Source organism: Panicum virgatum, chromosome 1N (genome assembly GCF_016808335.1).
Source record: "Panicum virgatum strain AP13 chromosome 1N, P.virgatum_v5, whole genome shotgun sequence".
Classification (NCBI taxonomy): Eukaryota; Viridiplantae; Streptophyta; class Magnoliopsida; order Poales; family Poaceae; genus Panicum; species Panicum virgatum.
Window position 1 is genome coordinate 21,575,348 of NC_053145.1, and position 70,969 is coordinate 21,646,316.

Below are 70,969 nucleotides of genomic sequence, written 5' to 3' on the forward strand. Positions count from 1 at the left end.
CTCTGGTTTGAATGTGTGTTATGAAACACATTTATAGGCCTCTTAAATTAAGCATGGTGCTTAGGTTAAAATGTCTTCTTCAATTAAAGAAAAGGCATGGAGTTAAGTTTGATTGATGAACCTAGAATTAATACTCGTATAGATATTGGTTGTTTATGTGTGGACTAACCCCTGCGGGAAAGACATCAATTCCAAATGGGTGAGTCGCTAAGCTGAATTCAATGGGAAGGTAGGACAAGGCATTGGATTCGTGTTGCACAATATCATCATGTTGGTGCATGTTGACGCTCACTAACGACCATTTCCAGGCGTCAACTTGATCAGAAAATCATGAGAGTTTGCATTTCTTACACACATCCTTATCCAATAAAGTTCTTAAATCACACTTTACCTTTTAGAATATGCAAGTTGTGTTTTCAAGCTAATATCCAGGTTACAAGCACACTTTGGCCCGACACAAAATCACAGAAAATATCAGAGTACCGATTCAGGCTCAAATGGACCAAGTGAAGCCCAAGAACTGAAGCAAACCCAGCTGGGGCAGGCCGTGCCTCAACTTTAGGACAAGGGGAGACCAAGACAAGCCAACTCCAGGAAGTTGGGGGTGGTTGGCGGCCCGGGCAGGCTGACTGACCTACCTGGTCGGTCAGCCAGGCCCGTGGGCCCCACCACCTCAACCAAGGCACGTGGCGCTTCCCTGTTGGCTCACAACGTCAGTTTGGGGGTGCTGCAGACCGTGGCTCCCTGCTATAAATACAAGTGGGGTAGAGAATAACACACACACACACACCACACACACCTCTTCCTCTCTTGCATTCCTTGCATAGTCTTTAGGCTTAGTGGAGTTTAGGAGAAGTTTAGGAATCATCGAGTCTCCGGAGTTGCTCGAGAGTCTGGTATGGGTTCATTTCTAGCTCTCTCTTGTAATATTCGGTTGTTTGTAATATAATTAGACTATGGTTACCGATATCTGCTTGAAGTATATTCTGAGTTATCGAGTATATGCTTCTTGTCATGGTTGCGTTATTATTCAATGCTTGCATTGCATGATCGCCCTGTGCTAGAGATGGTTAGTCTTTTGTTCTTAGAACTCTATCAACTGCTCCAGTATTTGTATGATTGCTCTAGTGTGATGTCTGTCCATCCGAAGGGTGGGGGCTCCGCGCGGGACACTAGAGTATCCCTTACTAGTATAGACATGGTGTCTAGATTAGCAAAGAGTTGCTGGATGTCAACTATACCCACGGTTTGTAGAGGTAGCCGGCAGGTGGTGACATCCCTGTCCGTGCCTTTTAGTAATCCTCCACATTCGGTATGGGGGGTAGGAGGTACATAAAGTCGCCGGGGTGTACGGGCTCCTCCCGTTACTTCGATAGCGATCTCCCTGTTGTGTAGTTTAATCTCTGACGAGCTAACTAATGAGAAAGTGTAGATATAGCTAGCCTAGCACAGCTGACTCGAGATCTGACTTTTACCTTGCTCCTGGCCTAAAGTAACCTTTATTCTTTTATCCAAGAGAGTAGTTTGTGTGTGTGTCACACTACCTCCTACCATGTTATTATCTTAACCCTGTTAATGCATGAGAATATCCAATCTAGATAGAGCTCACCAACTGATCTATATATTCTCTCACTCATCGCCTTCCCTGCGGAAATATAAATGACACCCCGGTATACTCCCGGGTAAAATGCTACAGCGGTATTCCGTGCACTTGCGTATCTATTCGTGGTTCATGAAATACTGCCGTCCCAAATTGGCGTCTGCGGGCGTCATCGCTAGGTGACGTTGGTAGGCTCCAACAAGCATTTTTGGTGCCGTTGCCGGGGAAGGCACAGAGTGAAATATATAGAGAAAGTTGTGAACAAAATCAAAATTGGTATTCGCTTGCTAAACAGGCTAACTTGGCTTTGTTTTCTTGTCTTCGTTGATATGAAAACAGGGTAGTGTATGACCGGTTTCGACTTGCCGCAAAACTTTCATTCCGATCCAGAGTCACTTTTGAGGAGGACGCGAGCTCGTCTCGTATCACCTCGGAGATCACTCTCGGCAATTGATCCAGTCATCGCATCGTCGTTAGCTCCTAGAGCTATGGCCCAGAAGACACTCCATGATTACTTTGCTCCATCTGCTAGCAAGGTCTCGACCGGACCCGAGGTTAGCACCGGAGGAGAAAATTTCGAGATCAAGACGGGTCTCATTACGATGGTGTAGGCCAGCCCATTTTGTGGCAGGGCCCATGAGGATGCCAGCGCTCATCTCCAGCAGTTTCTAGAGCTCTGCAGTACTTTTGTTATCAATGGTGTATCGCAAGATGCAATCCGGCTCCGTCTGTTTTTATTTTCTCTCTTGGGGAGAGCGAAGCAATGGTTTTATGCTAACAAGGCTACTGTGGATACTTGGGACAAATGTACGAAGGCGTTCCTCTCGAAGTTCTTCCCGACGGGCAAAACCAATGCTCTTCGTGGTCGGTTTTCGAATTTCCAGCAGGCATCAAATGAGTCAATTCCGGAAGCTTGGGAGAGGCTTCAGGAGTATATTCTGGCGTGTTCGCACCATGGAATGGATAATTGGCTCATTCTACAGAACTTCTACAACGGGTTGACATAGTCATCCCGTGATCATGTGGATGCCACTGCGGGTGGAGCTTTCTTCTCGCTGACCATTGAAAGAGCTACATCATTGATCGAGAAGATGGTTTCCAACCAAGGTTGGAGCGATGATCGCCTCCAACCGCGCCAGCGAGGTATGCACTCTGTCAAGGAGGCCGACATGCTCGCTATGAAGATTGATCTCCTCCTCAAGAAATTTGAGGATTATTCCCAAGATAAGGCTCGGATGCAAACACTTCAAGCCTTGGAAACTCGCATGACGTGCGAGGTCTGCGGGAATGGTGGACATTCGGGCGACAATTGCCCAGAAACCCAAGAAGAATCTCTATTCCTCAATGGCAGCAATGGGTTTCGTCCACAAGGAGGTCAGGGGTGGAATCAACCACGCCCATATTACCAAGGAGGTAATGGGAATTCGAATTCTTTTGGTCCTAACCAGCATACCTTGAGAGATCTTGTCTACGGCCAAGTGAAGATCAGTGAGTCCCTTCAGAAGAAGTTGGCCGCTATGAACAAATCTATGGAGACCATCCATGCCAAGATGGACGGATTCTCCACTGCCATCAAGAATCAGTTTAGTTTCAACAAGATGATTGAGACTCAACTAGCTCAAGTGGCTACTACCATGCCCCCTGCTTTGGAGAATGTTAAGGCGATAACCACACGAGGAGGTAAAACAGACCCGCCTTATCCTAACCATGTTAACAGGAAGAAAGCAAGCCCGGTGGCAAAAGAACCACCTCGGGAGGAGGAACCCGAGAAGGTTCATGAAGGGAAGACGGCTCCGCATGAATTTTATGATACCCAAGTATTGCCGTTCCCTATGAGGGCAAGGAAGCCAAGTACAGATGAGCTGTTCAGCTGCTTTGTTGAGATAATACAACAAGTGAACATCAATGTGCCCTTGATGGATGCGATGAAGGTTCCGACCTATGCTCGCTATATCAAGCACATAATCAACAACAAGCGACCACTGCCAACTACCGAAGTAATCAAGCTCACTGAGGCATGCAGTGCAGCTATACTTCAACAATTGCCCGAGAAGAAGAAGGATCCAGGATTCCCAACTATCAGATATTCGATAGGGGCACAGAACTTCGATAAAGCCTTATGTGATTTGGGAGCCAGTGTTAGTGTGATGCCGAAGGCGGTCTTCGACCAAGTCAACTACACAGAGTTGACACCGACACCCATGCAGTTGCAATTGGCTGACTCCTCAGTATGGCACCCAGATGGAATCACTGAGGATGTCCCCATGAGAGTACGGGACTGTTTTGTCCCAGTCGATTTTGTGGTACTTGATATGGATAATCAGAAGGAGACTACTCTCATTCTAGGATGGTTGTTTCTCAATACAGCAGATGCACATATTGGTGTTGGGGCTGGAGAAATCCGACTCCATATTAATGGTAAAGAGGAGAAATTTGACTTCCGACCCAAGAAAGAGCAATGCTTGATGATCCGGGTCAAATTTGAGCCAAATTCTCAGAAAATCAAAGAAGTCGAAGTCACACCCTCTCAGAAAGATAGTCTTATACCTTTTATGAAGACACTTATGAAAGAAGATCCAGCGAACTCAAAAAGGTCTAAGAAGAAGGGTAAATCAAAGGATCCTATTCCTGTGCCGCCTACGCCACCAAAGAAGACCAAGAAGGTGTGGCGCAAGAAGAACAAGACGTCATCGACCGCTACTACTTCTCCAGGTACAGACGAAACGACCTCAACCTGATCAGGTATGGAGAAAGATCCTGCTTTTTGACCCTAAACTAAGAGCTAGCTTGGGGGAGGTTCCCTCCCCTAAGTCAACTGTATCCCTTTATTTGCTTTCAATAAAAATTGATAAGAACTTCCAAAAACAAAATAAAAATTTACTGCTTTATTTCTCTTTTCCATGATGCGCGGTAAGAATGTTTTAGCTCCCTTTTGATAAGTTGAAAGGATGAGTTTTGCTTTGCTCTATCATGTCTGTTGTGCCTAGTTTGAAAATAAGAGTTCTCTTGAGTTTATATTCGCTGGTTATACAAATATGTTGCCAATAAACCTGATAGTTCCGTAGGTTGCATATGCTTGATCCGAGTCTAAATTGTTATGAGTTTAGATATGGTAAATAAGGTTATGCAAGCTTGTTCTAGTGATGCTTGAAGTCTGGAGTTGTTTTCGAAAAAAGAAAATTTAAAAAAAATAAAAGGCAAGTTTCCCAGCGATATGCATTGTCCTACCAGAGCCATATGTCATATTCCATGAAAAACCCTTATACATATGCTGCTTGATGTTCTGTTGAGTTTTATCAAATTGGGTGACCCTAGTAAGATGCTCTTCATGCTTTCTCGATCATAAGCACGTACACGTCCCATCCATTTGTTATATTCCTACACTGGGAATTAGCACCACCATCCACTTTACATCTATAAATGCTCCATGTCTTGGTGATCTCTCTCGTAGAATATTCCTAAAATAAAATAAAGTCAGATTATGGTTGCCCTAAAAATAAGAGAAAAGATGGCATGCCAAAGAAGCATGACCCAAAAAAAAGAGAGAAAAAGGGGGTAACCATGTCTCAAAAAAAAAAGAGAGACAGGTATGATTCGAGAGAGAAAAGCCATTACCTCAAGGAGTAAGCCATATTCATCCATCTATCCATCCATTCATACACTTGCACCTTTTGATCGAGATTGCATGACTTGTTTCTCTATGGATCCTCTCTTTGATTTTACAATAAATAGAATACAAGTGTGCTCTGTTCTTATCCTACCTTGAGCTCCACAAAGTCTTGTAGTAGTAGGGAAGATCAAAAGCAAACACTACCCTGGTAAGGAAATACAAGATGAGTGCCTCGAGAGAGTTATCCTGGAGCTTTGCCATGTTTTCAAAAATCTTTCAAAAAAGTGTCTCCAGATGGATTGAGGATCTATGAACAAGTAAGTACTGCTTTATGCACCATTCTAACTCTCAACAGCCCAAGACAAGGAGATAGCTAAAAAACCCCATGAGGGAGTAAGGTAATTGAGCAAAGGTATGCTAACCAACTTATTTAAGCTTATAGATGAATCTCTTTGCTTCAGACTATGACATGACAAGTAAGGTACGAGTCAAAGTGATTTTCTGATCAACAACCTGATTTGTCCTACTTTGCTCTGGACGTGCAAAGGACAGCTTGGGGGATCTTGTTGACGCTCACTAACGACCATTTCCAGGCGTCAACTTGATCAGAAAATCATGAGAGTTTGCATTTCTTACCCGCATCCTCATCCAATAAAGTTCCTAAATCACACTTTACCTTTTAGAATATGCAAGTTGTGTTTTCAAGCTAATATTCAGGTTACCAGCACACTTTGGCCCGACACAAAATCACAGAAAATATCAGAGTACCGATTCAGGCTCAAATGGACCAAGTGAAGCCCAAGAACTGAAGCAAACCTAGCTGGGGCAGGCCGTGCCTCAACTTTAGGACAAGGGGAGACCAAGGCAAGCCCACTCCAGGAAGTTGGGGGCGGTTGGCGGCCCGGGCAGGCCGACCGACCTACCTGGTCGGCCGGCCAGGCCCGTGGGCCCCACCACCTCAACCAAGGCACGTGGCGCTTCCCTGTTGGCTCACAACGTCGGTTTGGGGTGCTGCAGTCCGTGGCTCCCTGCTATAAATACAAGGGGGTTAGAGAATAACACACACACACCACACACCTCTTCCTCTCTTGCATTCCTTGCATAGTCTTTAGGCTTAGTGGAGTTTAGAAGTCTAGGAGTCATCGAGTCGCCGGAGTTGCTCGAGAGTCTAGTATGGGTTCATCTCTAGCTCTCTCTTGTAATATTCGGTCGTTTGTAATAGAATTAGACTATGGTTACCGATATCTGCTTGAAGTATATTCTGAGTTATCGAATATATGCTTCTTGTCATGATGGCGTGCCAAAGAAGCACGACCCAAAAAAATGGACACGTCCAAGAAAAAAAAGAGAGAGAAAAAATATAGCCATGTCCTCATGTCATTCAAATAAAGGAGAGGGGGATTCATGCAAGGAGTCTTTTATTTTGATCATCCATCATTCATGCTCACACACATGCACAATCTTGATCAGCTTGTATGATTTGTCATCTTCATGGATCCATTATTTGATTTTGCAATATATGTTACACATGTGCATGCTTCCTTTTTACCTACCATGAGCTCCACATAAGCTATTATTAGAAGTAGGATGAAAAGAAGCAATACTTTGGCGAGGATATATACACAATGAGCGACATGAGAGATCCTATAGAGAAGTAAAGCTATGGTTGGTATTTGCAAAAATATTTTCAAAACCCCCAGTCATATGACAGGAAAGTGGAGGAGACTGAAGTCATCACTATTTCGCTCTTCAACTTCCCAAACAATTTATGATAGAAACATCAAAATTCACAGGTAAAGGTAAAGCTTAGAATAATATGTATGCCGGTGTCATAACATTTGGGAGCCGAGTCCGCCTTAGTCCTAGCCTTTACTCGGGACAAGCAAAGGACTAAGTGCTGGGGATCTTGTTGATGGTTTATTCACTACAACACATATGGACTTCTGTGACGTTCCACTTATGTCACTGAAAGTGGTATTTTCGTTATGTTTCACAATCTGTGACATTTACATGACGAAAATCGGTTCGTCGTCTATACCATGTAATAAAAAATGTTCTACGACGAAAACATATTCTTTCGTCATAAATCTTATGACTATTACTCTATTGTCACTAATTTGTGACACTCAATTTTCGTCATAATCAATACAAAAAACATCACAAAATGTATGCTTGAATGACTGTACATGTGCCACGTAGGATAAAAAACGTCATAAAATTTTTACCTTGTATGATGTAGCGATGACTAGGATATGACGTGGCACCTCCATTATGACGATTTGATTCGTCATAAAATAATCAAATTATTAAATTCAGCCCATTTTTTAATCTTATTATTTGATTTAGGCTGAGATCACTTCAAAACAACACATTCCTTCAAAACAACGGGTCACTTCACATAATATTTAGTACAGCCCGTCATCACTTGTCCAAAAACCACCAGATTCATATGCATATCACAACCCAACATCACTTGTCAAGTCAAAACAAAAAAGACAAGTAACTCCATAACATGTTCACTGAACAGCCAAAACAACTCTCTAGACTCCGTAGCATTGCTTTCCTCTCCTTGCTTCTTCAAACTTTCGATCTCTCCCCTTTGATTCTCCCTTGCTGCTTCAGATTCCTGGAACTTTAGCTTTAAGTCTTCGAGCTCACTTTGCTGGTCATCCGTTTTCTCTCGAAGTGCTGCTGAACCCTACCTCTCTGATTCCACTTCAGAAAAATAATGCAGAAAACAAATAGCTAATTAAGAAAAATTATGCAGATTGAGCCAGCAGACAACTAGGACATATCATATAAAGAAAATATAGTTTGAATTCATGCAGTACTGAGAAAAGAACTAGTAGGCCAACAACAACAACAACAACAACATAGCCTTTTAGAAAAGAACTAGTAGGCCAAATTAAGCCAATATTTTTTCCTCTATCCTATAAACAGAACGTAGTTCTTGAGAGAATGTATACCTCATCAAGCTTGTGAAAAGAAACAGCAAGTGTTCCAAACAGTGTGCATCTGTTCGTGGTCGACCATTGCTATTCTCTGTAATTAACTGGTAAGAAAGGCAACAACTATAAGTACCATAACACTACCATTAACCAAATATCAGATATACATATGTTTGTAACTTCTAGTCATGCAAGCGCACATGCTAAGTTACAGTATTTGCTTTGGTTATAAGTACCATTCCTGCAAAGCAATCATGCATAACAAACTCAAAGACTGTAGATCCGTATGGTACTTCATAAAAAAATAGCAGTAAGTTGACCAAGTGGTCTACATCTCCAACTTAGGTCCAAAATGAACTATTCTATCATGCCTTTTTCAAGTCTAAACGAGTCTTAGCTGGATTTGGCTGTACAAGTTTCGAATCAATCATTACAAGTGACACAATTCATTTACATAACAGATCATGTACTATTTATCAATTATGGAATATGGAATCAAGCTACACAAGAGACCTATTGATTACAAAAGAATAGCTAAGATTAACTAAGAATAGTTGTGGACAGTTGCTAGTGGCTAAGCATCGAGAACAGTTCTAGGAACACCCGTTATCAGTTTAATAATACAAATATGGCTTTTCCAACAAAGCATAAATAATAGTATATAATTGTACCCATGGTACCTGCCATGACTCCCTGAAGCTATGTAGATTTTCAAATGTTTAATTACTTCTGCAAACTTAACAAATGAAACAATATCGAAATTGAAAGCTTCAGCAATTAAAAAGTCTGTGCCAAACCAATCCTGCAGAAGTTATCACAAGAAAGGAGCAGCATTGTTAAAACAGGAAGCATGTATTTATCCATTCTATAAAGGTATTGCAGTTGCAAAAATCAGCAAGTTATATGCAGGATGACATAAGTTTAATAATTCTGATCACTTAAGATTCTTCTAACCATTAATCATTCAGAATGAAGCACCATGCAGTAACAGAATTACTTTGCATAGGGACAGAATCACTCAAAGTAATAAAAAAACTACAATCCCTGAATTTCTATCAAAATTTTACTAAGCTGGTAGTAGCTGAAGTAAAAGTAACAAAACACAATCCCTTAATGTCTCTATTTCAGTGCTTCCTTCAACTAATTAATATCCCAGGGAATGCTGGTGATTGAATGGTGGTAATTAATATCCCTTGGGCCAATTGGCTGGACTTTGTGAACAACAAACTTAGAGGCAGAGAAGAACATGCTATGGACATTCATGGGACAGAGCAATCGCTTAAGTACATATAACAAAACCTGCAGTTGCATTCTATTCATTAGCACACCCTAGGCTATACCCTTTTCTTATATGACTTCTCTCTTCCTCGTATTGCCAAGCTGATCTCAAATGCATACTACATTACTACCTCAGTTGACAAAACAAACAAGATAGCACTAGCGCCCATGGAGAACTTCCGTTCATTCGCCTACTAGCTGAATCTAAGATAGAAAAAGTGCTTGGCGTCAACACCATGTTTATTAACCTCCGGCAGCACTGTAACAGCATCTGCTGTAATTTAATTGGCAAACAATTCAAGTCAGATTCGTATACACAAAGTCTTACAACTGGTACCATTGGCAAGAGCACAAAAGGGCGTGGCCTTACCGCACCACAAATTTAGTACTATCTGAACCCCAATTCGTAGGGCTTTAGTAGTAGAGGGGTTGGGGATTTAGTTTGGAGCACTTATCTGTGATTTTGAGACCAACATTTTGGCTAACCCCCTAGCCTCGTAGCCCAGCAACAGCTTCCATGGCCCAAACCCTGGATCAGGACCTACATCAATTTCTTCAAGAAATCGGAGAGGGAGGGTGATCGAGTGGATGACTAACCTGAGCAGCGAGGACGTCCAGCGGCTGAGCAGGTGCTGCATCGTCAAGCACGCGAGGTAGGACCTCATCTGCTCGCGTGGGCACAACACGGCGGAGAAGGCTGCCTGGAGGTAGGGGGTCCGTGTACGGTCCATCACCGGCGGCGTTGGTCCCGCTCCCTCTGCGCCTAGTCCACAGCCTGTAAGCATTGGAATAGTCTCCTCCAAGGACGCTGAATCCTAGCGCCGCCGCCGCCGGAGGGGGAACAGCATGAGCTTGTGGATCTGTAGATGGAGGGTGGCTGGATCTAGAACCCGACGATGCTCAGATGCAGGAGAGAGAGAGATAGAGCTGAGAGAGAAGGGGGGTAGAGACGAGAGACGAGACGTGGGGGAGGGAGGGGAAGGGGGTAGGAGGCTTCTTCTGCCATGGACTCGCGCTTCCCCGCTCGGTCGAGAAGATGGGAAGAGAGGGGGGGCTTAGAGCCGATGTGCTTCTTCATCTGAATTCGCGTGACTTAATCGTAGAAATATGTTTAATGGCGCAACTAATTACAAGTGTATGGGCACTCTGGTGGTAGGACTTTTATTCTCAAAGAGGAGGTCTTGGTTTCGAATCTTCCCAATCAGCTCTAATTTTATTCTATTTCCAATGCTTTTTCTCCCATTTTATCTCTGCATGCTTTCAACTTATTATTTGTTTTAATCCTATGTAAATTCAAACAAAGACAGCTTTTCCTCCTCATTTTAGCTTGGCAGTTTTAAAACTTATTTGATTTACTCCTATGTGAATTCAAACAAAGACTCAGCTCAGTTTATTTATGTATAAACCTATTATGAATTTGTGACACTTGCTAGTTGTCATGGAAAAATAATAGTATTCGTCATTAATACATCATTGCAATAGTTATGACGATTTGTGAGTGGTTTTAGTGACGGATATCTTACTTTCGTCGCTAAACCATACTAGCACATAGAAAACGTCATAAATTAGATGACCTTATGACATTTTGATTAGTTGTCATGAGCAAATCGTCACAGAAGGTCATGTTTCTTGTAGTGATTTTGACCCATTTGATCGTCAACTTTCGTGCAAATTATGAGCATCCAAGGGAATAAATGTTAGCATAGGGTGATTTACTGACAAATTCCACATATGCTAGTCTGAAAATGTGTGCAGGTGAATTTGGGCCAAAAATGCAAGAAACTAGCAAGTGTGATCAGAGGCATGAATTCCCGGACAATCACAAGCAAGAAGGGCCCACTTGGCAGCCACACATGAGAAGAAACACAACCATAAGCAAGGTGACATGTCATCAATCCATGGAAACATCTTCTCGATGAATCAGGCATGTTCACGAGGATCCATGGGCCCACTAGAGCTAGCAAACCGACTTAAGAAGGGCCCAGGCACACATAACAGACCTTAGGACCTTCCTAGAAGCTTTCAGGACAAAAATCGGGGCCAATGGCCGGGCCCACCGGTCAGCCGACCATATAGGTAGGCCAGACATGGGAAGCTTTGTCTCGGCTTCATCTTCCACGTGGCGGCTCTCCATTTGATGTAGAAGTCAGTTCCAGGTGATAGGCAGTGCATCTCCCCGCTGAGGACCCCTGATTCATCTCTATAAATATGAGGGGAGGGGGTAAGAATAGGGACACACTTCACACACACAACACTTGCACCTCTCTCTCACTTTTAGAGTTAGGGGAAGGCTAGGGGGTAGAAGGTACGCAGGAGGGGCGCCAGAATGTCGGCGCTCTTCTCCATCTAGTACCTCTACGAGAGTGAGGAGGAGTTGGGGGAAAGGCCGGATCTATCGGCACTATTCTCCGCTTATACCTCGACGGGTGCTTATCGGTCTGTAAGTGTTCGTGACTTACTCAGTTTCATAATTTACATTACAAGTTCGCGTTAGTAGTTTCATGCTGTTTACTGGATTGAGTGTCTACTAGCTTAGTATATAGTAGTTAGCTCTAGTCTAAGGCTTTCTGTAGCGAAAATGGCCTCACATGCCATATTTCAATATAATATTTTGGCGATTGATGACACACACAACACTTGGACTAATGTGATTGTTAAGATGACCATTCTCAGGCTTTTAGGTTCAAGTGATGACAAAGAGAAGAAAGGCGTAGCAAGGCCCGAAGGGCCACCCCTACGGGGGTTCCGCCCCTCGCGGGTCTCAGGGCAGCGCCCTGAAACCTCTTCGGTCCAAAGGACAAGAATCGAAGAGACTGTGAAGAAATTCAATACACCGGTTGAACCGATGTTAAGGAAAAGACACACGCCGGTGTAATTGTCCAGAAGCTGGAAACTGAAGATACACTCACCGGATTAACCGACGTTGAAGAAAATACATACGTCGGTGCATTGCCAAACGAAGACCGAAGAAAATACATACACCGGTTGAACCGACGATGCATCGGTCAATTGCATCGGTTCAGTTGTCCAGAGAGGTGGTTTTTTGAGGAACGTGAAGAAGTTACAATCACCGGTTAAACCGACGCTAATTTTACATACACCGGTTGATTGCATCGGTTAAACCGGTGATACACCGGTTATTAGCTAACGGCTAGTTTTTCAAGTAGCAGTTTACATACACCGGTTGAACCGATGATGGCTGTTGGGGTACGTCGGATTAACCGGCGTTACGCAGTTTTCTGGCAGCTTTTCTCCAACGGCTACATTTGCTTGGGCTGCCTATATATACCCCCAAGGCCGGGTCATTTGAAAGTGCTGGAGTCCAAGGAAGTATACAAGAGCTAAAGATCATCTCCAACCACCATAGAGCTTCATTGTACATCATATAGGCTTAAGCACACTTGTGAGAGTGCTTAGTGCTTGTTTAGGCTTAGTTCTTGAGAGAACTAGCTTGAGAGAAAGCCTTGCTGCGGCAAGCACCTTGTGTACTCGTCGTGTGACCCTCCGACTTGGTGTTAAAGCTCCAAGATAGTGAAGACGGTGCCGTGGTGACGCTTCGAGATAGACGGTGGCGGTGACCTCGTCTTTGTGACTTGGCGTCACTTAGCCTTTGCTTGTCGGGAGCCTTGGAGGCGTGGCAAGACGGTGATCAAGCGAAGAGACTCGGCATCATACTTGTTCTTTGTGAGCAAGTGGCCGTGGACGTAGGGAGGGACTTTGGTGTCCTAACCGAACCACGTTAAATCGTGTGTCTTGGTGTCTTCACGGGAGTTTGCATATCCTCTCCCTTACCGCTTTACTTACCGCATTACGTTTCCGCATTTACTCTCTCTTGCTTACATTTACTTTCCTAGTAAGTTTGATTAGGATTAGCTATAGGTTGCAAGTCTTTTGGGGTAAGTAGAGGGTAGCATAGATAAACCTTAGTCATAACTAGCATGTGTAGGACGTGTTAGGTTTATCTTATGCAATTAGATTGAGCCCTAGGTTAAAAAGCGATTAGCGACCCTATTCACCCACTCCCCCTCTAGGGTCGGACACCCCGGTGATCCTTACACTTTCTAATAGAGACGGATGTCCTTGCGCGAGACTAGAGTTAGTAAATGATAGTGTAGACATGGTGCCTAGGCTAGACTTTACCATTCGATTGTTGTGCCTCCCACGGTTTGTAGAGATAGACTGCAGGTGGTGACAGCCCTGTTTAGTACCATCGTAATTCTCCACGTTCGGTTGCATGGTAGAAGCCTTATGACAAAACTTCTTGTCTGACCTGTCGAAGCCGTCGCCCGATGTTTACAGCTGATTCTTAGTCTGATCTTACCTTGAATCTAAATAGTCCTCTCAGCCCCTTACCTCTTCCATAGTGTGGTGTCCTTGGACGAAGCCTGAGCCTTAGATATCGTACTCACATTCCCTTGGATTCGATAACCCTTGGAATACTATGAGGTGAAAGCTACAGCGGTATCCGTGCACTTGCAGATTCTTTCGTGAGGTTCTGTTACCCAGGCTGCTTTTTGGCGCCGTTGCTGGTTAATCTAGTAGCGACGTTAGGCAACGCCAACAGTGGTACTGCCCCGAGTACTCGCCATAGGGGAGTAGTCGGAGATGCTTCCCGCCGAGTTCAAGGGCTCGAGAGATGATCGTGGTGGATCGCCGAGATCAAGAACACGATGGTACAAGCAACACAAGGATTAGACATGTTCAGGCCACGAGTATCGCGTAATACCCTACGTCCTGTGTGGTTTGTATTGCCTGGGGCGCGTAGAGAGGAAGTCTCTATGCGCTAGGGTCTTTGGTTAATGTCTAGATGAATGGAAGGTGTCCCTACACGCCCTTATATAGGCAGGGGGACAATGGTTACATGGAAACCCTAAGTCGGTTTATCTCCTAGAGCTTATCCCGAGTAGTTTCCATCTAATCCGACTGGTACAAGATACAGGTGGTTACATGCTATACACAATACCTCCTACCATATATCTCGCACAGGACCGTACCACATGAGATATCCTGTGGTCCCAGTTTGACAGTTTAGCTTTCCTAATATGAATAAACACTTGACGTGTCCTCCTTCCATCAGGTAATATACGACATCCTAGCATTTTTCATAATAGATTAATGAGATGAAGAAATGGTACATGTACCCCTATGTGGAAGGACCTTTAGCTGACTTAGTTAGATGGCTCCGGTAGCACTTCGTAGGTCCTGGATTCAACTTTCTGTGGGAGCGAATTTCAGGCTGAGAATTAAAAAATCCTCCTTGCTAACCAAAAGGGTTGGGGGGGTGTTCTCGGTTGGGAAGCTGAAATCACTTTCTCTTAATGGAAAACGGCATGGGCCATCATACCCCCTCTAGTCGAGTTTTTTAGATACATGTACTCCTATTTAATACCTTGTTAGGTTATCATTTTGCTAATTTCATGGCCGCCCGGAGATAATTAGTTTTTAAAACACTCTAGGATGTCTTATATTTGGACAAATTTTAAACCCTTCAATACCTTGTATTAGAGCATCTCCAAGAGACTAGTAATAAGTTTAGCTAAATTTGGAGAGATTAAGAGGCTAGCTAAAAAACAAAAGTTTTCGAAATTGAGTGGTAAACCAATAGACTCTTTAAAACTGGACTCTCCATTACAGTGCCAGTGACCCCACATGTCATACTCATTCCTTATCTTCTTCTTTCCCCACCTCTCTCCTATCGCTCCCGATAGGCAAGCCACTGTGCCGCCGCCTCCTGCTACCCGTCACCCTCCTCCTTGCCTGCACGGCTGCACCACAGCCGCCACTCTCCTCACGCTCACGTTCCTTCTCGGCCAGTCGGCTTCCAGCTTCCCACACTGCTCCCCTACGGCAGTGGCCTCCTCACCTCTAGCTGCGGCCTCCGCTGCAAGCCGCTCGGCGTTCACCCGGGCCTCTAGCCGCGGCCTCCGCTGCAAGCCGCTCGGCGTTCACCCGGGCCTCCCACAACCGCGTGGCCTAGTTGCAGGCGCCCGCACGCTTGAGGCCATTGACGAGGTTGGACTTGGTGCGGGGATGGCACTCGATGCGACGGCGAGGGTGGCGATGGTGCTCGACGGCAGGCAGCCTGAGGCGGCTGGGGCGGTGCGAGGAGTCTCCCCCGGGCCACGGGAGACGGCGAGCGGGACAGGCTCGATCGGATTTTTTTTTTGCCTAGCGAGGGGGAGGAAATACAGAGCATGATAGCTAGGTGAGTAAAATATAGAGTTTGTCGGATCCGATTTTTTGTGAAGTTTTTTTTTCTAACTCACGAGGGATACAGAGTCTCTTGGAGATGGCCTTAGAACTGAGCGAGTATATAGAACATGTATATCTAAGGACATGGTAATACACAAAGCCTAGTTTTTTTTGAACTTGAGGACATCGTGCGGCAGTACAGTGGCGCTGGCCTTCCTATTAGGTCTAAGTGATTTCTTAACCCCGGGTTTATTATTAGTCTCGAGATTATCCCAACAAAATCTGGTTCTTATATATATATATATATATATATATATATATATATATATATATATATATATATATATATATATATATATATATATGAGCCTGCGGGTTCCAGGTTGACACGTGTCTTCACCCACCCAGCTCAACCGGTTTTCCGTAGCAGTCACTCTAGGTGGTCTACCGTCTCCACCTGCAGCCTTCCGCGCCAAATATCTGGCTGCAGCAAGCGGCCAGGAAACGAAGGATAGCCCGAGAAAGGGGCGCCAACCAAAAGAGGCCGCCACAGCAGCCCGGCCACACAACACAAGCACGTACGCACGCACGTGGCACCTACCACCACGCACGACGCAGTGATGAGGGCTCTCCCGGCGACGGCCGGCCGCGGGGCGGTGGCCTGCGCCGCCGCGCCCGTCCCCCGGAGGTCCCTGCTCCTCTCCACCGCCGCCGCAGGTGGTTCAATTTACCACTCGCTCCGACTGTACCACCACCACTGCAGTGTCGCCTGAGCTCAGGTGTGTGTGGCGTGTTTCTTTGCAAGCAGGTGCGGCGCTGAACGCGGAGCAGCTGCCGCTGCGGCTGACCGGGGGCGCGGCGGCGAAGATCCGGGCCCCGGCGGACGCGGCGCAGGCGGTCACCTTCACCAGCACGGACGACGCCCTGGCGTGGACCAACAAGGACAACCGGCGCCTCCTCCACGTCGTCTACCGCGTCGGCGACCTCGACAAGACAATCAAGTACGTAGCAAACATGTGATCGATGTGTATCTCTCTACCACAAGACATCTCGCTGTGTTTGATCTGATGTTCTCCCGGCCGGCCTGCTCCGGGGCAATGCAATGCAGGTTCTACACCGAGTGCCTGGGGATGAAGGTGCTGAGGAAGAGGGACATCCCCGAGGAGAAGTACACCAACGCGTTCCTCGGCTACGGGCCCGAGGACTCGCACTTCGCCATCGAGCTCGCTTACAGTTAGTGACTCTGCTTGCATTGCTGGTCATTGCCCTATGAACACACCACCTGTAATGCAAGTTGGAGGATGCTCATGGTAGATCCACACAATCTCCACCCTTTGCAGACTACGGGGTCGACAAGTACGACATCGGCGCAGGTTTCGGCCATTTCGGTATCGGAGTCAATGATGTAAGGATCCACATATAAACCTTTATTTGCCGTCAATCGCTGAAATTAAGTTGGTCAATCAACTAGAACCGTGCTTGGATATATATTGAAATCTTGATGATTGGTGTTTCAGGTGGCCAAGACAGTTGAGCTCGTGAGAGCAAAGGGAGGCAAGGTGACCAGGGAGCCCGGGCCTGTCAAGGGCGGCAAGACCGTGATCGCCTTCGTCGAGGACCCTGACGGCTACAAGTTTGAGATCCTTGAGAGGCCGGGCACCCCGGAGCCCCTGTGCCAGGTCATGCTCCGCGTCGGCGATCTCGACCGCGCCATAAGCTTCTACGAGAAGGTAGCCTGTAGGCACTGGTCATCACAATTCCTGAACCACTGCAACACACTGCCTGATCAGTTGCTCACTGTTGTCCTGCTTGCCCGTGATGTCAGGCTTGTGGCATGGAGCTGTTACGGAAGAGAGATAATCCTGAATACAAGGTGACCAAGTGTACTTTCACCCTTAACCAACTCCCATCTAGTGCATTCCAAGACGTGTATTCACGGAGAAGTGCTTCTGCAGTATACGGTGGCCATGATGGGGTACGGGCCTGAAGAGAAGAATGCAGTCCTGGAGCTGACCTACAACTACGGCGTCTCCGAGTACACCAAGGGGAACGCGTACGCGCAGGTATGAGATGTGGATTGCCTGCATCTCGATCAGTTGAACAACTCTTGAGGCTGAAATCTGGACATCAACACGCGCCACACGCAGATCGCCATCGGCACCGACGATGTCTACAAGACGGCCGAGGTGGTGAAGCTGTTCGGGGGGCAGGTGGTGAGGGAGCCGGGGCCATTGCCGGGGATCAGCACCAAGATCACGGCCATCCTGGACCCTGATGGCTGGAAATCGGTACCAGGCTCCAGGCTCGTTCTGATGTGTTCGTCTCAAATAATCTGCCAGTCAGAACGAGCTAAAGCTGTTTCATCTCCCATTGCGCAGGTGTTTGTCGACAACATTGACTTTGCCAAGGAGCTGGAGTAGTCTGTAGCCATGGAGAGCGAAATGTTTTTGTTTCCTCTTTGTTCATCGGATCATGCCTCGCGGCGCTCGTACATACGCCTTGCAAAATGATCCTTTGTGCACCAAGAAACAGAGGATGCTGGGACAGGGACATAGCTGCTCCAAAGATATCAAAAAAAATACAAAGCTGACTATTAGTTCCAACAGGTCTAGGCTAATTTTCTGTGAGATATGTGGCGAATAGTTCAAAGCATGAATAATTAAATTGGGGGGCAGAAACACATTTCTAATGTAGACGCTTACACAAGTATACTACACAATAACACTAAATTAGCAACACACGTCGGTTGGTTAAAGTTTGCGATCACTGATAAAACAGTTAGCCACCACCAATTTAGTGATGCCACCACGTCTTAAGAGATTAGGGCTGGCATCTTGAGATTAAAGACATCATAGACGTCTAATTACCGAGGGATATGTTGGCTACCATACAATAAGGTAACAAGTCCGTTTTAGCACTCGAACTCTTATACAAACACAACTACACAACCTTTTGTCCCAAGCAAGTTAGGATAGGCTATGATCGCCTAATTTTAACGCCCATACATATAACAATCAATTAGTGTTGCCACGCCACTCGAATAGCTCAGGGATCAAATTTTGACAGTATTGAAGATTGAGGGAGCATATTTAAGCGACATTAAAGTTTATTTATGATTGAGGGAGCATATTTAAGCGACATTAAAGTTTATTTATAGTCAAATATTGATGGATAGAAGAGCGGTGCTAGAAATAATCTAGTAAAAATGTGAGTAACCGTGCAGGACCATTGTATAGATTTGCTGAGACCCAACGACCATGAAACAGTTGCCAATATACATACGTGGTAATAGTCAATGGGGATAGGTGGATCAACGCATTACTTTGTATTACGAGCACCAACCTGCACCACCGTCCACAGGTGAAGTCACGAGCTCATCTCCAACCAACCGTTTCTGGTACTTGTCTACTTGGAATTTCATACCCACATCTGTAGGTAACAAAACAAACAGGTCCCACTGCAATCCTGTGCACAATTCTGCCACTGGCAGGTCCACAGGTTGGTTGTGGACGCCGAGTAGCAGAGCTGACTCTGCCCTGAGCGTCAACCGTCAAACATAAAGCTCCAGCAGTGCCACAAAGAATTAAGGATCCATTCTCCAAAGGTCATTGCTGCTCACATACCCAGTCCCTACTACACAGCTCCATTTATGCAAAACCACCACACCATTGGTCAGACCAGACCGTTGAGGCTGGCACACAAGCACCACAGCAGTGAAGATGATGGCCTCCGCAGACACCAGGAATACAAGGTGATACAATCTACTTCGACAACCACTCCACCTCAACAGCATGTATGCTCATATCTGAAGTTCTGCAGTCCGCTGGTAAAGTTGGGGTACACCCTGAAGACAGGATTTAAGTGCTGGAATTAGCCTACAAGTGTAACTTGAGTACGAAAGAAGAAACACATGTGCTCTGGTATACAATGTTGATCCCTCCGCACTGCAATCAGGTAAGCAGTTGTGCAGCTCAACTCTGAGATTCATGCTGCGTTAAAGCTGATCACCAATGGTACCAAAAACATCTACAAGACCACCAAGGTGGTGAAGCTGGTTGGAGGGCAGGTGGTGCATGAGCTAGGGCTATTACCAGGAGAACCAGTATCACCTATGTTCCTCTGCTTCAAGCTGGTCTACAAAGAATGTTTTTGTTGAAACGTAGTCAGTTCAAACGTACACTATTCATCTCTTTTTATGCATTTGACAACACTGATCAAACGTGCACCATTCATCTCTTTTTATGCATTTGACAACACTGACTTGCCAAAACACTGGGGTAACCTTGTCAGTGGAATTGTTTCTTTTCACTTCGGTTCATTGGCTTGTGACATCTCTGTGCATACAAATGAGTTCATAAACCCTGCAAAAAAGATTTGTCTCAATAAGAATAAGGGTATATACTATATAGAGACTTAGCCAGCTCCAGTTGCAAAAATACCAAAGATTGCAAAGCTGAGACTGATGATGCACAAGAACTATTAATTTGATCTGCTTCTGTTCAAATCTTACACAAGTTTTAAAGTTTGAGTAAATTGGTCAGTCCTGAATTTAGAATATAGCAGACTTTTTTTGTTGCCTTAAGAAACTAACAGAGATACCTCCACTATTACATATACTTCAAGTTCTTAAAATTTAAGAATGTAACAGCACTTCTACACTTAATAGGAGACAAGTGAACCAGCATGGAATCCAATTGAAAAATGGTATTTTATATACTAGATGGGAGGATGAATACCGAAATTATTCAACAGTGTAAACATGCAATCATGCCGATCACAGTTCACTTCAACTTGGAATGAACCAAACTGCTTCGAAGCCACAAAGATGGAAACCACCAAGCGACAACCATTACGCATGAGAAAATCTCTTAATAATTACTCCCTCCATTCCAAATTATTAGTCGTTTTGGCTTTTCTAAATACATTGATTTTGCTATGTATCTAGACATGATATTTATCTAGATACATAGCAAAAACTATGCATCTAGAAAAGTGAAAACGACTAATAATTTGGGACAGAGGGAGTAATTTTCAGTTTATAGTACATTCACATTGCAAGGAAATTCATAACCATTGGCTACAAAATAGGCACAAGAAAATGGCAAAGGTGGTAGAACTCTCATAATGTTATGAGCAGTCCATGCATGCCTCCCATTCAAACAAATCACATGAAAAAAACCATGTCAGTGCCAGATGCACTGCATGACATGTTGATGGTTTACCTCCTCTCAAACAGATTGGTGTAGATTGAGTTGCAATAACCTTTACCCTGAGCCCTTGAGCTGCAGTATGTAGCTCTTGAAAGTTTAATATAGTAACAGGGATGAACAAGCTTGATCAATTTTCACATGCCTAAGCATTTGTTGGCAGATAGGCAAACGGGTGAAGCAGCGAAAAACAGTCAGCGGTTCATGCATGCAAACCAAATCATAAACTTCCTAGATTCCTCTACGGAATCTTTGTATGGTTCGATTTAGTGCCATACACATTGGAAGATGCACCCAATCCAAGTTGAATATCATGTCATCTTCTGCAAGTAAATAATTTGTCAGAACCAAGTGAAATATGGTCAGAAAAATATTACGGCATGACAATTTCAGTTAATTGTAACAAAGTGTGACAAATAACAACACCAAATTGTCTTACATGTTAAACAAGTTGCACGTCGCAAACTGGGTAGAGCACACACATTTCCCTGCTGCTGGCCCCTAATTAAAATGAAAGCTATCCTGGTGAAATTCCCTTATTTTCTTTAAGCATGGAATACATGCATCATTATTATATTTGGAAAGGACCCTGAATCAACGAGCCCAGACAAATGAGGGGTTACAATGTATCCACTTGTATAAAATACAAAATAGATTGCTGAGATCCCTAAGCACGTTCCATATTATCCACAGACGGAAAAGAATAATAAGACCAGAACAACAACTGATGCTGAATTCATAATCAGCACCAACCAATATTTCTGGTTGGTAGTAATCACCTCAAGCAATACAGATGTCCCCACAAAAACCTGACAGCTATTTTCCTTTCAGCAATGGCTTCATGCATCAGGAATAAACACATATAACTTTGACCAGGATTCTTCCAAAAACCACATCAGGCAGCCTACAATCGCAGATATAGAGGTCATTAAGAAATTCAGAATGAATATTAGTGACCCTAATAGCACAACGGACAAAGTTAAGACATCCAAAACTATAAAACCTATTTCCATCTTACACTTAGACCAAAGAAGCATTGGAGGGAAAAAATGATTAGATTACCAATAGTTATTATCCCTGAGCATATCTTAAATGCATGCATAAAAACAAGGGCGCTGAGCGCCCAGACGTCCGATGGGAAATTTCCAATCGGACGGACTCAACGTATGCAACATCGAAAATTAGCGTTTGCAACATCAAAGCACATTGAAAAATTTTATTATCCATCCATCAAATGATGAGAAAAAAACCCGCCGCAACATATGTTTCATGTTGCATGGAATATTCTAAATCCCTCGATGAAAATGCAACATCCAGATAAAAACACTTGCAACATGCGTGTGAAACACGTGCAACATTGCAATATCCAAATCTACTTTTGCAACATCCCCATGAAACAATTGCAACATTATTTTAAAACATTTGAAACACGTGAAACATGCAACAAACCCTAGCAAAAACAGAGGATGGTAAGTTGGGGAGCTCGCGCCACCGAAGGAGCTCGCTGTCATGGAGGTCGCGCCGTCAGGGGAGCTCGCACGGCCTCATGCGCCGCTACCCCGGAGCTTTGCCGCGCCGCCGGCAAGCGAGCTCGAGCTTCGGCGTGGCCGCGCCACCGACAGAGCGAGCTGGAGCTTCGCTGTTGACCGAGCGAGCTCTCTGCCCGCGCCGCACCCGGCCGCGCGAGCCTCGAGCTCCTGCCCCGCGCCGCCATGGCCGCAGCCTGGCAGGGTCAGGCGTGCCGCAGTTGGCAAGGGGCTGTGCGGGAGCAGGCTAGGGTGGGAGGCTATCGACAGGAGCAGCAAGCAGCGGCTGGGAAGGAGTCCGGTTTTTGTTTGGCGTCAGACACCCGAAGTATAGCATTACCGTAAAAACAATGTAAAGTCAAAGGAATGTAATTTTTTGAGGGATATAGGAACCAACACACATATTTTTACATGGGAAGTAGAAGGAGCCTTTATGTTTATGAACAAAATCTTTAAAGATATACACCTTATTATAATTTCGATTGATGGAAGCAGCATAATCATACCGAACACATGGTTCGCAAAACACAGGAAAGGAACAGTTTTGAGACAGGAAATCATATAGCAGTTCTAAAAAACTTACAAAGAAAGGGCCGAATGCCATGAAAAAGGTCCCTTTTATGCTTTCGGCATTATTTATAGACAGTTTCGAAGTAGAAAACTGACAATGCAGCAGTTCTCAAATAAAATTTATCAGAAAAAAAACAAAGAAAGATCCAACTGTCATAAACTGTTCCTTTTGTGTTCTCGGCCCTCATACTCAAAGGTTAGACTGTCACAAACTACATTCCTTTTGTGTTTTTAGCAACTAATTTTATACTTACCCCAGCACATTGCGGACCAAGTTGTTACCATGCCAATAAAGTCCCAGGAAAATATTGGCTGTCTGGGTGGTGAACAAAATCATCTCTTAAAGTCTGCCAAAAAAAAAAGTGGAATTACAAAATCAGGGATTATATAGTTTCCATGGCTACCAAAATTACAAAACAAATGGTGTCATTTCTCTTTACATTTGTCCTCAAGTTCATTGTCATCCTAAATCAGGTTCCATGAAAATAGCAGTTCAAAATAAGTGGTTGTTTCTGAGAGCCACTCTTAATTCTCTTAGTAGCTGCTTTATAACCTTTGAGACATCCACGTCCACGAGTTTTGGGTCCACCTTATTAACATATGAAACAAATGTGATATACATGACGGACAAAAGAGTATAATGCAAAATAGAACAACCAGCACATACCATTCCCTTGTTGCTTTGGTTTTCTTGCATGAGATGGAATATCTTTGCTTGCCATGCTCCTTTCCTGAGTTTCCTCCCCTTCAGTTACATGATCATCATCCATATGTTCTTCCAATAATGACACTGGGAAAAATCATCATGTGGAATTAATTTATTGAATGCAAAAGAGCTGGTAATATATTTGATGACATGATAAAAATAATTTTATTACGCATATGCCGACGACGGCCTGTATGCCTTAGCCATTCCTTGTATGCTTCGATTGTTTCATCCCTAAAGTCATCCCTGTATTCTGCAAGTCATGATTAATGTCAAAGCAACATTGGGTTATAACAATTTGAATGAGTGATGCAAAAAACTATCTTACCTATGTCTGGTTCTTTGGCTTGCAGTTTTGCTAGCCACACCTTGTAAGCATCAAGGTGTTCATCTGTACCAGGTTGATCATGTTTTCGCTTCCCCCCATGTCGCTTAATTGGTGTTATGCTGACATTTACCTCCGGTTCCGGCTCCCCTGACAATACCAACCTAATTTCTCTCTCACTAACATTGTCTTGTAGCATTGCTTCTGCGTGGCGTAAATATTCAATGGCCTGAAGTTTAGCCACGTCCTTTCCGCAACGCTTCTTGTAGTATATGAAGTCCCTGGCTGCATACCCAAGCTGTTCTTTGAAGTATGCCAGATTATAAAATGAGATATGAGCTCTGTCTACTTCAATCTCGATGAATTCCTTATCCTCAGGTTTCCCCTTGCATTGGAAATATATTTTCCATATCTCACCCGTGGGTGGTTCACTGTGTGCATAAAGAGCAGAAAAACATTTTGTGTGGTGTAAGATATCTTAGACTTGAATTTAACAAAAATAGCAAAATATGATTTCAAAACAAGAGGTAATATTTTCTCATTGTGATGAGACTGATTAGTAATTTTCTCTACTAGCGTGGACAGATTGTCAGACTTAAAAAACTGGACATCTATACATCAAGTAAATGTTTCTATTATATTGAAAACCATGTTTCAGCCATCTGTCTTTAGTTTAGATTACATAGATCTAAATCAGTGTCGCGTATTAGATATCAGACAATATATATAAATATTAATTGAGGCCATAACATTATGTTAGCAGTTTCAAATCTTTCCTGGCTTGCTTTGTAGTTGTATTAATTGTATATTTTCTACATGGATTGAAGTTGCTTGAGCGTGCTAGTTGTATTGGACCCCAAACACCCTAATGAACTTTTATGCAACAACATGCTGGTTTTTGTCCTCAGTCTGGTTCTCAGCACGATGGATGCTTTTCCTATGTTCCGTTTGTTTATTTGAGAAAAAAATTTATGTGTCATAGCAACGCACGGGCATGAATCTAGTAAACTAACTATTTAAATTATGCAACCAAAATTGTTTGTCCGCTAAAGATATCTAATAGCTATTTATTATATTGCTTCATGGTTATTGCAGGTAGTGGTTCTTTGGACAGATTGTGTTGTCTTTGATCTTTGACAGTGTGAAGAATGTCAGATGAAGATAGGAGGTGGATGCGTATGTCCAGATTTACGTCTGAATGGCAAATGGGATTCAAAAACTATATTCAGAGTATATTTGGAGGCACATCTAAAGAAGAAACTGCTCCATGTCCGTGTACTCGTTGCCGTTGCATGTCTTATCGGACTAAAAAAGAGGTTCAAACTCACGTGGCACAAAGAGGATTTGATGATAGTTTCATCCGAGGAGAAGGTAATGGTCAACCTTTAGTTGAGAGGGACAGTGTTGATGAAGGCACAAGAGGGCATGCAGATAGTTCCCATGAACTGATTTCTTCACTGATCAGTGGTGTTATACATGGAGAAGTTAGAGGAAATGATGAGGAAGAGCCAAGTGAATGTGCAAAACAACTTTATCGGTTACTAGAAGAGGCAAAGAAAGAATTGTATCCAGGTTGCAAGGAGGTTACAAAGGTTTCTTTCATTGTCATGCTATTTCAGATTAAGTGCATGCATGGTATTAGTAACAGTGGCTTGGAACACATACTACCCTTGTTCTTGCTTGTGCTTCCTGCTGGCCATTGTATCCCAACTTCCTTGGAAAAAGTTCATAAGGTTGTTCGAGATCTTGGCCTCGACTACCAAAAGATTCATGCTTGTGTGAATGACTGTGTGTTATTTCGAGGGGATTATGCTGAAATGGATAGCTGTCCAACATGTGGTGAGTCTAGGTGGAAAGATACTGTGGGTACAGAAAAGGATGATCCTGTTGTCACTGGTGGTGGAAAAAAGCTTTTTCCCCGTAAGATCCTTCGTTATTTTCCACTTATTCCTCGTTTGCAAAGATTGTATATGAGAGCATCAACATCTTCACTGATGCGTTGGCACAAGGAAGAACGGGTGCGTGATGGGAAAATGCGTCACCCTGCAGACTCATTGGCATGGCAGCATGTGGATGGCGAGTATAAGAATTTTGCATCGGACCCTCGCAATGTAAGGCTTGGTCTTGCAGCTGATGGCTTCAACCCGTTTGGGATGTTGAATGTTTCATATACTACATGGCCTGTCATCCTAATCCCTTACAACTTGCCTCCGTGGTTGTGTTTGAAACAACCATACTGGATGATGTCTATGTTGATACCAGGGCCGAAATCACCAGAAATGAATATTGATGTCTATTTGCAGCCCCTGATTGATGAGCTGAAGGAATTGTGGGTAAAAGGTGTTGAAACATGGGATGCGAAGGTAAAGAAGAATTTTACTCTTCGTGCGCTTCTAATAAGGACCATAAATGATTTTCCTGCCTATGCCATGCTATCTGGTTGGAGTACGAAAGGAAAGTTTGCATGTTCATATTGCCACAAAGATACAGACTACTTATGGTTGAAATTCGGGTCGAAGCACTGCTACTTGGGTCATTGGCGGTTTCTACCTCAGAACCATAGGTGGCGTAGGAACAAAAAAAGCGTCAACAACAAGGTAGAGATGAGGGAGGCACCTGTGCCATTGACTGGTCCACAAGTTTTACAACAATATGAAAGGTTTGAGCAACCAAAATTTGGGACAGCCACAAAAAAGAGGAAGCAACGTGAAAAAGAGAGTAGGTGGCACAACTGGAGAAAGAAGAGTATATTTTTTGAGCTGCCTTACTGGAAAAAATTGCTTGTAAGGCATAATTTGGATGTTATGCACATCGAGAAAAATATCTGTGAGAGCATAATTGGGACGTTGCTTGACTTAGATGGGAAGTGTAAGGATAGTGACAAGGCACGGCTTGACATGCAACTTCTTGGGATAAGGCAGGATCAACATCCAGTGCTAGAGAATGGTCGATATACTTTGCCACCATCACTGTACTCATTAGGCAAGGAGGAGAAGATCATGTTATGTAGATTCCTAGAAGGAGTGAGGATGCCTGATGGTTATGCATCTAATATAAAGAGATGTGTGGATGTCAATGGTTGCAAGGTTTCTGGACTGAAATCACATGACTATCATGTTATTTTGCAGAAACTGTTACCCTTAGTTGCACACCACATATTGCCTGAAGATGTTGCTAGACCATTGATTGAGCTTAGCAGGTTTTTCAATGCGCTATGTTCAAAGGAGCTGGTGCAAGGTGACATTGAAAAACTAAGCACTTCAATTGCTGAGACTTTATGTCGGCTTGAGATGATATTTCCACTAGTATTTTTTGATATTATGATGCACCTGCCAGTTCATTTAGCTGAGGAGACTAAAATTGGAGGACCAGTGTGTTATCGGTGGATGTATCCAATCGAGAGGTATCTGCGTACACTTAAAGGATATGTTAGAAACAAGGCACAACCAGAAGGCTCAATAGCTGAGGGATATATCTCAGAGGAGTGCATGACATTTTGCTCTCGCTTCCTAGAAGACATTGACATGAAGCTGAATCGCCCAACCCGTCATGAGAGCAGCGCAGTGAATGAACCACCAGCTGGGCTTAGCATAATTGGGAGCATCGACTACAGTAAGAAAGGTTGCAAAATTGAGCATATTTCAAGATTTGACATGCTGCAGATGCGGCACTACATATTATCAAACTGTGATGAGGCAATTCCATGGATTAAGTAAGCTATTCAGTTTCTACCACCTTTTTTGTATTTTCGTATCTTTTCATAATAGATAAGTAAGAGCAGAATATTTGTCATAACTAATGTTGCACTAATGTAATCTGTTTGTTCCAACCAATAATATATAGTGAGCATAAGGAGCTGATGAGAAGAACAAGTGCACATGGCATTGATAAGCGTCATAGGGAGCATTTTGTTGGGTGGTTTGAACGTAAGGTCAGTAATGTTGTCATATACATGTCACAAAAATGTAGCAATTGTCTTATTTATTTATTTGAATTGAGTGCAGATGAAGGTAGTTTATGCAGAAGGGAAGATTAGTGATGAGCTATATGCCCTTTCTCAGGGTCCACACTACCTGGCTCGTGTTTTCAACAGATGCTTCATTCATGATTTCCTTTTTCGCACGGCTTCTACAGAGGTCAACTTCACTACACAAAATTCTGGAGTTTTAGTGAAGGGTGATGATAATATGGGCAATATGGATTGGTATGGTGTCCTCAAAAAGATAATCACACTAGATTTCCCTGGAGAAAATGAAGTCATTATGTTTGAGTGTGATTGGTACGACATTCCTGCTGCTACTAAGAACAAAAGTAAAGGGTATAGTAATGATCAATATGGGATTATAGATATTGATACAACTTGTCGTCGATATGTAAATGATCCTTATGTTCTGGGGACTCAAGTTGAGCAGGTTTTTTTATGTCAAATGTGCAAAAAAATCAAACTGGAGCAGCGTTGTTAGAATGAAGCCTAGGACTTTGTTTTCCATGCCAGAACCAGAAGAGAATGAACAACAAGGACAGATTGATATTGACTCACTCGACATCGGTGTGGAGACCATGAACATTTCTACTCAACATGAAGAGTTGACAAATTGGACAAGGAATGACCTCCAAGGAGTGACCGGAGATGCTAGCATCATTGAAACTGCTATACCTGTGCCAGAACCAAATGATGATGACTTAGTTGATGAACATGATGATAATGATGACACCTACATCGACGATGGACATATTGCACCTGTTAACTCTTTAGGCCAAGGATAGGATGATGAGTTTTTTGCATAAATGTGTTTTTATATGTATTGTGATGTTTTTTTTAATTAAAGGCTTGGTTCACGATCATATATTTATATACACATGTGTTGGTGTGAATTTTTTTTTGTTAATTGATGACTGGTTCATGCAGTGTGCAATTTTTGTTTGATTTGAAGCTTTGTTCATGACAAAATAATATCCACACTTTTTTTGGCTTATATGTTAAATCTTAAGCTAAACAGCTAGCCATAGTGCCATAGTGCAAAAGGAACATCAAGATTTCTATACTGCTTGATTTTGAATTGAGAAAAAAAATACAACGTCATGCTTTCTGTACACTGAGTTAAGTAAAATACTAATTTGTTGAAATGCATTTTCTCCTACAAGATTTTTTTTGACAAATAAGGTACGGTCAGATTTTCCATGCTAATTTCTCAGTCTGATATGTGCAGCTGCAACTTGACATGACTACCTCTTAGCACCAGTTTCCATTAAGCCATTACAACAGCTTTGAGATATCTCCAAATGCTTAAAGGCTTCAGAGTCATCAGATGTTCCTCTGACAGGCAGCTATAATACTGTTACAGCCTGGGTGTTGAGCCTTGTTTTTAAGAGGGGGAGTTAACTTTATTTATACCTTACGTTCTCTCATGTTTTGGGTACAATACCTATTAGCATGTAACTCAAATGTACTTGTGCGAGTGTATGTTAGACCCAGATTCCCCCCTTGGGCCATTATTTTTCTGAATTTATTTTCAAGATTACAGATTAAAAATATTTATATATGTTTGTTCGCCACCAATCTACAAAACAAGGTTGTAGTGGTTTGGCTCGTCAGGTGTGGATGGTGGGTTGCTAGTTAGATTCTTGCATCTGTGCTTTTTCTCCTTTTTAACAATTTTTGCTTAGCCACATGGTGCATATTAATTTTTATGTGCAACTGATTTTAGAAAATAGTTCTAATATTTTATAGTTAGTTAAATAAGAAAAATGACCGCTCGCCCTATTGGCTAGCCGGCCTCATCCCTTTTACGTTAGGCCCACCCATATGTATGTAATAATGCCCACGAATAAATTTTAGTGGTAATACAAATATTCTGTAAACCAAATATACTCAAATGTAGTCACATATGTTGCGGTCTCAACAAGAATAAGTTTTCCAATGCAAAATAATAAGATCTTTTGCGATGCAGGCAGGATTAAAGCAACACAGTTTCATCGTGGCTATATTCACAACTACTTGCAACTAATCCTTTGTTGGATGCTATAAAGCAACAACTATTGCAATGCAGGTCACGATTGAGACAACATAATTACATCGTGGCCATATGCGTAGCTACTTGCAACCAACTTGCTAGTGGTGGCAACAACGCCTACCTATGGCAACATGGAATCAATAATATCACAACTCAACATTAGTCGTGGCAATAGGAACTCGTACTTGCAACCACCTTTCTCACCATAGCATTAGTGCCTCTCTCTTGCAACAGAGCTTATGACTAACACAACACAATATTTTGGTGGCTATAAGGCCCGTATGTCGCTACCAATTATGTTGTTAGTTGCCATAAAACCTAATATTGCAACCAAATGTGTGGTGTTGTGTATGTTGGTATTTTGTAACATCACGAATAAAATCCGCAAGCGCACGGATACCACTGTAGCTTTCACCCAAGAGTATTCCAGGGTATTGTATACACTAGGGAACGTGAGTACACTACCTACGGGTTCAGGCTATCAAAGGACACACACTGGTGTAGGAGGATAGAAAAGAGAGGACTTTCTAAGATCTAGAATCTATGTTTAGAAAAAGAGATCACGTCGCCATTATACTTCGAGCTAAAGGTATCGACCGGCTTATACAAGCCGATAGTTCCAATATGTGCTCTATCCAATATCCGAACATGGAGGATTACTAAAAGGCTCGAACAGGGCTGTCACCACCTGCCAGCTACCTCTACAAACCGTGGGACTATCAGACAACTGAGTGGTATAGTCCAACCAAGACACCACATCTACGCCTTTCCCTACTAACTCTAGAGGTGTACATGGTTATCCTTTTCTATCCGGAGCTCAACTCTAGAGTCAAATGCTACTCGCTAGCATACACATCAACTAATATAAGGTAGAGATGATAACTTGCGATCTAAACTCTAGTTCTAAATAAGCAAAGAAAGTCCCGAACACTTACAACCGAATAAGCATCCGTCGAGGTACAAGCGGAGAAGAGCGCCGACAAGCCCGGCACATCCCCTGACTATCTCCCTCACTCTCGTAGAGGTACAATTTGGAGCAGAGCATCGTTGCCGGCACCCCTCCTGAGTACCTCTACTCCTAAACTCCTACTAAACACAAGCTAGAGAGGCTCTACACTTGGAGGTGAGTGATGTGTTGTGTGTTCATTCCTCTACCCCTCCCCTTGTATTTATAGGAGGGAGCCACGGGCTGAAGCACCTGGAACCGACCTAAACAACCAGCAGGGAGGCGCCACGTGTCGAGGATGAGGTGGTGGGGCCCATGGGCCAGGTCGGCCGACCAGTAGGTCGGTCGGCCTGCCAGGTGGGCCAACCGCCCCCAGCTTCATCTAGCAGGTTGTCCTGGGCCTCCTTGTCCTAGCCCAGTCAGGCTTGGCCTGTCTTGAGTGGTCTGAACTAGGTTCTTGGGTTACACTTGGTCCATTTGAGCCTGAATCGGTGCTCTGATAATTTCTGCGATTTATGTCGGGCCAAAGTGTGCTTGAAACCTGCAAAATTAGTTCAAAACCACCTGTACACATTCTCAAGCACCATATGTGGAATTTGTTAATAAATAAACCCTATGCTAGCATTTATTCCACTTTGTGGTTCCTTTTTGTGCAGGAGTTGATGGTCAGAATTGGTCGTTAGTGACCGTCAACAGCGTAAACAAGTGGTGCTAAAAGGGCCAAATCCTTGTAGTGTAAGGCGTCTATCATGCAACCGAATGTGGAGGATTACGATAGCACTAAACAGGGCTGTCACCACCTGCAGGCTAGCTCTACAAACTGTGAGAGGCACAACAATCGAATGATAAAGTCTAGCCTAACCACCACGCCTACACTATCGTTTACTAGCTCTAGTCTCGGCCAAGAACATCCGTCTCTATCAAGAGGCTTGGACTAGAGATAACTACTATATACTAGTAGACACTCAATCCAGTAAACAGCATGAAACTACTAACATGAACTTGAAAGACAAATACAGACTGTGAACTTACAGATTTATAAGCATCTGTCGAGGAACAAGTGGAGAAGAGTGCCGACAGGTACGGCACTTCCCCCGGCTTCTCCTCACTCTCTTCCTATTTCTCCTTGACCTCCTAGGCTGGCTAAGCTCCTAGGAAGAACTCCAAGCTCCAAGTGAAGGATGAGAGGAGGGGTGTGAGATGTGTGTGTCCATATTCTAGCCCCCCTCTCACATTTATAGGGAGGAGCTGTGGGGTCATCAACTGGCGTTTGCAGTAGGGGAGGCACTCCAAACCGACTTAAGGAACCTTCTTGGAAGCTGCACGCAAAGGCTAGAGTTCGGTGATGGGACCCACTGGTCGGCCGACCGGGGTGGTCGGCTGATTGGTGGGCCCCACCCTGGCCACCGCCTTTGGCCAGGAAACTTCCAGGTGGGTCCCATTGACCTTGGCATGTGCCTAAGCCTCTGTAATGTCGATTATATTGCTCTAGTGGGCCCTTTGATCCATGTGATGATGAGCTGCCACTTAGCTTCATTTTTAGCTCAATTTCACCTTCATACAATTTCAAACTAGCATCTTGAAAGTATCGTGGCCCAAGAAGGGGGGGATGAATTGGGACTTTTTAAATTTCTACCGAGTCCTTAACCTACTTCTAGTGGTGCCCAAGCCTATAGTTCAAAGACCTAAAGTCTAGAGCACACTAACATGAGAAATCTAAGTAGGCAAGCACACTAACAAAACTATTTTCCTAAGAAGATCACACTAAGATGCAAAGGCTAGCCCAAATGAAGCAAACTATCAAGTGCAAGTCCTAGTCTCAACAAACAAGCAAAGAGCAAGAACTGAAAAACAACTAAGTAAATTGCTTGAAAGTAAATGAGAATGGACAAGAGAACACCGGATTTTTTTTCCGTGGTATCGAGGAGTTAACGCTCCCCCTAGTCCACGTTGGAGCACCCACAAAGGGTATCGCTCTCTTGCATCACGAAGAGCAAGTATCCACTAAGAATACCCCTTCTCCATCTCTGGAATGGCGGGCTTCAAACCGTGTACAACTTCTTCTTCTTGGGGCTCCCACAACCTCCAAGAGCTCACCAAGAGCCTCCGATCACCAAGACCGGCTAGGTGTCGTCAAACACCAAGAGTAACAAGCTATAAGCCTTCACTTGACCGACACTCAGTTGGCCCTAAGGTTCTAGCACACTTGCACTCTTCCAATGGATTGAATTCTTGTTGAATTGCTTGATCTCAAGTTGTGGATGTGTTCTCTCAGCTCATGGAGTGGCCTCAGGTCTACAAGGGTTCAAAAGGCAGTGAAGAGACCCGAGGTACCTCCTTAAATAGGTTAGAGATCACCAAGTGGCCGTTGCAAACTTTCTGAAAAAGCTGATCAGGTCGGATAATCCGACATAGCTGGGTCGGATCATCCGAACCCACTTGGTTTTCCAGTTTAGCCGTTACAGTTTAAACCAATGCTGATGTAATCACTCCGACGTGTTCATCCGATTTGTGTCTGATCAAGGCGTCGGATGATCCGGCTCAACTAAATATTTGAATTGCATCCAACATTCATAGATCATTCACCCGGACAATTACTCCGACTCTATAAGAAGCCCACGTCGGATCATCCTAATCAACAGGGTGAAAAACCAACTGAAAAAACAAGCTCTCTGCAGAATCACCCGATCAATTGTCCGAAGCTCTCATTTGACCACGTTGGATAATCCGAAGCAACTAGCAATTTTCAGACCCTGAAAACATGCTCTCTGAGTAATGCTAGACTCAAAATCCGACAAGCATTAAATAGGGTCGGATAATCCGGGTTCTTTGAAGTGTTTATCTGACTTGACAGCTTCGGATAATCCGAACCCACTGGATTCTCTGTTTTCAGCTTTTCTGACTTGGAGTTGATTTGAGTGACGATCTTTTCTGCTTCCAAGTATTTTTCTGAGTTTCCTTGGTTGTCTAGAGTTGATCTTGAGCAAATGTGCATGAAATCTAAGGCCAACTCTTGAATGGTCAAGCTACTCACTTAGAACCCCCCTTAATAGTACGGCCATGAACTAAAAACTATAAAACCTATACTAAATCAAGTGTCCATCTCCTTGTGACACTTGAGTCTAGAAAGATCCTTAGCCTGGTGAATTTGAGTCCATGACTTTGAATGTTGATTTTGAGGGGTCTCCTTTCATTTGCGACTTTAACAGTTAAACAATGATCGCTACAAAACACACGTTATTCACAAACATCGTCACTAATCACCGAAACTTACCATGTAGCATCTACGGGCCTAGATGCTTTCACATCTGTGGAATTTGTTAGTTTTTAATCCTATGCTAGAATTTATTCCTTCTTTATGCATGGTTTTCATGCCCGAGTTGACGGTCAAAATGGGTCGAATTAGACCGTCAACACCGGGATGGCGATGCCACCACCGCCGGCCTTGCCGCCCCCACGACCACCACCACCGTCCGGCCGACCTACCGTCGCTGGCCCTCCTTCTAAGGCCGGCGGTGAGCAGCAGCCCCCCAGCAACTCCAAACCCAAACACAAACCCTAACCTCGCTGGAGTTGCTCGCCGGAGTTGGAGAAAAAGGTGTAGATAGGGAAGAAGGAAATTTGAGTGAGGAGAGTCACCAAATTACTTGGGTGAGGTTTACATAGGTGTTGTACCATCACGTCTACCTAGGGATACCCTTAGGTAGAGAGATGATTGTGGGGGATCGCCGAGATCAAGAACATGATGGTATAAGCAACACAAGGATTAGACAAGTTTGGGCTGCAAGTACCGCGTAATACCTTACGTTCTGTGTGGTTTGTATTGCCTGGGGTGCATAGAAAGGAAGTCTCTATGCGCTAGGGATTTGGCTAATGTCTAGATGAATGGAAGGGGTCCCTGCTCGCCCTTATAATGTCTAGGAGATAAACCCTAAGTCTGTTTATCTCTTAGAGCTTATCCCGACTAGTTTCCATCTAATTCGATTGGTACAAGATACGGGTGGATACATGCTATACACAATACCTCCTACCCTATATCTCACACACGACCGTGCCACATGAGATATCCTATGGTCCCGGGTCTGACAAGCCCCCGAGCTCTTCATAGCCGAGTAGTCGCAGATCTTCGAGTACTACTAAGCCGTCGAGTAGTTCCTAGAACTCCATGTGGATCACATCTTTCGAGTACTTTATGAGCTATGATGAGGCTACGAGGTGCTCCTGCTCGAGTGGTCTTGAAATCTTCAGAAGACTTCAAACATGGGGTGCGGCGAGTAGTCGCACTCCATATGGAGTAGCCCCCGAGCCTTAGATTGAATCGAAGAATTAGGCTGAGGGTCACTTCAGTCTTTTGCTTTCCCTTAAAAGGATTAAAAAGTAAATCATTTATGACACATATCCCGCAGCCCCCGCAACTTGACTCTAAATCCCATGATTTGGAATTAAGGATCTAAGTTCGTGACTTTTATCTTGCTTCAGTGGCATGAACAAGTAAGTTGAATCTGGTACCTAAATGACCTTTTATTTCGTAAATACTCCCTAAAAAAGTGATTCAGATAAGTACACCACATCGACCAGACCTGAAAACACCTCCTCGAAGTAAGATAGCGGTTGTTTGTAGTGCTCTTTTGTAGTCACGTGTCAATTACTATCTTTCGGGAATCTGCCCATATGTGCCCGTGACTTTTGTGTCGGTAGTGTCACGGGCTGTGTTCTACTAGTCTTTCAGCCTCTATAAATAGATCGTTGTGGTTCTTTGGGCGATATTCTTCCAAGGAGAGCATGGCTGTAGATTGGTGTTCCTCTCTAAGTCGCTCTCGTCCTCCAAATACAAGTAGTTTCCTTCCAACAGCTAATGCTAGAAGACTACCCGCGAGCAGCAAGGATAGTTTTCTTTACCTAGACCTTCATTCGTGCAGTTCCCCTCATTGCCATCCTGGGCGTCTTATACCTGTAGGGACAAGGGTGGAAGAAACTTTAAGGAGCTCAGTGGTCTGGTTGTGTCATACTCTTGGGTATTCTAGGATGGAAGTTCCCAAGAAATGACATGTCCGATAAAGGGACTGGATCTTATTGCAACATATTCAGGGAGAAGGGAAAAACTCCTTTGCAAGATGCAAGAAGAGGACTTGCAAGGCTCTTACTGTAATCTGCCTCCTTGCGCTTGAAACCTTTTCTCCCTAGATATGAGTATACTTATTCCCAATCTAGGAATAACAAGCTTTAAAGCTTTGTAATGGCTAATAGTCGGTGTACTCTATGTAATTTACCCTGGTTTTCAGGATCGAGTTGTTGTATACCCTAATATTGTAGGTCTCCTCTTTCGGAATGTAATCCCAAAAAAATGATTTTGAATTGATTTCTAGTGCATTGATAGCCCCCAAGCCCCTTACCCTTTTTCCAAAGTTTGGAAATAAGGTTTGCGAGTATCGTGGCGTATTTTGGTAACGGTTTAAGGATGGGGTTCCCGAAATTTGTGACCTAATCAGCATCCAAGTAGGGGTCCGGCCTTTCGGGATTCCCTATATTTACGGCATTGCCACTAGCGAAACTTATAAATCTCAATCTAGTGACTCTTGGTCTTTTGTCTTGGCCGCTGTCGCTTTCTTCCGCCGCCGCCTTCTTGCCTTCCTGATCCGGTCTGTGAAATCGCGAGCTTCTTTCGCATCTGCAGCCCCTGAGCATCAGAGACTCTCAAGAAGGTCAAGATGGAGAAGCCCACAGACTCCAGCAAGGGGGAGAAAAGGAAACACGAGAGGTAGTCAGCAGAGAATACGCCATGCATGGCCACAAAGTAAGTGCTCTTCCGAAGATTTGGAAATCATGGAACAAAGATTATTTTTGCGGTTAGAGGAGGAATGCCCCTGGCGGAGCGCCGAGGGCGAGGATTTTCCAGCCCCCAAAGATTCTGAGGTCATTTTGTTTGCCTCTTTTCTTGAGTACGGGCATTCAATGCCTGTGAGTAGTTTTATGGAGGGGATTCTTTATTACTATAAGATCCAACTCCATAAATTTACTTCGCAGTCTGTGCCACACATATCTGTGTTTGTGCACCTCTGCGGGGCTTTCCTTGGTATTGAGCCTCATTTCGAGTTCTTCCGCACCCTGTACAAACTCGTGACTTTCCCCTTTTCTGAGAGGATGGGTAGAGTGGGGTGCGCTCATTTGGAACTTCAAGAGAAAGTAGTTGGGAAGTACCTAGTTTGGCCCATGATTGCGTTGAGCCCCCGATGGCCCAACGACTGGTTTTATATTAGAAATCCTTCCACTGGTCTTCCTCGATTTAGCGCTGACCCAGCTGAGTGGTTGAGGGGCTGGTATATTGGATCCATTACTGAGCGTCCTGTGCAAGTTTCTGAATCGTAGGAGCGCACTGTCTGCTTCCGAAAGATGGGTGTGACGGCTGCTTCCGTTGTTCTAAACTATACACAACGCTAGATTCAGCCACTGCAGAGGCATGTGCATTTTGGTTTCCAGGACCGAGGGACTGAAGATGTTGATCGGTTATCTGCAAAGTCGATTGACCGTGAAGCTGGGCTCAGGGTCTTCCAAAGCATATTTCTAGATCAGCTCACTGTTCCTTACGTGCCCACAGTTTTTTAGGCTTCTAATCCTCATGCGGGGGTAAGATTGCTTTCACCTCACGACTACTTTTTGTATGATTGATTGTTTCATTCAGGTAACTCTTTATTCTTATACTTGTTCCCCATAGGCCGATGTGAGTGTGTTCAAGAGTGATCCCCTGCTTCCTGGCTCTCTGGGCAAGAAGGGCCAGAATGATTTTCACGATTACCCGCTTGGCGAAGTGAACTGTCTGAGTACTTTGGGCCGTACTTCAGTCCCGGCATCAACAGATGCTGCTACTACAAGGCCAGTCGCCCCTACTACCAGCTCTGGGTTGTCGTGGAGGGGGTTGAAAGTTCCCAAGATACTAGTCGTGAAGAGGGCAAGTATGTGAGTATCTTACTCGCTTGGTCTTGTAGTTAGTCATTATGACCTTGCTTTTTCTAACCTTTTGGCTGCTTTGTAGAGGTGCTACCAACTTGAACTTGCCGGCGCGGCGAGCGAGAGGTTCCACGTCGACTACTTCTATGGGAGGTCGGGCGGACGACTCGGCTACTGCGTCATCCGGGATGGTTATTGGAGCGAAAGCTCGGACTGCTGTTCCTTCTCCTGGTCCAACCGATTCAGGTCAGGAGGAGGCGATAGATGAAGTGAATGCGCTGGGGATGGGGCCTTCCACCGATCCAGTCTTAGGTGTGGCTGGATCGGACTCTATTGAGGTAGAGGCCATGGACTCGTTCCATTATCCACCCTCTGGTTTTCCAAAAGCACCGGACTTGTGGACAGAGGATGTGGACCTCGAAGCCCCCAAGGTGGTTGCTCCCGGAGGTGCCTGCTGCCGGCGAAGCCGATTGCGAAGCCGGCAGGAAATGAAGCTCCAGGGGTAGTCCCTCTGGAGATGTCTAATGAGGTACCAGATGGACTCATTAATGACGATCTTCTAGAGGAATGCCTCTTGAAGGAGATGCAGAACTCGCTGGAGTGAATTTATAACCATCATAAGGTAATGTTTCTTTGAGGTGTTTAATTCTTTTGCGTCAAAGCTTGTCCTGATGACCAGCTCATGCTATTTTCACGCAGAAACTAGCTCGGAGGTCTCAGATTAAGTCGTCCGCTCTAGCTATCAAGTCGGAGCGACTCCAACAGTTTCTAGTTCTCAAGCGGGAGTTCGAGGAGAAGGACGATCTGATTGCTGCACTCGCGAAGCAGTTGGCTGCCAGTCACGAGAGCGTGACTGGTTCCACCAGCCGCCATGATGAAGTTGCTCAGCTGAAGAGTAAGCACCCTTTCCTCTGTCTTTTTGCTTGATTCTTGCGTAGACTTGTTTGTCTAATATCTTGATATTTTGATTCATAGGGGAGAGAAATTAGGCCCTTCAAGATTGTGCACAACTCTGTGGTTTTAATGCCAATCTTGAAGGGTATAAGAAGACTGTGGAGTAGCAGCTGGAGCAGGCTAACCAGAAGATCGCTGACCAACTCCAGACCATCCAGAAGCTTAACCGGAACAAAGATCGTAGGGACAAAATTTTTGACCTGGAGGAGGGCGCCGTTGTCACACCCGGTTTTAAGGACAAAATCAAATGCATAGCTATATGTATGCCAGGATCAAGTTTCGTACATATAGAGACATTATAAGTAAATAATCAGTAACAGTATCATGAAAAAGAGAATTAAAACAATTATAGACTACCCGAGTTATACAGCTTATCCTGTAAACGAAGGCTTCAAACTACACAAGCAATTGACTAGGGGTTGCGTACGCCTAGAACACGGCATCATCTTCGAAAGACTTCATAGCAACTTTCTCTTCTTAGCAGCAATGAGCAAGGGTGAGTACACTTATGGTTGGTACTCAGCAAGGTATTGGCATTTCTTAGCGTTGCCACTAGGAGGGGTTAGTTCCTAGCAACGCCGCCAGAAATGCTAGTGTTGGTATGTCTTAACGTTTACAGAAAGATCCGCAAGCGCACGGATATACCGTTGTAGCATTTCACCCGGAAGTATTCAGGGTATCGTTATTTATATTTTCCCAAGGGATGGCTAGGTTGTGTAAAGTTTATTTACTAGTTCCATAACCATGACACGTATGAAGTAAGATGCAGACCACTGATTATACAGAGGTAAGTGATAAATAAAGAATAATTAGGGGTAATGTGACACATACAGAATAGCCAACTCTCATGAATAAAGAATAAACAAGCAATCCTAAGGTTAGTGGGAGCATAGACAAAGATTCCTAGTATACTATTCATATTAGCAGATAAGTTATGTTAGTCACTTAGAGCTGCAGGTGCCGGGAAATTAGGGACATCGGGGAGAATGATCCGCATTGGAGAACATCTAGTCCCGTTTCATCGTTGCATGAACTCCTACACGATACCCGAACGTCGGGGAGTACGCTAACCGAGAAGCAGCTTCCCGGCGGACCGACAGGGCTGTCACCACCTGCGGTCTACCCCAGTCACACCGTGGAGCACCATCATATCCGAAGGATCCCGCATACCCGGGTACCATGCCCGCATATGAGGTCACTACCCTAGCACCCCCGGGTTCCCCACCCTTCGGATGGACAGGTAAGATGCTAAGACAAGCCCGAAAGCACAACGAACCGATATCCTTATCCAGATCATCTGGTCTAAGCAAGCAACTAGTATAACGTGATAAAAGCACAGATCAAGGCTAAGCAAGCTACGAACATAGCGAGATAGCCAAGAACGAACTCAATATGAATAGCATAATGAAAGTCGGAATACAAAGCCATACCAGAGGCCGAGGATTGCTCGCCGACCCCGAGGACGACTGGATTCACTAAAAGATGAAGTACTAGCCTAGCTTCACTACCCTAAGGAGTACAAGTCACAAATGAGAGTGAGAGAGAGGCCTTCAAGTGGTGTGTGTGGTGAGAGTCGTGGGAGGCCCCTTTTATAGCTTGAGAGGTCTGTCCCACCATCTCCTTGTATGGAAACATGCCAAACCGCCATTGGGAGGATAAGATCAGGCTTCCCGCCAAAACCTAGCCTGTTTGGCTTACAGGTGGGGTCGGCCGAACCCCCCTGCCGCCTCTGGCCACCGTCCTTCTATGGTACACTGCCTGGTGGGTCCTGATATCAGATGGTCGATGCCGGGGCTTGGTTGGTCGGTTTGGTCTGGTTTGTGGGCCTCCTTTGCTTGTGTTACGTAGGACACGTTCGTCTGTGACTTCTGTCTGTGTATTCGTCGTGTTTTATTCTTATTCCGGACTTGTGCTCCTGAAATCATAAATCTTCGAAAACAACTGTGGAGCTAGGTTAGTGATACAAATATGCGAGTAAGAGGTAATAGTTGACGGTCATATTTGGCACTTAACAACCATCAACACAAGGCTATAAGAAATAACTAGAATTTGATTTCAATCCATCTTTAAGTTTATTAATCATGTGAGGGTCCAAGCCGCTTATAACCATGAGCATGACTGATATATCAGTTTTACACTCTGCAGAGGCTGAACACTTTCACCATAACACGTAAACCTTCTGAAGGACTTTGAACCCAACCACGCTGTGCTAGCTAGGCACAATACCACACTACCGAGATGTGATCACATAGAGACGCTACGAGGCCTTTACAAAGATTCCCTAACAAGTGACAACCCGCTAAGATTTCAAGTCAAAGTAGAGCATAAACCTACCTACTGGTCAGCACCTTAACAATGGCTGCTACCCCAAGAGGACTGACCTATACCCTATCGATGCATCCCCTCTTGCCCTTTCCGTAAGACTATCACAAGCTAGAGTTTCTAATTAATTAGCCAAGACTAGAGCCATATAGTACTGTGGTTGTACTGTTTTCCTGGGTGGTTCTCCATGTTCCAATTAAACAAAATATTCTTGTAAATAAGCATGGATAGAAATATGGTTAGGGTCACTTGCCTTTCTCCAATGAAAAGCTACTTTTACTGGTCTTCAGCTCTTGCTCATACAAAGCTTCTTGATTCTTCAAGCTTCGAACAACGATCCTTCTACTCGAAGCAATCACCGAGCAAACATATACAAAACAAACAACAAGTATAGCTAAGAACAATACATCAAAACAAAAGAAAATGTTTAAAAGAGCATACAGAAAGATAGGGCTCGTTGCTACGGTTACGAGAAAGCAAAAAACACGGAAAACGGAGCTAAGATTGAAAAGAAACAACTATTGGAAGAATTTGTGTTAACAAAAGAAACTATGAGCTTCATTTGTATTAGTTAGAAACCACATGTGAAGGACATTTAAAAGAAATATCCTTGATTATAATTAACTCATGTTATATTTGCATTTATAAAATTGAAGTAGATCCTTAATCAAATTTTATTTAATTATCTATGTACAATTTACTAATTAAACAATTAATTATAAGGAACCTTGTGAGAACATCTAAACATGTAACTTTAGGATTTGATTGAACTAAGCAAATTATAAACATATTTACGTTATTATCAATTATTAATCAAATTATCATTAATTATAAAAACCGGAGTAAAGACTTAACTATCTTTTAATTAGAAAAGCTACATGAAAGGATATTAATAAAATTAAGTTTATATTTAATTTTATTTCATTAATCAAATTAAATTTATATTTACTTTCAAAACATGAACTATGGAACAACGACACTCCTAAACGATAGCTTAGTTTATTAGAAGACTAACGCAACAAAAACGGGTCGAAACAGACCTAAAACGCGGAAACTATGAGACAAACTTGGTTGCAGGGACCTAGTCGCGATTTACCAGAGACTGCGAGGTCTAGAAGGAAACATTTGCAAGACACATGAAACAGTGATTGCAAAAGGACTAAGAGCTAGGGTTAGATCTACAAAACTTGGGTCCTTGTACGCCGGGTTGAAAATAGAGAAGTGTAGGGGTTAAAACAGAAGAAAAAGGGCTGATTTGCAATTACTTTTGAACTAGAGTGGATTGCGTGTTGACTCCAGAAGAGTGAGGGGCTCTTTTGAAAAGTTTACTAGGGTTGACCGGTACTCTGGAATTTGACCTGGGATTGGATCTAATATGCACCGTCCGATTTAGATCGAACAGCCAGGATTAGATCGGGGTTTGGGCGGCGGCGGCGACTAACGGCGGCGCTTGGCAGTGGGCTTGCCGGAGAACCACGTAAATACGGTTCCGACCCTTGTTCGGCTTGGGTTTAGGTTGAGTAGGATGAGGAGATCGCGGCGAGCGTGATTAGGGGCTCGGTTCGGGGCTACGGCGAGCGGAGTGGGGGGCGCTACGGCTACGCAAGGGCAACTCGCTCTAGCGAGCGATTATGGTGGCGAGAGGATGCAAGAGAGAGGGAAAAGGTGTGCACGGCACTGCTTACCCTACGGCAGAACTCCAACAGAATGAAAATGTCAAAGAGGGGCGGCGGAATGACAAAATGGCGGTGGCCCGAGCTCGAGCTAGCAGAGGCGGCGCTAGGGTTTGCTAGCAAGAAGAAAGCGGCGTCAGGGGGTCAAGGAGGGGGGCCGCGGCACTTTTTATAGGGCAGGCACCGGGGGGCTTTGCCTGCACACCAAGGGAGACGCGGGTACGTGTGCGGCGGTCGGACTCAGCTCAACTCCGGGCCGAGCTCGAGGTGGGAGACGCACCTGATGGGCGGGGCCCGCACGGCAGGGTGCGACAAGAGGGGTGAGGGGCAGAGACGGGCCCGGAGAGAACGGATTGGGCCAGCAGTTTGGGCTAAGCGGGAAAGAAACGAGAGGAAGGATGGGAGATAGGATTTGGGCCGGAAAACGGGCTGGCGGAGGAGAAAGAAAAAGAAAAAGAGAGAGGGAAGGAGTTGGGCTGGGCTCAAAGCTGTGAAGGGAAAAAGGAAAGCCCTTTGATTATGAACAAGCAATTTCATTCAAATTTAAATTCCAAGAATTTAAATTCAAATTGAGGCTTAAACAAACAAATGATGCAAACAGCATGAATGCAAGACAAATCGGACAACCTCATTTAATTTAGAAGAACAACCAATTATTTTTTGATACTAAATTTCCTGTAAAGAGAATAATGGTTGGGGAAAATTTTAAAAGTATGAGAAAATTTATTGCTTTTAATCACATCCTGAAATCCAATAATTTCAGGGTGTGACAGTCGTGCTGTACTTGACATGATGCAGCCGCTTCGTCCGGGTCAACATGATTCTCGGTCCGTCACGAAGTGACTGAAGGATGTTCTCAGGTGGCTAAAGACTTTCTGGAAGAAGAGGTCGGGCTGAGGGTAGAGTCGATCGCGCGTGAGTACAGCCTTTGATGTATAGACTGTTCCCACTTTCAGACATATATAATACCCTTTTCATTGTGGTTTCTATGTTTTCTGGTGTTGGACCATTCTTGTAGTCTTTGGCTATTGCTCATGGCAAGATGAGTTTTTCCTTCGGAGGGAGCAGCGTCCCTATGACGATTTTCATGAGCCAAGTGCATAACTCTTGCAGGGAACGTTTTGGTCTAGTAGAATGACATTGTCCGAGTTCTCATCTTAAGGGAGTAGTCGGAGATGCTTCCCGCCAAGTTCGAGGGTTCAAGGGTAGCATTAACTTCCCGTGCGCCTACCGGAACAGGGTCACAGAGATGCTTCCAGGGGGGCACCGTCCCAGGGAGAGCGATACTGCCCAAGTACTCGCCATAGGGGAGTAGTCGGAGATGCTTCCTGCCGAGTTCAAGGGCTCAAGGACAGCATTAACTTCCCATGCGCCTACGGAACAGGGTCACGGAGATGCTTCTAGGAGGGACACCGTCCCAGGGCGAGCGATACTTCCCGAGTACTCATCGTAGGGGAGTACTCGGAGATGCTTCCCGTCGAGTTCAAGGGCACGATGATAGCATTAACTTCCCATGCGCCTGCCGGAATAGGGTCACGAAGATGCTTCCAGGGGGGACACCGTCCTAGGGAGAGCGATACTGCCCGAGTACTCGCCATGGGGGAGTAGTTGGAGATGCTTCCCACCGAGTTCAAGGGCTCGAGGACAGCATTAACTTCCCGTGCGCCTACCAGAACAGGGTCATGAAGATGCTTCCAGTGGGGACACCGTCCCAGGAAGAGCAATACTGCCCGAGTACTCACCATAGGGGAGTAGTCGAAGATGCTTCCCGCCGAGTTCATGAGCTGGAGGACAGCATTAACTTCCTGTGCGCCTATCGGAATAGGGTCACGGACATGCTTCCAGTGGGGACACCATCCTAGGGAGAACGATACTACCCGAGTACTCGCCTTAGGGGAGTAGTCGGAGATGCTTCCAGCCGAGTTCAAGGGCTCGAGGATAGCATTATCTTCCTGTGCGCCTGCCGGAATAGGGTCACGTATATGCTTCCAGGGGGGACACCATCCCAGGGAGAGCGATACTGCTCAAGTACTCACCATAGGGGGGTAGTCAAAGATGCTTCCCGCCGAGTTCAAGGGCTCGTGAACAGCATTAACTTCCTGTGTGCCTGCCAGAACAGGGTCATGGAAATGCTTCCAGGTGGGACACCGTCCTAGGGAGAGCGATACTGCTCGAGTACTCACCATAGGGGAGTAGTTGGAGATGCTTCCTGTCGAGTTCAAGGGCTCCACCACATCAATAACTTCCCATGCGCCTGCCGAAATAGGGTCACGAAGATGCTTCCAGGGGGGACACCATCCCAGGGAGAGTGATTGTTGTTGGTCTATTTCGACCCATTTTGACTGTCAACTTTCGTGCAAATTATGAGCATCCAAGGGAATAAATGTTAGCATAGGGTGATTTACTGACAAATTCCACATATGCTAGTCTGAAAATGTGCGCAGGTGAATTTAGGCCAAAAATGCAAGAAACTAGCAAGTGTGGTCCGAGGCATGAATTCCCGGACAATCACAAGCAAGAAGGGCCCACTTGGCAGGCACACATGAGAAGAAACACAGCCATAAGCAAAGGTGACACATCATCAATCCATGGAAACATCTTCTCGACGAATCAGGCACATTCACGAGGATCCATGGGCCCACCAGAGCTGGCAAACTGACTTAAGAAGGGCCCAGGCACCCATAACCGACCTTAGGACCTTCCTAGCAGTTTTCAAGACAAAAATCGGGGCCAACGGCCGAGCCCACCTGTCGGCCGACCATATAGGGCGGCCGGACATGGGAAGCTTCGTCTCGGCTTCATCTTCCACGTGGAGGCTCTCCATTTGATGTAGAAGTCGGTTCCAGGTGATAGGCGGGGCATGTCCTGGATGAGGACCCCTGATTCACCTATATAAATATGAGGGGAGGAGGTAAGAATAGGGACACACTTCACATACACAACACTTGCACCTCTCTCTCACTTTTAGAGTTACGGAAAGGCTAGGGGGTAGAAGGTACACAGGAGGGGCACCAGAATGTCGGTGCTCTTCTCCATCTAGTACCTCTACGAGAGTAAGGAGGAGTCGAGGGAAGGGTCGGATCCGTCGGCACTCTTCTCCGCTTGTACCTCGACGGGTGCTTATCGGTCTATAAGTGTTTGTCACTTACTCAGTTGCATAATTTACCTTACAAGTTTGTGTTAGTAGTTTCATGCTGTTTAATGGATGGAGTGTCTACTAGCTTAGTATATAGTAGTTAGCTCTAGTCTAAGGCTCTTGATAGAGACAAATGTCCTTGCGCGAGACTAGAGTTAGTAAATGATAGTGTAGGCGTGGTGACTAGGCTAGACTTTACCATTAGATTGTTGTGCCTCCCACAGTTTGTAGAGGTAGCCTGCGGTTGGTGACAGCTTTGTTTAGTGCCATCGTAACCCTCCACGTTCGGTTGCATGATAGAAGCTTTATGATGGAACTTCTGGTCTGACCAGGCGAAGCCGTCGCCCGACGTTTACAACTGATTCTTAGTTTGATCTTACCTTGAATCTGAATAGTCCTCTTAGCCCGTTACCTCTTCCATAGTGTGGTGTCCTTAGACAAAGCCTGAGCCTTAGATATCGTACTCACATTCCCTTGGATTCGATAACCCTTGAAATACTCTGAGGTGAAAGCTACAGCGATATCTGTGCGCTTAGGGATTCTTTCATGAGGTCTTGTTACCCAGGCTGCTTTCTGGCACCATTGCTGGTTAATCTAGTAGCGACGTTAGGCAACGCCAACAAGCTTTCTTGCGCCATTGCCAGGGAACGGCAGCTACTTTATCTTAGGACTCAGCTCATCCTCGTATCTTTTCATTTTCCTTGATTCTTCCTCTACCCCCGCTACCCATGGAGAAGCTATCCTTTAAAAGCCTCTCTATCCTAAGGGATGTATTCACCATCCTTTTTAATTATCTTTCGGCTACCTTTACCCCCGCTACCACGGAGCAGCCTTCTATCCACAACCTTTCTGCTCCTAAGGGTGAGTTCCATGAGCCATCATCACTTGCCTCATCTGGCTATGAACTCGACCCTTGTCGGTGTTTACCGCCAAGCCTGCTCAGGGATATCCTTAGTAGTAAGGTTTGTAGGTAGGGATCTACTGCTCTGGAACTCGATGGTGCAAGGAACACAAAGATTTAGACAGGTTCGGGCCGCGAGTTGCGTAATACCCTACGTCCTGTGTGGTAGTTTGTATTACCTTAGGTGTTGATGATTGTTTGGAGGGGGTCCCTGCCCGCCCTTATATATCCGGGGGGACAGGGTTACATGGAAAGTCCTAGCCGAGTACAGTTGAAAACCTACTACAACACAATCAGGTAGTTTCCTTTGTACTGCAACTAGTTCTACACCTATTCGGGTAGTTACAAGAGAGGTAAGGTACATCTATAAGCTATCTCTTATTCTAGAACATTCTATGCCTATAAGCAGTCCCGCTGCCCCGGGTCTGACAAGCCCCCGATCTCTTCGTAGCCGAGTCCTGCAAGTGTCGAGTACTTGGCTCGGCGTCTTCGAGTACTTCAAGTAGTCAGAACGTCCTTCTGGTTGCTTCTGGGCTGTGAGGTGCTCAAGCCCCGAAATCTTGATCATATATGGTGCACGAAGTACTCGCGCTCCATATGGAGTAGCCCCCGAGCCTTAGGTTGAATCGCAGAATCAGGCTGAGGGTCACTTCAGTCTTTTTCCTTCTTTATTTTCCAAATATTTTAAAAATAAATCTCTGATGCACATATCCAGCAGCCCCCGAGCCTTAAATCAAAATCCCTTATGCTGCGGGTAGCCCCCGAGCTAATATTTGGAATTAAGGATTTAAGACATGGCATCAGATTTTACTCTTCAGAATATTTGCAGGATTCATCTGATCCGGTATTCAAAAAGACCTCTTTTTCGGGTAAAATCCCAGAAAAATGATATTGAATATGCCACACTGATTGCACCCGAAATAACTTTAGACATAAAACCCGAGATGTACGGCTTTTTACTGTGTGCTCACATGGGATGTTACTGTGTGGAGAATCTTCATTATTGCACCATTGAATGCACCCGTGAATGTTGCAACTGTAGCATCACGGGTTGTCCTCCAGTAGTTTCCCTTGTGGCTATAAAAGGCGGGTGAGACGCCCTTGCCAGAAGCACCAATGTGTAGCAGCCATGGCTTATCCTTGGTGTTCTTGATCTCGCCATCCTAAAGTTTGTGTAGTCCTTTCCGGTAAAAGATGCTAAAAGAGAACTTGCGAGTGACAAGAGAAGTCCCTGCTACCTCATCCTGCCACTCCCATGCTCTCATTGGATCCATTTTGGACATCTTGTCCTTGCATCTTCCAATGAGGCAGGTTCTTTGTGGACTGGTTGAGTCTAATTGTGTCATACTCTTGGAGTTCCCAGGTTGAGACTACCCAAGAACTGACATCTCTGGCAGGAAAGCTTCATCTTGTCACAACGTATTTTGGGAGAATGAGAAATTTCTCCAGAAGATGCTACAAGAGGACTTGCGAGGTGATTACTGTAATCTGCCTCCATACTCTTGAAACTTTTCTCCCATAGTACGAGTAGCATTATTCCCTTGATGGGAATAACAAGTTTGTACTTTGTCACGGCCTCGGGCCGATCTAGCTGCAGCAGGCTTCTCAGGAAGCCAAGAAGTGTGCGTGCAGACCCGAGTCGCTTGTAAAGTTAGATAAGAAGAAGTACTCGAGTTGTAATATCGAGTAGTTATATTATGTCGAGTACTTTCCTTGTTCAGGAATGTAATCCCAGTTGAGGAAAGAAGAGTCGAGTAGTTGGCTCGTAATGTGAGTGTTTTCTTTTTCTAGAATGTAATCTTCGAAAAAGGAATGTCTCAGAGAATCCCGTTTTTTCCGTGATTTGCAACGGACTGTTGGCCTGTTGGGTGTTTTTACCATGCTGCCACCATCATTATAAAATAAAATGGTAACTAGGTTTAACCCCACCGGCCGCCATTCGCTTTTACTGCTTTAGATCTGTTCTCGCCCTCAAGCTCCCAGATCTAAAGTTCTTGCTTCCCTTTGCTCCCCATTTTCTCCTTAGGGTTTCCGCCAGTGTATGCGCATGATGCGATCCGTTGATTTCCGGATGGCTCCCAAGAAAGCGAACGAGGGGGAGGGTGCGGCTGCAGAGCCAACCTGTGAGGAAGGCTGGGAACCAAGTAAGTATTCTAGATCTGACTTGGAAGTCTTAGTCAAGCAGGGCTTTTTGCCATCAGAATCAGTAATCCAATGGCGTCCTGTATTTGGTGACGTCCGTCCGTATGAAAATACGGGCGAGATTATTGGATTTGTTCCCTATTTTGAGCGAGGGTTGGGTCTTCCCAGCTCTAATTTCTTTTCTGGACTCCTGTATTATTATGGGATCCAGCTTCACCATCTTATCCCCAATTCTTTTGTGCATATGTCTATCTTCATACATTTGTGCGAAGCGTTTCTGGGCATCGAGCCCCATTTCGATCTTTTCCGCCACCTTTTTCATCTTAAGCCACAGCCAAGTTCGGCTAGTTTAGATGTAGTTGCTGGGGCAGGTATTCAATTGCGACAGAGGATGGATAGGGTTTACATCCCCTATAAGTTGTCGTAGAAAGTGATCAACTGGAAGGCAAGATGGTTTTATGTCGAAAACCAAGGAAACAGCCTTCCACCCATCCTCGCTGGCCCTCCCGTTCACCGGGGTGAATGGCTAAAAAAGCCTATTGATATGAGCCAAATTCCAAAGCCTATTCTAAAGCAAAGAGGAATAAGTGGAGAATCTGTGGCCTTTGACTGGATGAAGCGTAGAATCCAGCCTCTCCAAGCTCGAGTTACCTTTGGTTTCGAATATCAGGGGAAAAATGATCCGTCATGGTGTTCAGGTGAAGAGATCTCTAATGGAGAAGCTCTTCGTCGAGTACAACAACTATTCGAGAAGGTGGAACATGTTCCACACCTCCTCAACACAATTTCAGTGCTGAATCCTCCCAAGGAGGTAAGTGATAAGTAGTCGATTTGTGATATCGAATACTTTATTTTTGCCACTGACAATTTTTCTCTTCCCTTTTGTAGGATGATGTGAATGTTTATAGGAGTAGTCCTCCTTTGCCAGGCATATTTCGCCCATCCCATCTCGTTCCGAGTGCTTATGACAAACTTGTGCCTAATTCTAAAGATTCTTCAGAAATTTAAGGCTTTAGTTCTGATGATGAAACTGCTAATGCAGAAACTGCGGAATCAGCCGGGAATGATGACAGGGTACATAGTCCCAGTCGAAGCGAAAATACTCATGCGGGTCATCCATCGAGTACTCGTTCGACTGTGAGGAAACGAAGCAGTTCCTCACAGACTACTAGCAACAGGTAAGTAGCTAGTTGTTTTGCAATCGAGTACTTTCTAGTTGTTGATATGCAAGTTTTGATTTGTGTTTTTGCTTTTCCAAGTCCGGCAGCTAAGATGCCACGGACCTCAGCATCTGGGGATGATACTGTGGTGGGACAAACCGTCCCTTCTACCATAGTGGACCCGTCAAAGGGGACCGGGACTGCTCTTCTGGCGAGTAGTTCCAATGTAGATAAAGTCGGTGATGCGGGTAAGCAGGCCTTAGTTGTGAAGCCTGCCCGCAAATTTGGCATCAAGGGGTTTGCTCTGAAAAGAGCTCCTACGTAAGTTCCTCAAAGCTTGTAGATCCAGGATTTGTCTATGTATCGAGTAATTAACTCGTTTTTTCAGTGATACATTCCTGGGGACGAGTGGGGAGGCTGAAGATGACTCAGCCCCCAAGTCGGCACTGGAGAAGCCCGCAAGTACTCCTGATATGAGTGCTCGTGATGCGGAGGACATGGCCAATGCCATGCTTCGGGATTCTCCGTTGCCTGGCACTGACAGGAGCGATGAGGAGCTCCTAGAGGATGGTGGAAGTGACAAACTTCCAGAGGAGGAAGATGATGGGGAGAAGCTTCCTGAGGGAGGCAATAATAATCTACCTGAAGAGACCCCTGCAGGTAATCTTGTGCCATCTTGTATTAAAAAATATTTTTTGTCTGCTCTTAATTTGATTAAGTAGCATATTGTTCCGCTAGATTCCCAAATTACAGGGAATACTGTAAGGAGGATTGAAGAAGCGCCAGAGAAGGCCGTCTCTGAGGTGCGAGCGAGTACTTCCCAGGTCTCATCGGAAAGTGACTTGCCGCGAGAGAAAGTGGAGCTTGCTTTCAAGCTACTGGAGGTAAGTAGTCGAATATTTCAAATACTTTAGTATAGATCGAGTAGTATACTGATCTTTTTATTTTTGCAGGAAGCCCTGGGACGGGAAGGTGGCCAGGCCCAGGATGATACAGAGCTGAATGCTCTGAAAGAGAGGGTGAAGACGCTATCATCCGAGAAAGCTGCACTCCAGGGGAAGCTTAAGAAGCTTTCCCAATCAAAGAAAGGTTAGTCTTTAGCATACACTATGTGTTCGACTAATTGATCTGCTTGGTTTTTACAAGATTGTCTTTCAATCGAGTACACAGCTTGTGCAAAATCTTTAAAGATTCAAGAAAGCATGGTACTGGATCTAAAGATACTTATGTACCGAAACGCAGATGAAATAGAAAAGCTCAAGAAGATCAAGGCGGATTCAGACCAGGAGATGGTAGGAGCCATGAAGCAGCTGAAGGAGCTATCCGAGTCCCGAGACTCGATGCAGTGAGAACTAGTCGTGCTGCGGGAAGTTAGGGATGCTGCTCAAGAAATAGCCGAGGTTGTGGATATCCCAGAAGGAAACGAAGACGAACCGCTCTCGCTAGCAGAGAAACTTCGTAAAGTACCCGAGGCTTTTGAAAGATATGTCTCCACAACCACCCATCAGTATGTGGGTCATGTACTCGGGTTGGTAAAGTCTTACTGGCCAACCACTTGTCTGGACACACTTGGGAAGGGCGCCAAAGCTGACTATATTGAAGAACAATTCGGTCAGTATTTGGAGGAAACTGCCGTGGTGGCCAACCAGATTGTGGAGTCCCTAAGCAAGCCTGAGTCTCCTTGATCTTTTGTTGTAATTGAGTTGGCATGTGGGCCAGAAGTACTTTTGAACAAATATTGAATATTTGTGTAATGTCAAGTACTTATTTAGGATTGTGGAATTCTTTGATGTGTTGAGTAGTTATACTCGAAAGTCCTAAGTGTTGGCAGCATCGCGCCTACTCAGTTATGACAGTAGATACAAGGGATTGTATCCGTAGGTGCTTTGGAAAGTGAAGTACTCTCGAATAGGATCGAGTTTGTATGGTTCTGAGTCAGAACTCTAGTGCTGACCGATTAGGATTGAATCCCGCAGGATTAACCAAGTGGGAAAAGCACTATAAGAAAGTTGAAAAGCCGTAGCTTAAAGCAGATTTCCTTTTCGAAGAAAATGCTTTGTTAGAGCGAAGCTCATATTGACTTTGTTGTCCAACAGGGGGAGAACTCTTATCGAGTATTTGAAGAGTTAGGAGCTTATAATGTTCCTTGATAGATAGGAGAACAAGAGGCTCTTTACATCTACTCAGAATACTAAGGGAGAACATAACTCTTTTTGTATCTCGAGCAAGCGAGTAGCACCCGACCAGTACTCGAGGCAAAAAGATTCCGTAGTCGACGTTCCCATGGTAGTCTGAGCAAGCAGGAGACTCGTGTCAACCTATTTTAGAGTACCAAGAATTTTTTCGTGCTCCTTGAGGGAATTTTGTAGTTGACCAGTTAGGATAGACCTTGCTTGGTCATCCAGATAGCGTTCAACTTTTTATATATCCCGGACTACTTGATCCAACGAGTAGTTGTGCCCCAAACCAGGACTGGATTGATTTCTAAAATAGGACTGTTAGGATGAACCCCGTCAAGTTAATCAAGACGTGAATATTTTAGAAATATCCTGATCTTACTCGAGCGAGGCGGGTAAGGTGTCCTACCTGAGGACTGGAGTAACTCTTTATGACAGGACTGTTAGGTACGAACCCCATCGAGTTGCCCAAGACATGAATGTCGAAAGAGTATCCAAAACCTACTCGAGCCAGCGAGTAGGGTGTCCTTTAACCGAGGACTGGAGTAATCCTTAAGATAGAACTGTTAGGTACGAACCCCGTCGGGTTACCCAAGACATAAATGCCAAAGGGATATCCAAAACTTACTCAAGCGAGGCGAGTAAGGTGTCCTTTAACCAAGGACTGGAGTAATCCTTAAGACAGAACTGTTAGGTACGAACCCCGTCGGGTTGCCCAAGACGTAAATGTCGAGAAGATATCCAAAACTTACTCGAGCGAGGAGAGTAAGGTGTCCTTTAACCAAGGACTGGAGTAATCCTTAAGATAGAACTGTTAGGTACGAACCCAGTCGTGTTGCCCAAGACGTAAATGTCGAAAAGATATCCAAAACTTACTCGAGCGAGGCGAGTAAGGTGTCCTTTAACCAAGGACTGGAGTAATCCTTAAGACAGAGCTGTTAGGTACGAATCCCGTCGGGTTGCCCAAGACGTGAATATCGAAGGGATATCCAAAACTTACTCGAGCGAGGCGAGTAAGGTGTCCTTTAACCAAGGACTGGAGTAATCCTTAAGACAGAACTGTTAGGTACAAACTCTGTCGGGTTGCCCAAGATGTAAATGTCGAAGGGATATCCAAAACTTACTCGAGCGAGGCGAGTAAGGTGTCCTTTAACCAAGGACTGGAGTAATCCTTAAGATAGAACTGTTAGGTACGAACCCCGTCGGGTTGCCCAAGACGTAAATGTCAGAAAGATACTCGATGGTAAACCATGAAAACTACTCGATAGCTGCCCTGATGCAGCTTTTTGGGGAAGTGATTGAGATGTGGTATTTTGCCTTGTGAGCGAGAACCAAGTAGTCGATTTGCGGAGGAAATCAATTTTTATTTTGGATTTGTCGAGATTACAATAGTTGTAAAATGACAGACTCCGACTTTTAAGGCCTACCCCTTGCTCGTTAGACGTGAGGAATGGTTTACATGAAAAACTTATTTGAGGATAAAACTAGTCGATACGGTGGTTCGACTAGATTGTAGGTAGAGTCTCCTTTAGGAGGGGTGCCCCAAGGGCCTTGCGGAGTAAGTCGCACTCGAAGATCATGTGAGAGCTCTTCGGGTGGATGAAGCACTTGCGCTGTAGAGTCTTGTTGACCCTGGCTCCGTTGAGAGATGTTTCTCCATGATGTGGGGTGCGCGGTTTACCCTGAGGATGGGTGTTTACCGGCTTGTACTTCTTGAAGGATGCGGGAGCCTTTGGTGGGATGCGGTAGTTGGAAGAAGGGCTGTAAGTCTCGACTTCCTCACGTTCCTTTCTCCTTGAGATGATGACGTTGCGCGCGTCATGACCAACATTGATCATGTTGCGGAGGTCGCAGTTGGAGTAGTCGTAGTTGTCGCCCTGCTGTTCCTGCTGACTGTTGGCTAGGCGCTGGCGCCTGAACGCCCTTTTTTGGTTAAGCAGGCGACGACGCTCGTAGAGATCTTCTGCTGGATGCTGCTCTTCTAGTTGCACAGTGACTGTTATTGTAATTTCGACATGATACTGTCGGTGTTTACCGCCAAGCCTGCTTAGGGATACCCTTAGCAGTAATGTTTGTAGGTAGGGATCGACTGCTCTGGAACTCGATGGTGCAAGGAACACAAAGATTTTGACAGGTTTGGGCCACGAGTTGCGTAATACCCTATGTCCTGTGTGGTGATTTGTATTGCCTTAGGTGTTGATGATTGTTTGGAGAGGGTCCCTACCCGCCCTTATATATCCGGGGGGACAGGGTTACATGGAAAGTCCTAGCCGAGTACAGTTAGAAACCTACTACAACACAATCGGGTAGTTTTCTTTGTACTATAGCTAGTTCTATGCCTATTCGGGTAGTTACAAGAGAGGTAAGGTACATCCATAAGCTATCTCTTACTCTAGAATATTCTATGCCTATAAGAAGTCCCGCTGCCCCGGGTCTGACAACCTTGGCTTTATAGCCATGGTTCGGAAGCGACCCTTCTCTGGAGGAATTAGTGAAGATCCCTATGACCATTGGCATGAATTCGAGGAACTGTGCTCGGGCCTAGTAGTCCTAGGCTTGACACAGGAAGCCATGCGGTGGAAATTATTTCCCTTCTCTCTTACAGAGAGGGCAGAGCAATGGTACACCCGAACGATAGGGAATTTGACCGTTGATTGGGAAGAACTTCGAGATGACTTTTGTCACTCGTTCTCTCTCACAGAACGCCTAGACTCCCTACCGATTAACATCCTTGACTTCGAGCAATTAGAGAAGGAGTCCATAGGTGCAGCATGGGCTAGATTCTTACGCCTTTTGGCATCTAGGCCAGACTTGTGTATACCCGAAGATATATCTTTTATTCGGGTTTAGACATGGAATCTGCCCTAGAGCTTGGTGTTACCGCCGGAGGATGGTTTGCATGCGTAAATGCAACAGAAGAAAGAGAGATCTTAGATAGCCACTTAGAAAACTCTTTCTTTACCACCGACCATAGTGAACCCCGTCATGAAGAATCCACTTCGAGACACGAGAGTTTCTCAACACATGGGCTGAACTTTCATCTTTCATGTCCCCAAATTCATCTGTTGAGCCCTCTCCCGAACCACGAACACCGAAGGAAGAAGAAATTCAACCTTCAGAGTTCTCTTTCCGATTCGAGGATGATCATTCAGGAAACATCGAAAACACCTCGAATCATTCTAGGCACGAAGAGCCTACAGAATCGTTGCATCTTTTTGAGACCTTCGATAATTCTTCCCACCATACATCTGCAATTGATTGGTTGAAAGAGGCAAGGCGAACTTCTGAAGCAATTCAGATTAGCCCAACCTCCATGACCATCCCTTGTTCTATGAGGGGGAATACCATAGATGCTCTTTATGACCCTGCCGCTGAGGTTTGCATCATACCCGAGTATCTCATGGATACTCTTGTGGGTAACAAGCCTCTAACCCGGACCGACAAATACTTTAGAAGTCCCTCCGGACTCTTCTTTGAATGTCAGGGGATTGCAAGGGATGTGCCTAACATCATAGACAAATCGAGGTGCGTTTAGATTTCCATGTCTATGACATCCTCGATTTTGAGCCTCTCTTAGGCTACCCGCTAGAACAACTTCTGGCATCTCATGGGAGACCAGATGAAATGCTAAGGGAAAATGCTTCTGTCACTACTACTCCTTGCCTAGAAAACCTTTTGGCAAAGCCGCTTCCTGAGCAAAACCCGCTCGAGGAGATGATGCATACATCTCCGTTCATATCATCCGAGCCCGTTCTCTTGGAAGTTGCAAAATCTTCTAAAGAGTGTGTTGACACCAGATTTTGGCACGTGTCAAGAAAGCGTATTGTGGAGGAGAAAAGGTTTTGCATTGTATGATCGGAGGATTTGGGAGGATGATCGTGTGCCATGGTCAAAAGATCTTGCTGACCGAAGGAGAGGAAGTTGATCAGATATTTCGGTTTCGGTTTGGCAAGAGTTATCTTATTTTTAGAAGTAGTTTTTATTCCCTAGAATAGAATCGCACTTTGCCGTGATCGGCTAGGATTGTGTTAGCGTGGGGTATAAATTTGAGCCCCCGGTCATTGTAAAAGATGGATACACATCCAAACAAACAAACTTTACTACTCGCAATTTACTTTCTCGTCGGCGACTTCGCCATCCTTTTTTCTTTTCGGTGAGTTCTTTCGAGCTGATCAAGGACGCCTCACATTCGAGCGACTTGGTTTGCTGGTGAGTTTTTGTTTACCGAGTAAATCTGAGCTTTAGCTTCCGGGCGCATCGTTGTCGCTTCTTTCAAATCTATTCAAAATTTATCGAATTTATCTAAGCTTTGATCTCTGGGCGCATCACTGTTTTCTTGTTTAGATTAATTCACAAACTACTCGGCTTAGTGATCTGTTTAATCGGCTGTAAGCTCCTTGTTTATCACGATAAACCTTGTAAAGCCGATTAGATTGAATCATAAGCTTAGCTTTGTCCAGATCCATACATTCGTGGGTTTGTACATTGTTACCCGACACGTGTCGGCTTCAGATCCAGCCGTCTAGATGCTTATCGGTATCGGCAGCTCATTGCCGATCCGTAGTAGATCGCTTTTATTACACGCTCATCATACTCGATCTTTTTGTCGTCTTCTGTATCGGCAGAGCATTGCCGATACCCTGTGTAATCATCTCGCCGATACACTCTTAGTGATTCGGAAATCCAGCCGATACACTCTTGAATTTGACGGTTTGTTATTTCCTTGTCAATTTACAGGTCAAATTGACTGGCACGCCTTGGTTCAAATCGAGTGCAGTCCGAGCTTGACGTACGGGGCTCCTGGGCTTGGTGTGTGATCATCTCGCGTCAACACATCTCTTGGCATGTCCGGTGGGACAAGAAACATCAAGATGTCAGAAAAGGTTGAGGTTTCTGGACAAAACCAGATCCCGATCGATAAGGAGAAGTTGAAGGAAGAACACAAGGCAGAACTTAAAGCAATTGCAGATGCTTTTGAGCAGTGGTGCCTTTTATCCTTCAGCACCAACAGGAGTGGGGAGGTAATTAAAAAATTCGATTTTCCCACTTTCATATCACATAGAGAGTCACAGAAGGAGGACAGGATGATACACCAGATGAATCAGACGATCGGACATGCTTTTGTGAATCATGCTCCAATCATGGCCAACTATGTCCATAATGCTGTGCTCAAGACACTACAAGATAGAGGGACACCTGGCTTTGTGGGACTGGCTTATCATCAGACTAGTCAGATGGTGTTCTCTCCTGCTGGATCGGCTACGGGGATACCACAGATTGACCCTCAAGCTCAGGTAGAAGGGAAAGTCTTAGATGTACAGCCGATTAGTACTGTAGCGTCAACTCAGATTCCTCCTGTGTACACCAATTCTACGCCCATGGCTACATATGCACAGGGAGGTTTCATGTCAGGATACCCAGCTGGTTGGGATCCAACTACTGGTCTTGGTATACCTCCAGAGTTTCTGATTCCATCTCCAACCGGGCAACCAAGCACATCGGCTTCTCAGCCAATGAATCATCAAGTCAATGCGTCGACTGCACAGCCGACTCAGCCCCAGGATACCGCACTAGCTTCACAATTAGTGGTTGCACCTACGTCAGTACCTTCGCCAGCAAGCCCAAGCAACGTGTCGGCCCCATGGCCAACACCTCAACAATAGTACCTGGCAATGATGCTGCAGCCCAAGTCTCCTACAGAGGTCCTGGCAAATAGATTTCCTCATGCCAATGGAGTCACATGGGTTTTCCATGATCTTGCGACTGGCGGCTTGCGCCATGTGGATGTGCCTAATGTACCTAATATTGCACAGTGTCAGCCTGGTCAGAGGGCAACACCGAGCAATCATGGTAATGAGATGGTACTCTACCAATCACCATCCAATCAACCACCTCAGCAAGTCACGCAAACTGCATCGGCTGCTCAGCCGATGACCATGCCAAACATCCAGCCAGCATCGGCAGCTTTGCCGTTGTTTCCACCAGCACCACAGGCGACATCAACTGGTAATCAACAGATCAACTAGACATCCAAGATTGCTGAGGTGATGAGAGATCAGTTTAGTTTGAAGCCAAAGCAGCAGAATCTGATGTACCGAACTCTATATCCGGTTGCTTGTGATCAACTGCCATTGCCCCACAAGTACAAGCTTCCAGATTTCACCAAGTTTTCTGGACAGGGGGAAGTCTCCACAGTCGAACATATCAATAGATTCATCATACAGTGTGGAGAAGCAGCTCAGCAGGACGCACTAGAAGTGTGTTTGTTTTCTATGTCCTTGTCTGGATCGGCCTTTACGTGGTTCACAACATTGCCAGCCAACTCCATTATAAACTGGGCTGATCTGGAGAAGCAGTTCCACCAGTTCTTCTACTCTGGTATAGAAGAGATGAAACTGACCAATTTGACTAACTTGAGGCAAAAGAATGATGAATCAGTCGCTGCCTTCATTCAGAGGTTCAGAGATGTCAAGAACCGGTGCTTTAGTCTGGTTCTATCTGATCAGCAGCTTGTAGAGGTTGCCTTCCAAGGACTCCTGCCACACATCAAGGAGAAGTATGCTTCTCAGGAGTTCTACAACATCAGTCAGATGGCCAATAGGATGACAGAGGAGGCAAGACCATATGAGCATAAGAGAAGCAACTTCTAGAAAAAAGTCAATTTCGTTGACTGCTCAGATAGCTCTGATTCAGATGATGATCAGATGATGGGATCGGCTGAATGGGTTCAAAACAATAAGAAGCCGATCTCATGCCCTTTCGGTAACCAAGAACCCGAGAAATATGGGTTTGATATTACCAAGGCTGACAAGATCTTCGACCTGTTGCTGTCAGAGGGACGGATTAAGCTGAAGCCATATCATAAGATCCCGACAGATCAAGAGTTGAAGAATATCAAGTATTGCAAGTGGCACAATGCAACATCTCCTGACACCAATGAATGCAAAGTGTTTCGTCAGTAGGTACAATCGGCTATAGAACAGGGTAGGCTCAAGTTTGAGACACCCAAAAAGCCGATGAAGATTGATGGGCATCCGTTTCTAGCAAACATGGTAGATGCTGGAAAAGAAGGGAAATGCATTACAAACAAAGATGCTCACATCGCAATCGGCCAAAGAATCTGGGGCTGTTGACCCCAAAGCACAGATAACGGCCGATGAAGCCAAAGGTAAAGAGCCACAACAGAAAGAAGAATCAGTGGCGCCAAAGAAGAAGATCACATCTCAAATGCTGCTAAACAAATTCCAGCATGATCAAGAAAGAAGACAGTACATGGAAGAGTCTGTACGACAACATGAGGGGCATTGGAGGTGCCCTTTCTTTGTGTACTGTTGGGAAGAAGGGTTGACTCTGCCGACAGTAGATAATTGTCCAGAGTGCAATGGTTTCTATCGTAAAGACCGGTCGCACAAGAAGCCACGTTTCGACCTGAGGCCTCGAGGGCCGATCATTAGAGAGAGAGGTGATGATAGACGCATCTCTGTACATGATCGGCCGGGAGGCAGGGTTTCAGTTCATGATCGGCTGGGGGGCAGAACCATGCTATGTGATCCTGCAGGAGGAAGGATTTCTGTCAATAAGCGAGTTGAGGGAGCCGCTGCTGCTCAAATTCCTAATGAACACCCACACCGCAGAGATCCGGAGAGAGGGCCTATTCATGACAACGTTGATCGGCCTCGATGGTGCTAGGGAGGTCTGACTAGATCACAAAAAAGATGAGTTTAGAGATTGCGTCAGACAGAGGCACTGGAGGAAGAGGAAAGAAGAGAGGCTCCTAGAAGGGGAGTCAAATCTGAAGTTTGGCATGTCAAGCCAAGGGCCGATGGAGGACAACAATCAGAATCATCGGCTACATCAGTTAATGTAACTTCTATGCTTCTACCGATCCAAGCAGTCGGTTCTCCCAACCGTTCCTAATGGATGAGTTCCTAGAAGATGAAGGAAAGTTGGGGCACGGGTTCACGTTAGCCGATGCATTGGAAGAAGTAGACATTGGAGATGGAGATAGACCAAGGCCGACGTTTATTAGCGCTAAGCTGGATCCTGAGTATAAATAAGAGTTGGTAAAGTTGTTAAAAGAATACAAAGATTGTTTTGCTTGGGAATATTATTAGATGCTAGGTTTGGATCGATCCATTGTTGAACATCGTTTGCCTATCAAGCCTGGATATCGGCCACATCAGCAAGGGTCAAGATGATGCAATCCTAAGATCCTACCAGACATAAAGGCTGAGATCACGAAGTTAATAGAAGAGAAGTTCACCTGGCAATGCAGATATGCTGAGTAGATATCCAATGTGGTTCCTGTGTATAAGAAAAATGGGAAGTTACGTGTATGCATTGACTTCAAGAATCTCAACAAAGCTACGCCGATGGATGGTTACCCAATGCCAGTTGTCGATATGTTGGTAGATGCTGCTGCAGGGCATAAAGTGATCAGTTTCATGGATGAAAATGCTGGATACAACCAAATATTCATGGCTAAGGAAGATATTCATAAAACCGCATTCAGATGTCTAGGGCATGTTGGTTTGTTCGAGTGGATTGTCATGACATTTGGGTTGAAGAATGCTGGAGCAACGTACCAGAGGGCCACGAATTACATCTTCCATGAGATCATCGGCAAGATTATTGAGATTTATATTGATGATGTTGTGGTAAAATCCAAAGGTTACCAAGAACATTTAGCTGACCTATGCAAAGCTTTGGAATGTACCAGAAGACATGGATTGAAAATGAATCCTAACAAGTGTGCATTTGGTGTGTCGGCTGGTCAGTTCCTTGGGTTCATGGTACATGAAAGAGGGATCGAAATCAGTCAAAAAAATTATTGCAGACATAAATAAGGTAGTGGCTCCAGAGATAAAAGTTGAACTTCAATCATTGATTGGCAAGATTAATTTTATTCGGAGATTTATTGCTAATCTATCCGGTAAAATACAGTTGTTCAGTCCTTTATTGAAGTTGAAGGCCGATCAGAATTTGTATGGGGAGAAGCACAGCAAAAGGCGTTGGATGAAATCAAGCGGTACCTAACATCGCCTCTTGTGTTGGTTCCACTACAAAAACACAAGCCATTTAAATTATATTTATCGGCTGATGAACGTGCTATCGGATCGGCCCTTATTCAAGAGTTTGAAGGAAAAGAACGTGTGATATATTTTGTCAGTAGAAGACTCTTGGATGCTGAAACCAGGTATTCTCCCGTTGAAAGATTATGTCTTTGCTTATACTTTTCTTGTACCAAGCTTAGACATTATCTGTTATTGGCTGAGTGTGTTGTGGTAAGCAAAGATGATGTTATTAAATACGTGCTCTCGTTGCCGATTCTGAGTGGGAGAATTGGAAAATGGATTCTGGCTTTGTCTGAGTTTGATCTAAGGTACGAATCGGCTAAAGCAGTTAAGGGGCAGGTCATGGCCGATTTTGTTGTTCAGCATTGTGGGCCAGAATTAGGAGTTGTTGATCTAGTTCCATGGATATCATTCTTTGATGGTTCATTATGTGGAGTTGGATCTGGTATTGGCATTGTCTTGGTGTCGCCTAGGGGGGCAACATTTGAGTTGTCTTTTCCAATAGAAGCTACTGCTACCAACAATCAGGCTGAGTACCAGGCTTTGCTTAAGGGAATTCGGCTGTTGCAAGAAATCGGAGCTGATGCGGTTGAAATATTTGGGGATTCCATGCTGGTGATTAATCAATTGATCAGCATATATGAGTGTAAATATGATATCTTACGAGTCTATCATGAAGAATGCTGCCGATTACTAAAAGAATTCAAAAAGGTAACCATAGAGCATGTACCCAAGCTGTATAATGGAGATGCTAATCGGTTGGCACAACATGCTTCTGGTTATCAACCGATGGAAGGTGTGATGACTTTGGAATTGCCTACCGATGACTGGAGGAAAGAGATTCTAGAATATCTAAAAGATCCCTCCAAGAAAGTAAGCCGAAGGATCAGATTTCAGGCAACTAAATATGTGTTGCTTGAAGGAGAGCTATATTATTGGACGATTGATGGAGTTTTACTCAGATGCCTTGACGAAGAGGAAGCCAAGGTCTTGATGGGAGAGATACATGTGGGTGTCTGTGGTTCGCATCAATCGGCATACAAAATGAAGTGGGTAATCAGGAGGAATGGATACTTTTGGCCAACCATATTAGAAGATTGCTTCACTTATTATAAAGGTTGTAAAGGGTGTCAGAAATTTGGAAATGTACAGAGAGCACCGGCATCGGCTATGAATCCTATTATTAAGCCGTGGTCGTTTAGAGGATGGGGAATTGATTTGATTGGACAGATTTATCCACTGTCCAGCAAGAATCACAAGTTCATACTAGTAGCAACAGATTATTTCACCAAATGGGTTGAAGCGATTCCTCTGAAGACGGTGACATCCAAAGAGATGATTGAATTTGTGAAGGAACATATTGTTTACCAGTTTGGTACTCCGCAAACTATTATGACCGATCAAGGCAGTATGTTTATTTTAGAGGAGTTTGGAGAGTTTGCTGCAAGTATGGGAATTAAATTATTAAATTCTTCTCCATATTATGCTCAAGCCAATGGTCAGCCAGAAGCTTCCAATAAAGGGATCATCAAGTTGATTAAGTGGAAATTTGAGGAATAGCCAAAGAAATGGCATATGACTCTTAATGAAGCTTTATGGGCCTACAGAATGTCTTGCCATGGAGCTACTAAAGTGTCTCCATATCAGCTAGTTTATGGGCACGAAGCTGTACTTCCATGGGAAACACGGCTTGGTTCTAGACGTGTAACATTCCAGGACCAGTTGATAGCCGATGATTATACTGCGCTGATGAAGGATGAGTTGGAAGATTTGGCTGGACATCGGCTGAATGCTCTCATCAATATCGAGGCTAACAAAGCTAGAGCGGGCCGATGGTATGATAAGAAAGTCAAGGCCAAGTCCTTTGACCAAGGAGATTTGGTGTGGAAGTTAGTCTTGCCGATAGGAACAAAAGACCCTAAATTCGGCAAGTGGTGGAACAAGGGAGGGGCCATACAAAATTAGCAGATGTGTTCCTGGGAACGCATACATTCTGGAAACATTGGAAGGAGAAGAATTTTTTAGTGCACTCAATGGTAAATATCTGAAGAAATAATACCCAAGTGTTTGGGTGGACACATAACCGATTGCACGAAAAGATCGGTTGGTTTTGAAATAGCCGATACCGAAAGTATATCGCCTTCAGTACGAAATAAGAAAAAGTTTGATCGTATTATAATGCGTGCAAATGTTTTTATGGCCGATATGACATATATCGCCCTTAGATCAAAAAATCAAATCCAAAACATGCGGTTCGGATTTGACTTGATTTTCTGTTCGATTTTGGATTGCGAAAAGGTGTTGGTTCGTTCAGCGTAATTGCAAGGCAGAAATTACCATAAGACACAGCAAAAACAGGAAACAAGAGCAAACGGGGAGAGCCAGTCCATTGATAATATTTACAAAGAGCCAGATAGGCTGTTACATGCTACAACCTAGTCTAACTCCGCTCCGAAGAGGTTGCTGACAACCCCGTCCAAGCTCACGTTGGCCACAATGGCGTCGGCGGGAAGGCTGAGGTCGTCAACCAGCTCGTCGAAGGCTTCCCTCGCCTCTCCCCTCTCAGGGAAGACCGGCTCCCACTGCTAGTAGTCTACCCCAGACATGTGGGAGACGACGGCGATGGCCCTGGCGGCGTCTGCAAGGACCCCGTGCTCGGAACCTCCGTGACGCGGGCCGAGACGTTCCGGAGGCGTGCGGCGACGGTGCTCCCTCTCACGTTCTCCGAGTCAATGGCGACTCGGGCGGCGTCCAGGAGGGTCTGGACCTGCGACTCCAAGTCTGAGAGAAGAAGAGGTTAGAACAAAAGCTTTGGAGAAAATCACTAAAGGAGACATGGCCTGATAACTTACTTGCAACCTTGATGTCGGCGTTGGTGAGCTGGTCGCGGACGACGACTTGATCCGTCTGAGCCCGGTCAAGGTCCCGGTGGGCTTCGGTGAGCTGGCGGAGGAGATCGCGGATGTAGTCCTGAGTCCCCTCATCCAGGACCTGGAAGTTGGCGGGGAGCTCCATGGCGGCGTATCTGTAGACATGGGGTCAACTAGAGATCTAAAATGCAACATTGACAAGGAAGAACGGCGTTTTACCCGAGGCGGGGACGGAGCGGCGGAGGAGCGCCAGAGGACCCCTCGCCGGTGCGCTTGTTGCTGGGCATTGGTTCTGCTAGGAGAAAGGAAGCTAGGGTTTTTGGGGCTTGAGGAAGAAGAAGGCAAAGGAAGCTCTGGCCGATTAAGAGACTACAGTGCCGATGGGGTAATTTATAACCCAAAGTTGAGGAGGATGAATCGGTTGCGTGCACCGGCGCGGCCTTTACTCTGGGGTCTAATCGAAGCACATATGGATAAAAAGACGGGAGGTGAATCGGCAGATTCCCGTTGTGTGCACGAGAAGGTGAAGACTTGAGGGCAAAGAAGAGATTTTCACTCGCCACCCGCACAGGAAGCGAGACGGCAGTAAGTGAAGGGACCGTTCGGCAGCATAATCATGACAAGGTTTAATTTCAAAGTAAAAAGGATGTTTTTACTCCGAAATTGGGGGCATGTGTTGACACTAGATTTTGGCACGTGTCAAGGAAACGTATTGTGGAGGAGAAAAGGTTCTGCGTTGTACGATTGGAGGATTTGGGAGCATGATCGTGTGCCACGGTCAAAAGATCTTGCTAACCAAAGGAGAGGAAGTTGACCAGATATTTCAGTTTTGGTTTGGCAAGAGTTATCTTATTTTTAGAAGTAGTTTTTATTCCCTAGAATAGAATCGCACTTTGCCGTGATCGGCTAGGATTGTGTTAGCGTGGGGTATAAATATGAGCCCCCGGTCATTGTAAAAGATGGATACACATCCAAACAAACAAACTTTACTACTCGCAATTTACTTTCTCGTCGGCGACTTCGCCATCCTTTTTTCTTTTCGGCGAGTTCTTTCAAGCTGATCAAGGACGCCTCATATTCGAGCGACTTGGTTTGCTGGTGAGTTTTCGTTTACCGAGTAAATCTGAGCTTCAGCTTCCGGGCGCATCGCTGTCACTTCGTTCAGATCTATTCAAAATTTATTGAATTTATCTAAGCTTTGACCTCTGGGCGCATCGCTGTTTTCTCGTTTAGATTAATTCACAAACTACCCGGCTTAGTGATCTGTTTAATCGGCTGTAAGCTCTTTGTTTATCACGATAAACCTTGTAAAGCCGATTAGATTGAATAATAATCTTAGCTTTGTCCAGATCCATACATTTGTGGGTTTGTACATTGTTACCCGGCACGTGTCGGCTTCAGATCCAGCCGTCTAGTTGCTTATCGGCATCGGCAGCTCATTGCCGATCCGTAGTAGATCGCTTTTATTACACGCTCATCATACTCGATCTTTTTGTCGTCTTCTGTATCGGTAGAGCCTTACCGATACCTCGCGTAAGAGTAATTCGGAAATCCAGCCGATACACTCTTGAATTTGACGGTTTGCTGTTTCCTTGTCAATTTACAGGTCAAATTGACTGGCACGCCTTGGTTCAAATCTCGCGTCAATAGAGTGCAACTCGGAAGATACCCTTCACTTTTGTGAAGACAAACCATCATCGTTCTTCTCGACCGAGTTTGAGCCTCCTTCCTCTGGCCAATAGTATGTTGTTCTTGACCATGATCAAGATACAACTCTGATTTTTCACGATGTATCTCTTGAGATGAAGAACCAATGGGCCATGGAGTATGAGGCGCCGACTCTAGAGTCTGAAGAGAAGGATTCCACACATGAGCATGGGAGTTTCAGTTTTGAAATACTACAAGAACCACACTCATTCAATACTACTCCAGAGTCAGGCATACTTAGTGCCCCGCGCACACACGAGGACTACAACCACCTTAAGGTCCTCTTCTGCAAAAACTTAAGAAGGTTGGTTGCAGATGTATATGTTTATCATAAACATTGCAGATTTCATGTGGCACTATGGCACTAACCTTGTAGCTAGCTTCAACAATTGATGGTGAAACAATGACACATCATCAATGATAGCTGCAAGAACCCCTATGGTAAAGCTTACGACCATAAACAAAGCACTATCGGGAGATAACCCGAATTATTATTTATATATTTCCCTATTTAATTAAAAATGGAGAGAGAGAGAGAGTCCTACGTTCGACATTAAACAAAGCCCTTCCGGGAGGTCGCCCGAGGATCGCCAGGTACGTGCTCATGCTTATCTCTTTTCGAGTAAAGCTCAACCATGCTTCATGTAAACCTTTATCTGTTCTTGTATGCTCTGGTTTGAATGTGTGTTATGAAACACATTTATAGGCCTCTTAAATTAAGCATGGTGCTTAGGTTAAAATGTCTTCTTCAATTAAAGAAAAGGCATGGAGTTAAGTTTGATTGATGAACCTAGAATTAATACTCGTATAGATATTGGTTGTTTATGTGTGGACTAACCCCTGCGGGAAAGACATCAATTCCAAATGGGTGAGTCGCTAAGCTGAATTCAATGGGAAGGTAGGACAAGGCATTGGATTCGTGTTGCACAATATCATCATGTTGGTGCATGTTGACGCTCACTAACGACCATTTCCAGGCGTCAACTTGATCAGAAAATCATGAGAGTTTGCATTTCTTACACACATCCTTATCCAATAAAGTTCTTAAATCACACTTTACCTTTTAGAATATGCAAGTTGTGTTTTCAAGCTAATATCCAGGTTACAAGCACACTTTGGCCCGACACAAAATCACAGAAAATATCAGAGTACCGATTCAGGCTCAAATGGACCAAGTGAAGCCCAAGAACTGAAGCAAACCCAGCTGGGGCAGGCCGTGCCTCAACTTTAGGACAAGGGGAGACCAAGACAAGCCAACTCCAGGAAGTTGGGGGTGGTTGGCGGCCCGGGCAGGCTGACTGACCTACCTGGTCGGTCAGCCAGGCCCGTGGGCCCCACCACCTCAACCAAGGCACGTGGCGCTTCCCTGTTGGCTCACAACGTCAGTTTGGGGGTGCTGCAGACCGTGGCTCCCTGCTATAAATACAAGTGGGGTAGAGAATAACACACACACACACACCACACACACCTCTTCCTCTCTTGCATTCCTTGCATAGTCTTTAGGCTTAGTGGAGTTTAGGAGAAGTTTAGGAATCATCGAGTCTCCGGAGTTGCTCGAGAGTCTGGTATGGGTTCATTTCTAGCTCTCTCTTGTAATATTCGGTTGTTTGTAATATAATTAGACTATGGTTACCGATATCTGCTTGAAGTATATTCTGAGTTATCGAGTATATGCTTCTTGTCATGGTTGCGTTATTATTCAATGCTTGCATTGCATGATCGCCCTGTGCTAGAGATGGTTAGTCTTTTGTTCTTAGAACTCTATCAACTGCTCCAGTATTTGTATGATTGCTCTAGTGTGATGTCTGTCCATCCGAAGGGTGGGGGCTCCGCGCGGGACACTAGAGTATCCCTTACTAGTATAGACATGGTGTCTAGATTAGCAAAGAGTTGCTGGATGTCAACTATACCCACAGTTTGTAGAGGTAGCCGGCAGGTGGTGACATCCCTGTCCGTGCCTTTTAGTAATCCTCCACATTCGGTATGGGGGGTAGGAGGTACATAAAGTCGCCGGGGTGTACGGGCTCCTCCCGTTACTTCGATAGCGATCTCCCTGTTGTGTAGTTTAATCTCTGACGAGCTAACTAATGAGAAAGTGTAGATATAGCTAGCCTAGCACAGCTGACTCGAGATCTGACTTTTACCTTGCTCCTGGCCTAAAGTAACCTTTATTCTTTTATCCAAGAGAGTAGTTTGTGTGTGTGTCACACTACCTCCTACCATGTTATTATCTTAACCCTGTTAATGCATGAGAATATCCAATCTAGATAGAGCTCACCAACTGATCTATATATTCTCTCACTCATCGCCTTCCCTGCGGAAATATAAATGACACCCCGGTATACTCCCGGGTAAAATGCTACAGCGGTATTCCGTGCACTTGCGTATCTATTCGTGGTTCATGAAATACTGCCGTCCCAAATTGGCGTCTGCGGGCGTCATCGCTAGGTGACGTTGGTAGGCTCCAACAAGCATTTTTGGTGCCGTTGCCGGGGAAGGCACAGAGTGAAATATATAGAGAAAGTTGTGAACAAAATCAAAATTGGTATTCGCTTGCTAAACAGGCTAACTTGGCTTTGTTTTCTTGTCTTCGTTGATATGAAAACAGGGTAGTGTATGACCGGTTTCGACTTGCCGCAAAACTTTCATTCCGATCCAGAGTCACTTTTGAGGAGGACGCGAGCTCGTCTCGTATCACCTCGGAGATCACTCTCGGCAATTGATCCAGTCATCGCATCGTCGTTAGCTCCTAGAGCTATGGCCCAGAAGACACTCCATGATTACTTTGCTCCATCTGCTAGCAAGGTCTCGACCGGACCCGAGGTTAGCACCGGAGGAGAAAATTTCGAGATCAAGACGGGTCTCATTACGATGGTGTAGGCCAGCCCATTTTGTGGCAGGGCCAATGAGGATGCCAGCGCTCATCTCCAGCAGTTTCTAAAGCTCTGCAGTACTTTTGTTATCAATGGTGTATCGCAAGATGCAATCCGGCTCCGTCTGTTTTTATTTTCTCTCTTGGGGAGAGCGAAGCAATGGTTTTATGCTAACAAGGCTACTGTGGATACTTGGGACAAATGTACGAAGGCGTTCCTCTCGAAGTTCTTCCCGACGGGCAAAACCAATGCTCTTCGTGGTCGGTTTTCGAATTTCCAGCAGGCATCAAATGAGTCAATTCCGGAAGCTTGGGAGAGGCTTCAGGAGTATATTCTGGCGTGTTCGCACCATGGAATGGATAATTGGCTCATTCTACAGAACTTCTACAACGGGTTGACATAGTCATCCCGTGATCATGTGGATGCCACTGCGGGTGGAGCTTTCTTCTCGCTGACCATTGAAAGAGCTACATCATTGATCGAGAAGATGGTTTCCAACCAAGGTTGGAGCGATGATCGCCTCCAACCGCGCCAGCGAGGTATGCACTCTGTCAAGGAGGCCGACATGCTCGCTATGAAGATTGATCTCCTCCTCAAGAAATTTGAGGATTATTCCCAAGATAAGGCTCGGATGCAAACACTTCAAGCCTTGGAAACTCGCATGACGTGCGAGGTCTGCGGGAATGGTGGACATTCGGGCGACAATTGCCCAGAAACCCAAGAAGAATCTCTATTCCTCAATGGCAGCAATGGGTTTCGTCCACAAGGAGGTCAGGGGTGGAATCAACCACGCCCATATTACCAAGGAGGTAATGGGAATTCGAATTCTTTCGGTCCTAACCAGCATACCTTGAGAGATCTTGTCTACGGCCAAGTGAAGATCAGTGAGTCCCTTCAGAAGAAGTTGGCCGCTATGAACAAATCTATGGAGACCATCCATGCCAAGATGGACGGATTCTCCACTGCCATCAAGAATCAGTTTAGTTTCAACAAGATGATTGAGACTCAACTAGCTCAAGTGGCTACTACCATGCCCCCTGCTTTGGAGAATGTTAAGGCGATAACCACACGAGGAGGTAAAACAGACCCGCCTTATCCTAACCATGTTAACAGGAAGAAAGCAAGCCCGGTGGCAAAAGAACCACCTCGGGAGGAGGAACCCGAGAAGGTTCATGAAGGGAAGACGGCTCCGCATGAATTTTATGATACCCAAGTATTGCCGTTCCCTATGAGGGCAAGGAAGCCAAGTACAGATGAGCTGTTCAGCTGCTTTGTTGAGATAATACAACAAGTGAACATCAATGTGCCCTTGATGGATGCGATGAAGGTTCCGACCTATGCTCGCTATATCAAGCACATAATCAACAACAAGCGACCACTGCCAACTACCGAAGTAATCAAGCTCACTGAGGCATGCAGTGCAGCTATACTTCAACAATTGCCCGAGAAGAAGAAGGATCCAGGATTCCCAACTATCCGATATTCGATAGGGGCACAGAACTTCGATAAAGCCTTATGTGATTTGGGAGCCAGTGTTAGTGTGATGCCGAAGGCGGTCTTCGACCAAGTCAACTACACAGAGTTGACACCGACACCCATGCAGTTGCAATTGGCTGACTCCTCAGTATGGCACCCAGATGGAATCACTGAGGATGTCCCCGTGAGAGTACGGGACTGTTTTGTCCCAGTCGATTTTGTGGTACTTGATATGGATAATCAGAAGGAGACTACTCTCATTCTAGGATGGTTGTTTCTCAATACAGCAGATGCACATATTGGTGTTGGGGCTGGAGAAATCCGACTCCATATTAATGGTAAAGAGGAGAAATTTGACTTCCGACCCAAGAAAGAGCAATGCTTGATGATCCGGGTCAAATTTGAGCCAAATTCTCAGAAAATCAAAGAAGTCGAAGTCACACCCTCTCAGAAAGATAGTCTTATACCTTTTATGAAGACACTTATGAAAGAAGATCCAGCGAACTCAAAAAGGTCTAAGAAGAAGGGTAAATCAAAGGATCCTATTCCTGTGCCGCCTACGCCACCAAAGAAGACCAAGAAGGTGTGGCGCAAGAAGAACAAGACGTCATCGACCGCTACTACTTCTCCAGGTACG

The 70,969-nt window shown here is 44.9% G+C and overlaps 4 protein-coding genes and 3 long non-coding RNA genes across 9 annotated transcripts; 5 read left to right on the plus strand and 2 right to left on the minus strand.

Moving 5' to 3' along the window:
- Positions 1-3,150: 3,150 nt before the first annotated feature.
- LOC120653424 lies at positions 3,151-4,066 on the plus strand. Its single transcript, XM_039931174.1, has 2 exons — positions 3,151-3,870; positions 3,971-4,066. The coding sequence occupies exons 1-2, from the start codon at positions 3,151-3,153 to the stop codon at positions 4,064-4,066; spliced, it is 816 nt and encodes a 271-aa protein (XP_039787108.1).
- A 3,499-nt stretch (positions 4,067-7,565) lies between these two features.
- LOC120655510 lies at positions 7,566-10,500 on the minus strand. The gene is made up of 4 exons (XR_005667553.1): positions 10,034-10,500; positions 8,839-9,965; positions 8,177-8,262; positions 7,566-7,925 (listed from the first exon to the last, which is right to left on the minus strand). It is a non-coding gene; the product is annotated as an uncharacterized LOC120655510 (long non-coding RNA).
- A 5,632-nt stretch (positions 10,501-16,132) lies between these two features.
- On the plus strand, positions 16,133-18,239 carry LOC120655508 (probable lactoylglutathione lyase, chloroplastic). Of its 2 annotated transcripts, none has more exons than XM_039933359.1 (9): positions 16,133-16,345; positions 16,437-16,629; positions 16,737-16,861; positions 16,969-17,033; positions 17,146-17,358; positions 17,454-17,501; positions 17,584-17,691; positions 17,776-17,930; positions 18,007-18,239. In XM_039933359.1, exons 1-9 carry the CDS (start codon positions 16,249-16,251, stop codon positions 18,053-18,055), a joined length of 1,053 nt encoding a protein of 350 aa, XP_039789293.1. In that variant the 5' UTR covers positions 16,133-16,248; the 3' UTR covers positions 18,056-18,239. The 2 variants fall into 2 exon arrangements, with proteins under 2 accessions (XP_039789293.1, XP_039789294.1); XM_039933360.1 differs by having other exon boundaries at positions 17,776-17,916.
- Positions 18,240-18,836: 597 nt separating this feature from the next.
- On the minus strand, positions 18,837-23,415 carry LOC120655511. Of its 2 annotated transcripts, XR_005667555.1 has the most exons (5): positions 23,186-23,412; positions 21,615-21,739; positions 21,275-21,424; positions 20,851-21,158; positions 18,837-19,989 (listed from the first exon to the last, which is right to left on the minus strand). It is a non-coding gene; the product is annotated as an uncharacterized LOC120655511 (long non-coding RNA). The 2 variants fall into 2 exon arrangements; XR_005667554.1 differs by having other exon boundaries at positions 21,275-21,739; positions 23,186-23,415.
- A 2,364-nt stretch (positions 23,416-25,779) lies between these two features.
- On the plus strand, positions 25,780-28,729 carry LOC120653425. Its single transcript, XM_039931175.1, has 4 exons — positions 25,780-27,674; positions 27,806-27,893; positions 27,967-28,273; positions 28,458-28,729. Exons 1-4 carry the CDS (start codon positions 25,780-25,782, stop codon positions 28,727-28,729), a joined length of 2,562 nt encoding a protein of 853 aa, XP_039787109.1.
- A 7,626-nt stretch (positions 28,730-36,355) lies between these two features.
- LOC120655512 lies at positions 36,356-39,355 on the plus strand. Its single transcript, XR_005667556.1, has 3 exons — positions 36,356-38,489; positions 38,567-38,762; positions 38,843-39,355. It is a non-coding gene; the product is annotated as an uncharacterized LOC120655512 (long non-coding RNA).
- Positions 39,356-69,802: 30,447 nt separating this feature from the next.
- LOC120653426 lies at positions 69,803-70,718 on the plus strand. Its single transcript, XM_039931176.1, has 2 exons — positions 69,803-70,522; positions 70,623-70,718. Exons 1-2 carry the CDS (start codon positions 69,803-69,805, stop codon positions 70,716-70,718), a joined length of 816 nt encoding a protein of 271 aa, XP_039787110.1.
- The last annotated feature ends 251 nt before the right edge of the window (positions 70,719-70,969 follow it).

Coding starts and splice junctions, on each gene's coding strand:
- LOC120655508 (XM_039933359.1), top strand. CDS start 16,249: ATGAGGGCTCTCCCGGCGACGGCCGGCCGCGGGGCGGTGGCCTGCGCC. Junction 16,862..16,968: donor CGCCATCGAGCTCGCTTACA/GTTAGTGACTCT, acceptor CACCCTTTGCAG/ACTACGGGGTCGACAAGTAC. Junction 17,034..17,145: donor TCGGTATCGGAGTCAATGAT/GTAAGGATCCAC, acceptor TTGGTGTTTCAG/GTGGCCAAGACAGTTGAGCT.
- LOC120653425 (XM_039931175.1), top strand. CDS start 25,780: ATGGATAGCTGTCCAACATGTGGTGAGTCTAGGTGGAAAGATACTGTG. Junction 27,675..27,805: donor GAGGCAATTCCATGGATTAA/GTAAGCTATTCA, acceptor AATAATATATAG/TGAGCATAAGGAGCTGATGA. Junction 27,894..27,966: donor TTGGGTGGTTTGAACGTAAG/GTCAGTAATGTT, acceptor AATTGAGTGCAG/ATGAAGGTAGTTTATGCAGA.
- LOC120653424 (XM_039931174.1), top strand. CDS start 3,151: ATGGACGGATTCTCCACTGCCATCAAGAATCAGTTTAGTTTCAACAAG. Junction 3,871..3,970: donor CTGAGGATGTCCCCATGAGA/GTACGGGACTGT, acceptor TCAATACAGCAG/ATGCACATATTGGTGTTGGG.
- LOC120653426 (XM_039931176.1), top strand. CDS start 69,803: ATGGACGGATTCTCCACTGCCATCAAGAATCAGTTTAGTTTCAACAAG. Junction 70,523..70,622: donor CTGAGGATGTCCCCGTGAGA/GTACGGGACTGT, acceptor TCAATACAGCAG/ATGCACATATTGGTGTTGGG.